Source organism: Micromesistius poutassou (genome assembly GCF_964030765.1).
Source record: "Micromesistius poutassou genome assembly, chromosome: 13".
In the NCBI taxonomy this organism is placed as follows: domain Eukaryota; kingdom Metazoa; phylum Chordata; class Actinopteri; order Gadiformes; family Gadidae; genus Micromesistius; species Micromesistius poutassou.
Window position 1 is genome coordinate 1,481,043 of NC_140283.1, and position 62,123 is coordinate 1,543,165.

General features: G+C 45.4%; 2 protein-coding genes across 3 annotated transcripts; both read left to right on the plus strand.

Moving 5' to 3' along the window:
- Window positions 1-15,319: 15,319 nt before the first annotated feature.
- On the plus strand, window positions 15,320-26,000 carry armc10 (armadillo repeat containing 10). Of its 2 annotated transcripts, XM_084476951.1 has the most exons (6): window positions 15,320-15,822; window positions 15,894-16,039; window positions 16,150-16,284; window positions 16,401-16,577; window positions 21,718-21,789; window positions 24,648-26,000. In XM_084476951.1, exons 1-6 carry the CDS (start codon window positions 15,555-15,557, stop codon window positions 24,897-24,899), a joined length of 1,050 nt encoding a protein of 349 aa, XP_084333077.1. In that variant the 5' UTR covers window positions 15,320-15,554; the 3' UTR covers window positions 24,900-26,000. The 2 variants fall into 2 exon arrangements, with proteins under 2 accessions (XP_084333077.1, XP_084333078.1); XM_084476952.1 differs by lacking the exon at window positions 21,718-21,789.
- Window positions 26,001-27,393: 1,393 nt separating this feature from the next.
- LOC311357711 (DENN domain-containing protein 5B-like) lies at window positions 27,394-60,445 on the plus strand (the record flags this gene model as incomplete). The annotated part of the gene is made up of 21 exons (XM_084477742.1): window positions 27,394-27,469; window positions 30,504-30,613; window positions 30,723-31,506; window positions 34,357-34,544; window positions 39,514-40,038; window positions 40,491-40,701; window positions 44,323-44,470; window positions 45,226-45,316; window positions 46,998-47,117; window positions 47,756-47,905; window positions 48,572-48,650; window positions 48,885-48,963; window positions 49,424-49,552; window positions 50,181-50,302; window positions 51,695-51,840; window positions 53,644-53,762; window positions 54,824-55,011; window positions 55,242-55,324; window positions 56,255-56,381; window positions 58,284-58,443; window positions 59,965-60,445. 21 exons carry the CDS (start codon window positions 27,394-27,396, stop codon window positions 60,146-60,148), a joined length of 3,819 nt encoding a protein of 1,272 aa, XP_084333868.1. The 3' UTR covers window positions 60,149-60,445.
- Between the last annotated feature and the right edge of the window lie 1,678 nt (window positions 60,446-62,123).

Here is a 62,123-nt window from a genome sequence, read left to right on the forward strand (position 1 = left end):
CTTTGTTTCTTTCATGGGTAAAAATCACAGTGTCATCAGCATACATTTGAGTGCAAACATCTGGACAAGCTTGAGGAAGATCATTAATATATATACTAAATAAAATTGGTCCTAAAATAGACCCTTGGGGGACCCCTACTGTACAGTTTGTAAAAGAGGAACGCTTATCACACACTCTTGTGCACTGTTTCCTTTGGTTTATGTAGGACTCCATCCAGGTCAAGGCATTGGCTGACAAATTAAATTTGGAAAGTTTAGAAAGTAAAATGTTGTGATTAACTGTGTCAAAGGCCTTCCTTAAATCTAAAAACACAGCCCCAACAACACCGCCTTTGTCAAGATAGTTTTTGATTTGTTCCACAAAAAAACAATTTGCTGTTTCTGTTGAGTAATGCTTTCGAAAACCAAACTGCATTGGGTGAAGGCTAAAATTGCCTTCATTTAAATGAGAAACCAACTGATCACAGACAACCTTTTCAGCAATTTTAGAAGCTACTGGAAGGATACTAATGGGTCTGTAATTTGATGGAGTATTCCTTTCACCCGATTTAAAAACTGGGGTTACTACTGCTGTCTTCCATGACGAAGGAAAGTATGAGTTCCTTATGGATAAATTGATCAAATGAGTTAAGGGTTTACATAGTATGGATTTATAATTTTTAAAAAGCCTTGCATCAAGATCAAAAACATCCATGGACCTTGAAGCTTTTAGACAGTCAAGTACTTTCATTACTGCAGATTCTGAGACATATTCAATTGTAAAAATAGGGAATTCGTTATTTGCAGGTTCAAGAGATATTGGTCTTACATCAAAATTCTTGGCCAAACACTGCACTGAGTCCACAAAGTATGAATTAAAAATTGTGGCTATTTGTTCTTTGTCTTCAATTACTCTTGATTGTTCCTTTATTGCCCAATTTTGAATTATTTTCCCCTCCTTCTTTGAGATTTTATTTATATTTTCCCAAAGCACTGTACTATTTCCCTTACACTCATTGATAAGTTTAATGAAATAATCAGCTTTGGCCTGCCTCAGTTCTTTCACTACTTTGTTTCGCAGTTCCTGAAATTTTCTCTTATCATGTGGTAATCCAGATTTAAGAGCTGCCTTTAATGCAAAGTTTCTCTGCTTCATTAACTTCCAGAGATGCTCATTTAACCAAGGTAAATTATTTTTTTCCGTGAATGTGAGACCCTTTTACAAAATTCATTTTTGGTCTCACTAATTCTGGTCACCATGATATTAGATGCCTCTTCTACATCATCAGACAGCACTACATCGTTCCAGTCCAGCTGCTTAAATTTATCCTCAAATGAGGCAACAAGGTTTTTGGGGATAATATTAAGAGATCTTTTACCCTCTTGTCTGTATATAAATCGATGTTTTTCCAATTTTCTAACAATTAAGGTCAGATTGTGATCTGACATACCAGTTATCAGATTAAAAGATTTGGTGATTCTTTCTGGTTTGTTACTAAAAATAAGATCTATCTGTGTTTGTGATGATTGTGTAACTCTGGTTGGGCCTTGGATTATTTGAGTGAGATTATACTGATCTGATATACTTTTAAGGTTTTTCCTATTTGCTCTTTCAGCCCAGTTTATATTAAAATCACCCAATACAATTAACTCAGTTTTAGTACCAATTTCCTTCAACAGAGATTTAAATTTATCATGAAATGTATTAGTAGAGTTGGGGGGGCGATACAGGCCAACAACTGTGAAAGACATTTGAGGGGATAATATAATGGAGACAGCAATACTTTCCATATCTTGTAAAAAATTACGATGTATTTCTACACATTTAAAATGGTCACGTATATACATAAGAACTCCTCCCCCTCTGCCTGATTTTCTATCTTTCCTATAAACGTGATACCCCGGTATAACAAAAGTAGACCTTGGTGAGGATGCAGTTAACCATGATTCAGAAATAAAAAGAAAGTCCAAGTTCGATTCAGTCAGGAGAGTTTCAAGCTGCTCAGTCTTTGACATAATACTTCTAATGTTCAGGTGTCCACCAAGCAATCCTTTTGGTTTTTTCCTTTTGTCCCACAAGACTTTAGACTGATTAACTGGTTGAAAAGATTCAAATTTCCTTTTAATTGTTGTTATAGTATTTAGATGTTCCTTATGTGTACCGGCGGCACTAGGATTTAATATTGCCTTTAGAGAGGTTGCATCGGAGGTCACAGACTGATTTTCACTTCTAACAGGAGTTTGGGCTACCACAGGGGGCGGGGGGGGAGTAGTCAGGAAGGGGGTATGTGATGTAAACAGCCGTCAATCACGTGCAGCGCTTGTGACAGTATGTGCCGCATGCTGTACAGCATGTTGCAGATTAAAGGCTAACATCCTACTGCCCAATAGGTTTGGATGTACTCCGTCCGGCTTGTAGTGTGAATGGCGATTCCAAAATAAATTAAAATTGGCATATATGATCTTCAGAACAAGCTGAACAAATGTGTCAAACTGCTTTTTCAAATTCAAAATCGTTTGGCTGTGACAGCCATCCAAATACGACAGCAAGGCTGCAAAAACAGGAAGCAAGCCTCTTTCTCAGCTATCCTTTAACATATAATAACCAAACATTGTACATAGATTCATGACCTCATCCTGGGGATACCAAAAAAAAATGGTGACCTTTGACCTCTGGGGGGCACTGTGTTTAAACTGCTTTCTCTTCACATGTGTGGATTTCAAACTTATTTTCAATGTCTGGCTATACTGTCAGACCTCCCCATACAGCTTCTAAACGATAACTCACATCATAAAAACATCAGAATTTGGCCGCCATTTTGAAAGTTGTCAAAATTACATCGTACATTTTCACATGCCACAAATTCTGTCCAATATTTTTTTATGTGAAACTTGTTGAAAGTACTGACGACCAAGTGTCTGACGTAGCTCTATCTTGTTGCCGTGGCTACTCTGACCTATTGCTGCTTGGCCCCTTCATTGCTACTTGCAGCTTTATTACTATTATTGTCTTTAATCATCTCAAGCACCTTTGAAGTTCAAGATCATCTGGGCCAAGTTTCGAGAAGATTAGACAAAATTTGGAAAAAAAGGTTTTTGATCAAATCAAATGAGATGAGTCGAACCAGAGCCCATCTACGGAGAGCCTTGGCACTCTCTATTGAGCCCCATTGAATCGAACCTGGTTGCAGTTCCATTAGAATTCCACTGGGGGTGATCGAATGAGTGCAGATTGAATGGGGGTCTATGGGGCTAGACGGCTAAATGTATCTCTTTCACCTGCTTGTCGCTGAAATATCGCAGATTTTATTGTAGATTCCGCAAGTTCAATATAGATTATAGTTCAAAAGTTGAATGAATGAGTACTTATGTCCTTTCGATTTCTTACAGTTTGGGCCGTTGTTGGCCGTACACGCTAGCATTCTGCTAATGAATGCTGATTGGTCAGGGACGGACTTGCGACTGATTGCGCAAGTCTGTTACTTGTTATATATTATATGTATATACTTATATAATATATAATATATTATATGTGCGGAAGTGCCAAAATGACTCAGAACGTAAAGCAGGACCTCTGGCAGTGACGTCATCTTTTTGAAGGGATTTTTAGAACAGATAAGTGAACTTAAAAAAAATCAATATTCAGCTGAGTGTATTATCTTAGCCCCGCCTTTTGAATGTGACTTTCAAATTACTTGACAAAAAATGACATCCTGAGAAAAGTGGAATTTGAGAGTGAAACCCCGTCGACATCATTCATTCATTCTGCCCTCACTGGAGAGCGCCCTCGCATGGACAGAGATGTGTTACTGCAACCAGTTCAGAAACAGGAAGTCACCACAGAGTGCCAGTTCTCTTCATATTAGACATTCTCTGGTCAAACTCGACTTGGCCCAAGGGTTCCTGTGATACATCGTTTGTGAAAAACGGATGAACGGGTCAAAAGTTATAACATTGATGCGTGTCCAACTTTTACCTGTTGGTGGCGCCAAAGCTCTTGACCTTGGCCTACACAGTATCACCCCGTGGACCCAAGTAATGGGTGGTCTGCTGTTAAATTATTACAATATTGGGGAATTATTATATTATCAGGTTCTGCGAAATGAAGGCTGACCCGATAATGTATTAACCTCCTGTTAATGTAACACTTTATTACATTATTGGTACAGAGATTATTACATTATTGGGAAATGCACTTTATTACATTATCGGGAAGTTATTTCATTATCAGTTTTTATTACATTTTCAATGGACTCAAGTGCAGATTTTTATTACATTATTGGGGTAATTAGTCCTGATGCATTGCAAGAAACATATTGTCATTCCTTCAAGCCTGCGCACAACATTGAGCAAAGAACTGAGGGCTCACCCTGGAATTGAACCCGGGGCCTCTCGCACCCTAAGCAAGACTCATACCCCTATACCAACTAGCCACATCTCATTTACTTGATATGTCAACTTCTGAAATTGGTCAAATGATAAGCAGGGGCGCAAGCGTTTACGAAAAATTGTTTCGGGGAAATAATGGTGACAGTGCACTGTCAAACAAGCTTTCCTTGAAAACATTGGGTTTTTATTCAGTTACACCATGGTCTAACTGAATTAACAACGCCTCCCCCAATGTGTCACAGATGGGTCCACCTGCAGTAACAGTCCGTAAGTGCTACTCTAGTGCCTTCAACTTTAAGAAGCATGAATGCTGTCAAATCTCAAGCTTTACTCTGCGTTCACACCAAATGCGAATTTGGTCGCCTGGTCTCCTGAGTTTGGTCACACGACCAATCACAAATCCGTCGCTGTAGTGATTTGTGCAAGTTTTATCACGTGAATTTAGTCGCGTGTGTATGAGGAAGTTGAGTTGTTGTGGAAGTAGCAGAGACGTCGGAGAACCCGACGCAGTCTATTCATAATATCATCCGGAGGCGCACATAGCTTTTGGCCATGATATTATATATTATATTATATTATATAGATATTGAGTTATTGTGTTGGTGTCTGACCTGTGCACCGTGTTAATCTCCAGTTCACACGGGATGGTTCAGGTCTCTTACGCTACTGATCCTAGACGTGTGTGATGTGGCTTCCTAAACAAGTTGGTTAATAAACTGGGTTACAACCATAACTTCTACCCTTTATTGGGAACATCAGATATGGTGTCAGAAGTTCTATTCTCTGGACTATTCGATTTTTTCGACCTGGAGATTTTTGTGAGGATAATACACCAGCTCAACGACACGGATAAGTGACCCTGGCAGATGGATTCCGGAGACCCGACCCACTCGTCTTTGACGGCAACGTCGCTGAAATATGGAGGATCTTTCAGTAAGAATATGACATTTCCGTCGCAGCGGCATTCTCAGACAAGCCAGCCCGCACAGGAGCATACATTCTCCTCATGTAGCGGGACCCGAGGCCATCAAGACCCGAGGCCGTCGAGACCCGAGGCCGTCGAGACCCGAGGCTCGAGACCCGAGGCCATCGAGGCTTGAGACCCGAGGCCATCGAGCGGGAGAGGTCTTTTGTCTGCCCGGCAGAGGTGAGAGAACCTGGCGACGGTGGACGCATCATCGCCGCCGATGAATCTAAGGAAGACCCTGAATGCCTGAAAAGGAAGTTTCGTGAGTTTCATGAGCAACCCTCAAACGAATGTAACAATGGAAAGATACAAGTTTAACACACAGAATCAGAAAGTTGGTGAGTCTGTTGAATCGTACGTCAGTGATTAGAGGATTAGAGCAAAAAGCTGCAACTTTGGAGATCTCTTTGAGGAACTAATCAGAGATAGACTGGTCTGTGGTATCAATAATGACAATATAAGGAAAGTGCTTCTGAGAGACAGTGACTTAACACTACATAAGGCTGTTAACGTATGTCCGATTTACAAGATGACAGACAAGCACAAAAAAACGCTAGCTGTACCACAGCACACTGCTACAAGTGTTGATGCAGTTCAGACCAACTTCAAGAGGAGACCAAAGTAAGATGTAAGAGTGAGGACAGAACTGGATTCCAGGATATTTACGACTGCAATAACTGCGGTGGAAGACAAGTCCACCCAACCAATGTACAGCAGGCCAAGGCCTAGAAGGGCTATTCACCAACTAGAGCCAGACCAAGATGGTTCCAGTTCTGATGACATTCTATGTTGACGGCGTAACCCTGCAGAAAAGTGTTCATGCAACTGATGCACAGATAGAAAATCAATAAGGAAGGCCCGGCAGAGTAAGTGTGCCCCCTTATGGCAGCTAGAGGGATGTTCAGTGTCAGAAGGAAGAACAAACTCCCGTGGCAAAATTGGTATCAAAATAGGTTTTATTTTACATTTGATAACATCGTGCAACTGCATGAAAACATTTTGCATCTAAACCTTTAAAAACTCAGAGACAACGTTTCCATTTAGCAAATTGTACAAACGCATACAAGTCATCCTTCTGAACAGAGGTAAATACACCCTGAACACACTACTATTTGGATGTATATATCATGTTGGATTGTCCGGTCCCCTCCCTGGAGACCCATGAAGGCTGAACTGAAGCCCCATCCAGGCTGAAGCGTCCTGCTCCTGCAGCCTGCTCCATGGGTCATGGGTCTGTGCCCCAGGATCAGCTCCTGGTCCAGTGGGAACCAGTCTGGCAGGAGGACAACTGCACCGGGGCCCTCAGAGTCCGGCTGATCTTCGGCGACCCTCAGCATCAAAGACACCTTCAGTGGGAAGTCCGTCAGCTGCCCTTTAAGAGTCTGAAACACAGAGTGTAGATAGTACTATATATATAGTACTATCTACACTCTGTGTTTCAGACTACTATACTACTACAGAGTACTATATGTATAGTACTTACCCTTTAGTGAGCTAGTCCTGAAACATTCACACCCAGCGGAGTCATAAGATGACTGTAGGTAAGAACATGAATGAAGTCACTCAGTCACTTACTCACCCATGTCACTGTGACCATATTCAGGGGACGTGCTTCATAGTGACCTAAGCAACAAAGACATATGCTCACTGCTTTAGTGTGTAAGGGATGCATGACAGAGTGAATCAGACGTGGTTTTGAGGTGTGACTCTTACAGGCAGACCGTTTCTTTCCGGTAGCCAGCAAAGACTCTTCCCAGTCCTCCGTGTTCCCAGCCGCTCCAGCTCCTCATACAGAGCTTCAAAAGTCGGCTGAAACAACACAGACCATTAGTGAGTGTATTTATCCATCCTTCCATTCATCCATTCATATCCACCCCTCTGTCTGCCCTGTGCTGTAGGTCGTCAGGCAGGTCCTGCAGGAGGAAGAGATCCCGGCGGAGCTGTGTCTTTTTATGTTTCTATTTCTTCTTCGCTACTTTAATATGTCAGCCCTATATTTAAGAAATGATATTTCACTGAAACAGAATTACCTATTAACCAGGTGGTCTGCCCACCACTAGATGGCCTCATGGTGACGGAGCCAGACTGGACTACCTCATGTTGTTATTAAACTATCATTCCTCTAAATCAGAGGAGAGTTGGTTATGATTTACGTTATGAAAGTAAACCAATTCTCCTCACAGATGCTCTCATTCATTATAACTATATTCTAATAATGATATATATAGATATACATTTGTTCCTGCACAAAATACAAAACACTCAAAAACTCTCAAAAATAAATGTTATATATTTAAACTCATTTGTGTTGCAGTCTTAATATAGAGGCAAAAAAAAACCTTTTGCTTTCCTTTTCATTAGTCCTTTATATACAATACATAAAATATATTGGCCTATATATGGAAGAGTTACCTGTCAACAGCAGCTGAACTTGGGTCAGTGCTAATACATAAAATAACAAACATACATAACAACCAAATAGATTACAATCAGGCAAGTTTCAGTATGTTTTTTAAGTAGTGTCATGATCTCCCTTCTCAGTCCTCCCATTCACCTTAGCTCCCAGTGTTTTTCAACCGGCCCCTCCTTCTCCTCACCTGCAACCCGGTATCTAGACTCTCCCCTCAGTGCTGGGTCCATGTCTGGCCAGAAGGTTCTGCAATGAGCCACACATCCAAACCCTCCTCCAGCCTACGCCCCCTGTGCCAAGCCCAACTGCTGTTGCCTCAGGGCTCCCAGACTCTCGGCGCACTGATGGTTCAGACATGAACATTATGGACGACGACCTAGCTCGGCAGCCGGGGGTCGATCGAGTTCTTCTGCCCTGTCCGGTTCCAGTCAAGGCTTTGGATGGCCGCCTTATGAAGACAGTCACCCACCAGACGGTGCCTATCCACATGCTCCTCTCTGACAACCACCATGAGCCTGTACTCCCTGGCCGCCCCTGAGAGAGAAGCAATGGACACATACTGTACATAAACCATTCTCTGACATACCTTCTCTGGCATACCCTTCCTGGGGTACATTGTAGGGAGGGGGACCATGCTGATGGACTCAGCCAAGGTCTCCGCCGTCACTGCCTGGTCCGTCCCGGACTCCCGCAAACAGCTTCAACGTTTCCTGGGGTTTGCCAACTTCTACCGTAGGTTCATCAGAGGCTACAGCACGGTGGCAGCCCCCCTCGAGGCCCTCACCTCCTCGAAAGTGCCTTTCCAGTGGACGTCGGCCGCCCATGACGCCTTCCAGGCCCTTTTTTAAAAAAAGGGTCCTTTGTTCCCCAGTCACATACAAAGCGGGGAACATAGGACCCGGGAAACATAGGACCCGGGGAATATAGCGATGACCCCGCTTCGGTGCGAGCTAAACAAAAGCTACAAGAGTTTCAAAGGAGATAAAGGACATTAAGCTTCTAGGTATGTGAGTGCATTTGAGTGACTATATTGACACTATTGATTAATATCCCGGTTGACATTTAACACTGAATGCACTCCCTACACCGGTCATCAAAATGAAAGGTCTTCCTAATTACTGACTGATCGAAGTTAAGTATATGTTCAGATAATATGTTAATTGGTAAGAGTTATTGGACAACCCGACCAGACCTTACTAAGCAGGGGCCCTCATGTTCCTTGAGATATTACCCTCGACCCATGAATGCGACGTGGGAGGCAAGTGCCTGCTTTTGGACATTTAAGTTATTTTTTTCTTTTAATGCTTTTGAGTTGCACAATGTTTTTGGGCTGTTATTGGTTGTCAAGGCTATGATGTACATACAGGGAAAATATACTATCTCACGAGAATAATATGAATAGACCTAATATTTCACTTGTGTCAATGAATGTTAATGGTCTTAACAACCCGATAAAAAGAAGCAAGGTAATTCTGAAAATGAGAAAAGTTAAGGCACAAGTAATCTTCATGCAGGAAACACATTTATCTCAGGAAGAGCATGAAAAGCTTAAAAAATGTGGCTTTAGGAACACGTTTTATAGCACACACAGTCGTAAGAGAGGAATGGCAATACTTATATATATAATACTTACAAAACAGTCAATTTTGAATGCATGAAAGAAATTAATGATAAAGAAGGACGATTTGTAATTGTTAAAGGAAAACTGGAGAACGAAATGGTCACATTAATCAATGTCTATGCCCCTCCAGTGGCTGACAAAATATTTATCAAATCACTATCCACAGTTATAGCATCAGAATCAGAAGGCATTATATTCTGTGGAGGTGATTTTAATATTATATTAGATCACAAAATAGACACAACAAGCACAAAAAGAAATAAGACCCATTTAACCAAATTTATGAACGTGTTTTTGATGGAACAGGGGATGGTAGATGTATGGAGAGAACTCCACCCAATGGAAAAGGATTATACACATTACTCCAGCACCCACAATATTCACTCTAGAATAGACTATGTGTTCATGAATAGCTGGGATCTACACAAAGTTAAAGTTGCAAAATAGGGATAGCTGATATTTCAGATCACAATGCAATTCACCTAAACATTCAATTAGATGGTAGGCCGAAAAACACGAGGTGGAGATTAAATGTGGGCATATTAAATAATAAAGCAATAACAGAGCGAATCAAACTGGAACAAACTGGAACTAAAAAGATGTATAGAAGAAAACAATACAGAAGACATTAGTCTGACTATCTTATGGGACACATTGAAAGCTGTTTTACGGGGGGAATTAATAGCTATCACCTCAAGACAAAATAAATTAAAACTGATTAATTATCTTAAATTGGTTGAAAAATTAAAGAAACTCGAAATAAGATCCCAAACTACTCAAAATAGTCAAATTCTACAATAAATAAAGAATACTAAAGGATAAATAGACACTATTTTAAAAGAAGAAATAGAGAAAAAACTCAGGATTACTATGAAATGGGTTCTAAAGCTACTAAACCGTTAGCAAGGCGAATTAGAAAACAACAGGCTACCAATACAATACATAAGATTAGAGATCATCACTCGGGCCAGCTAAAGTACAATTGCTTTAAACCAAGTTTTAGTGATCAACAGTTTAGAAATTGGACAAGAAAGGGTATAACAGCAGTGTGCATAATCATTAAAAATTTGGATTAGAAAAATGCCATTTTTTCAGATACAGTTGAGGGATTATTTTAGAAAGGAAATACAAAATGCCAAACCTTTGAATGGACTAGTTGCTGCTGTGGTGCGAACATACAATCAGACAAGATTTAAGGAAACCTCTGACATTTACAAAAGGCTAAGAGAAGGTAGAGCTCTCTCAACTACATATATCAAGAATAAATGGGAGAAGGAACTTGACACAGAAATTACTACAGAGGAATGGCTCAACATATGTGAAACACAGCAGACTTTTATAACACCTAAAATATAGAGTAGACAAAGTGGTTCATCACACTCATGTTGGCGGGTATGTGGGAGCAGAGAGGCAAACCATACTCACATTTTTTGGGAATGTTGAAAAATATTATAGTTTTGGGAAAATGTGCATTTTATTCTATGTCATATTCTGGGATATAGAATACCCAAGGAGTGCAAAATTATGTATCTTGGAAATATACATGGCTGTATTAATGAAAATGATAGGTACTTAACCAAAATACTGCTTATTACAACAAAAAAAGGCAATAACAAGGAATTGGACTGAACCTCGTCCCATAGAAGGAAGTATTATCACATTAAATCCACCCTCCCTGCCACCTTGGACCCTACCAGTTTACATGCAGAGTAACAGATCCACCGAGGATCTCTTCTGCTCTCCACCCAGTCCTCACCCACCTGGACACCAATTACTCATACATCAGAATGCTGTTCATAGACTTCTGTTCAGCGTTCAAAACCATCATCCCTCAGCAGCTGATCGGAAAACTGGACCAGCTGGGGCTCAGCACTTCCCTGTGCTACTGGCTGCTGGACTTCCTCAGCGAGATACCACAGGCAGTGCGGGCCGGCAGCAACACATCCAGAACCACCGCTCTGAGCACGGGGGTCCCCCAGGGCTGTGTGCTCAGCCCCCTGCTCTTCACGCTGCTGAGCCACGACTGCGCTCCAGAGCCTGCGCTTCAGTGGCCACCACATTGTGAAGTTTGCAGACGACTCTCCAACAATGATGAGACCCACTACAGGAAGGAGGTCAGCCAACTGGCCACGTGGTGTAGAGAAAACAACCTCTTCCTGAACGTCAAGAAGACCAAGGAGGTTGTTATCGATTTCAGGAGAGTCCTCACTACTAAACCCCCACTGACCATCGACGGTGCTGCTGTGGAGAGAGTGAGCAGCACCAAGTTCCTGGGGGTTCACATCAGAGAGGACCTCTCCTGGACAACCAGCACCACATCACTGGTCAAGAAGTCTCAGCGGCACCTCTACTTCCTCCGCAAGCTGACGAGAGCACGAGCCCCCCCATCCATCATGTGCTCCTTCTACAGAGGCACCATCGAGAGCATCCTGACCGGCTGCATCACTGTGTGGTACGGGAGCTGCTTCCAACCGCAAGACCCTGCAGAGCAGTAAAGGCTGCTCATCTGTGTCCTACTCCCCTCCCTCCTGGACGTCTACGGAACCCGCCTCAGCCGCAAAGAAACCAGCATTGTGGGTTACCCCAGCCCCCCCTCACAGCCTCTTCAGCCTCCCTTCATCCTCTGTCTGGGAGACGGTACTGCAGCCTCTGTGCCGGCTCCACCAGACTGGGAAACAGTTTTTTCCACCAGGCTGTCAGGAAGCTCAACTCTCTCCCCTCTCTCCGTTCTCTCCCATCTGCCCCCAAGAACCCTGGACCATTTCCTTTTTTTTTTCTTTATTGTACATATACCGTTTTGTTTTACCGTTTTGTTTTGCCTACCTTTGCAATATTCAGAATTATTTTGCACTATTTAGAATTTATTTATTGTAAACATAACTTATTTTATTCATTTGACCAAATTGTTTTCTTTTGTACATATTGCACCGTGGGTCAGAGCCAAACGCAATTTCTCTATTTGTCTTGTACATGTTTGGGAATTGACTTTGACTTTGTTAGTAGCTACCAGGTTTGTTTTAAACAGAAAAAATCCACAAATAATAAAGCATACTTCCAGGTTGTATGCATCAACAAAAGGCCTGCGTCGCCCGGGTCTCAATAATATGAAGCAAACAAAATGCAAGGCTGTGGCTGAACTGAGGATGGAGGTCAAAAGAATTGTAACTCTTTTGTTGTAATTCTTCACGACGCGGCGATGCATTCCGCGACTTCCGCACCTCCCACTTCACAGTCTGGCAGCAATAAGTGCTGACTTCAGGGGTGTTTTAAGACCTTAATGAGGCGTGTTTTAAGACCCCCCCCCCCCCGGCTCGCTAACTTAGGCAAGTCAACTTTATTTATATAGCACTTTTCAAACACAAGGCAGACTCAAAGTGCTTCACATATAAACACTGTCATACAATAAAAGAAAATTATATATAAATAAAAGAAAACATAGGCAAAGTTAAAAAATAGATAGAAAATAAAGGCAAAGAATTTTAGAAAGTGCAATGTATTTAAGATTTAGCAGAAAGCTAAAGCAAACATAAAAGTCTTCAGTCTTGTTTTAAAAGCTGTCAGAGTTGGGGCAAGTCTTAAATCCTCAAGGAGTTTATTCCAGCAATTTGTTGCATAGTAACTAAATACTGCTTCCCCATGTTTCATGTTGACTCTGGGGATAATTAACAGATTGGTCTCAGAAGATCTTAGTGGCCTAGAAGGCTTATGTAGTGGAAGCATATCAGTTAAATATTTTGGCCCTAAACCATGTAGGGATTTATAGGTTAGCAACATGATTTTAAAATCAATTCTCTGACATACAGGGAGCCAATGTAATGATTTAAGAATTGGTGTAATATGTTCTGGACATTTTTTGGTCTTTGTTAGAACTCAGCAAAGCAGCAGCATTCTGAACAAGCTGTAGTTGCCTTAGAGTTTTTTTTGGGAGACCTGTAAGGAGACATTGCAGTAATCAAGCTTACTAGTGATAAAGGCATGCACAAGTCTTCGGTGTACATGAGCCCTCTAAGTCTTGCTACGTTTTTAAGGCGATAATATGCAGATTTTGTAACTGATTTGATGTGACTGTTGAAGTTTAAATCTGAATCCACGATAACCCCTAGATTTCTGGCTTTGATTGAGGTTTTCAGGGACAGAGAGTGAAGGTGTTACCGTTTTAGCACCAAATACTATTATCTCGGTTTTATCCTCATTTAGTTGAAGTTTCAGCACATCCAGTCTTTGTCTTGCTCAATGCACTGCCACAACAGATCAATGGGCTGATAGTCATTTGGTGATAGAGGTACATAGATTTGCGTGTCATCAGCATAGCAGTGATGGTCAATATTGTTATTTTGCATGATTTGCCCTAGTGGGAGCATGTAGATGTTGAATAGAGAGGGTCCTAAGATCAAACCTTGTGGGACTCCACATGTCACGTTTGTTGATTCTGATGCAATGGAATGGAAACAAAGTAGTTCCTATTTTGTAGATAGGACCAAAACCAATTTAAGACTGTGCCTGAAAGCCCCACCCAGTTTTCTAATCTGTCCAAAAGTATTGTATGGTCTACAGTGTCGAATGCAGCACTGAGGTCTAGTAGCATTAATATTGAGATTTTGCCAGAGTCTGTGTTAAGACAGATGTCGTTCAAAACTTTAATAAGGGCGGTCTCGGTGCTGTGAAGGGGTTGAAATCCGGATTGGAAGGTGTCATAGCAACCAGTTGATGCCAGGAAGTGATTAAGTTGCTGCTTTCTCAATGAATGAAATTTAAAAAATGAATGAAAATGTTTTTTGACAGTATTTGATTTTGTCTGAATGATGGAGGTGAGGCTGGAGGTCAGTGTCGATGGGGGAGGGCAGAGGAGGGGGGGTGAGGCTGGAGGGCCGTCGATGGTGTAGATGGCGTCGGGCGGGCTGTTGTCTCTCTTTAAAGACCGGGTAAACCAAATTCAGTATTTTTCTTCTTATCATATTAATTAGGCCTTAAATGTGTCCCTCAAAACATGTAAAAAATATTTTTCCCATTCATCATTTCCTTGAGGAGCTAGGCCTCAGAGAATGTTCTGTGTGCAGGTTTAAAATGGGCGGGTCTACATCGAAGACCGCTTTACGTAAAGCGGTCGCCCGATGTAGACCCGCCCCCTGCTGCCCTCTAGGTATAAATACATTAACCGCGCACTAGCATTCTGTGGTTTCACCCGTCTATGGTTTTACCGCTCACGAGTCTGGTTTGAATTGTCAGTTTGCAGCTAGCTTGCCCGTTATGCCTCTTCAACCTCGTTGGTGCATCTTCCCTGGATGCCACAGTGGGAAACGTAACGTTAACGGTTCGTTTACTTTATTTAAGTTTCCGACCGAAGACGGTCTCTCTCCGGTGATGGGCGTGGTTTCCTGGCCTGCAGCGCACACGCCCCCACCGTCCTGAGCCAGGGATTACTGCTCATTTTTCATCAACTTTGAAGCATAATTTTATATACTTCGCGATTTTTTTAGTCCTTCAAATTTGGCAGGGTGGTTAATAATATATTTTCCTGTGGTATTATAAACTCAAAACCCATAATTATTTTTGGTTTACCCGGTCTTTAAGGTCTGTGGTCTGTCTGTCTGTGTGTCAGATAGCAGACAGACCACACACTAAAGCAAAGGAAAACAATGAAATGGTATAATATGACCCCTTTAATCATAGGCATGCATATTACTCAGAATGGTTGTCAGAATGGTTCTTGGGTTCATAGAAATGTAGTTTTCAAACTGAATCCAATTTAAAGTGACTGTTGTGTGGGAAGTGGATCATAAACTGTTAGACGAGGCGTCTGCGGACCAGTGGTGTTATGAATGTGTCACAGGGGAAAGGGCGCCACCGTGTGGCCGAAACCTCTGGAGAACTCCTGGGGGAGAACTCCGTGAAACCTTTGGTCGGCCGGCCACTGCCAGCAATCTCGAACAACGAATCAGAACAAGTGCTAACTGCTAACGGTGAGTTTACGTCAGAAACATGAGTGAATTGAAATGTCAAAAGTCATGAGTTTCCGTAGGTTTTTCATTCACGTAATCTGACATGATCGCCATTTCAGGTAGAAGCATTTGCACGGAGCCAATTTATATCATCATGGTGCCATAGATAGCTGAAAGCTAATAGTGGCTAGCGGGGTTCGAACATAAGACAACATGGGGGACAGCGGCGGGGTTCGAACATAAGACAACATGGGGGACAGCGGCGGGGTCTCGCGGCTCGGACACATGAAGGCGCTGCTCGGGGTCCTCGCGGGAGCCGGAGCTTCTTACGGGATTTATAAACTTGTCACTGGGGAAGTTTTCGAGAGGAAGCAGAAGGGTGCAGGAGGTGGATGTCCCCCCGGGTCCAGGGTCCAGGACCAGGTCCAGGAGACCCTGCAGCCCGGGAGCCTGTTGGCCAAACTATCAGGGCTAGATGTGGTCCGGACCAGAGGCGCAGTGGTCCAGGAGGTACCAGGTAAGAGGACTGCCCTTCACCAGCAAATAAACTGTTTTCACAACAGCTCACATTCCTGTGTTTTTTAACAGAAGAGATCGACTCGAAATCTCCTGAAACCCTGAGACCGGAACACATCAAAATGCTGCTTTGGTGCCTTCAAAGCAGCAGCGAGCAGACAGACAGGTGTCGGGTCTTGGTGACTTTAGGAAACGCTGCTGCGTTCAGCGCGCACCAGGTACCGCCGGCGAATCCCTTCCTCCACACTGTCGGCCCATTCTGTACTCCATGGATTTAACATAATCCATACGTCTATACTATTGCTGATGTCCACCACGCCCCCCACAGGACGCTGTGAGGGAGCTGGGCGGGCTCCCCCTCATAGCGGGCTGCCTCTCGGACCCTGCAGCGGACGTCAGGGTGCAGACTCTGAATGCCTTGAATAATTTGAGCATGAACGTCAAAAACCAAGATGTTTTGAAGGTAATCCATTCTGGGTACTAGGTCTATTTATCCTTGCTTTGGCCATTATACTGCACTTTTTGGGATCACTGATACAAAGTTCAAACAGTAACTCTGATTTTGTTTCTTTGATCCAGGTCTACATCCCCCAGGTCCTGGAGCTGATAGAGACCTCTCCGGTGAACTCTAACCTTCAGCTGGCCGCCCTGAGGCTGCTCACCAACCTCTCCGCTGCCGACGTCTGTCACCATCTGCTGAGGGACTCCATCCGACTGCTGCTGTCGCTGCTGGTGGTCAGCAGCCAGGCCCTTCAGGTGGGTGGCATCTTCATTTACATTACTAAACACTAACCCCTCCTCCTACATTACTAAACACTAACCCCTCCTCCTACATTACTAAACACTAACCCCTCCTACATTACTAAACACTAACCCCTCCTACATTACTAAATACCTAACCCCTCCTCCTACATTACTAAACACTAACCCCTCCTCCTACATTACTAAACACCTAACCCCTCCTACATTACTAAACACTAACCCCTCCTCCTACATTACTAAACACTAACCCCTCCTCCTACATTACTAAACACTAACCCCTCCTACATTACTAAACACTAACCCCTCCTACATTACTAAATACCTAACCCCTCCTCCTACATTACTAAACACCTAACCCCTCCTACATTACTAAACACTAACCCCTCCTCCTACATTACTAAACACTAACCCCTCCTCCTACATTACTAAACACTAACCCCTCCCCCTACATTACTAAACACTAACCCCTCCTACATTACTAAACACCTAACCCCTCCTACATTACTAAACACTAACCACTCCTACATTACTAAACACCTAACCCCTCCTACATTACTAAACACTAACCCCTCCTCCTACATTACTAAACACCTAACCCCTCCTCCTACATTACTAAACACTAACCCCTCCTCCTACATTACTAAACAACTAACCCCTCCTCCTACATTACTAAACACTAACCCCTCCTACATTACTAAACACATAACCCCTCCTACATTACTAAACACCTAACCCCTCCTACATTACTAAACACTAACCCCTCCTCCTACATTACTAAACACCTAACCCCTCCCCCTACATTACTAAACACTAACCCCTCCTCCTACATTACTAAACACTAACCCCTCCTCCTACATTACTAAACACTAACCCCTCCTCCTACATTACTAAACACCTAACCCCTCCTACATTACTAAACACTAACCCCTCCTACATTACTAAACACATAACCCCTCCTACATTACTAAACACTAACCCCTCCCCCTACATTACTAAACACTAACCCCTCCTACATTACTAAACACTAACCCCTCCTCCTACATTACTAAACACTAACCCCTCCTCCTACATTACTAAACACTAACCCCTCCTACATTACTAAACACTAACCCCTCCTCCTACATTACTAAACACTAACCCCTCCTACATTACTAAACACTAACCCCTCCTCCTACATTACTAAACACCTAACCCCTCCTCCTACATTACTAAACACCTAACCCCTCCTACAATACTAAACACTAACCCCTCCTCCTACATTACTAAACACTAACCCCTCCTCCTACATTACTAAACACTAACCCCTCCTCCTACATTACTAAACACCTAACCCCTCCTCCTACATTACTAAACACTAACCCCTCCTCCTACATTACTAAACAACTAACCCCTCCTCCTACATTACTAAACACCTAACCCCTCCTCCTACATTACTAAACACCTAACCCCTCCTACATTACTAAACACTAACCCCTCCTACATTACTAAACACTAACCCCTCCTACATTACTAAACACCTAACCCCTCCTCCTACATTACTAAACACTAACCCCTCCTACATTACTAAACACCTAACCCCTCCTCCTACATTACTAAACACTAACCCCTCCTCCTACATTACTAAACACCTAACCCCTCCTACATTACTAAACACTAACCCCTCCTACATTACTAAACACCTAACCCCTCCTCCTACATTACTAAACACCTAACCCCTCCTACATTACTAAACACTAACCCCTCCTCCTACATTACTAAACACTAACCCCTCCTCCTACATTACTAAACACTAACCCCTCCTCCTACATTACTAAACACTAACCCCTCCTCCTACATTACTAAACACTAACCCCTCCTCCTACATTACTAAACACCTAACCCCTCCTACATTACTAAACACTAACCCCTCCTCCTACATTACTAAACACTAACCCCTCCTCCTACATTACTAAACACTAACCCCTCCTCCTACATTACTAAACACCTAACCCCTCCTCCTACATTACTAAACACTAACCCCTCCTACATTACTAAACACCTAACCCCTCCTACATTACTAAACACTAACCCCTCCTACATTAGTAGTAGTAGTAGTAGTAGTAGTAGATAACTTTATTATCCCCGTGGGGCAGTTGGGTTTGCGGCACAGTCGCCGGGCACTTCATGACAGGACAACATGAAAGTAGTCCATACATCAGACACCAACAGACATAACATGGGGAACATACAACACACACTGCAACACACACTACAATACACTACATACCCTTGGATATGGCCAGGCCAGCTGGACATAAGATAGCTTATTTACTGATTATTTACTGATTTAAGGCTTTTATAGCTTGTGGTACAAAAGAGAATTTGGATCTGTTCTTAGTCATAAGAGGTGGGCAGAAACGACGCCTAGATGGGAGTAGTTTAAAATAACATGACAGGGGGTGTGTATAGTCACATACAATGTTATTGGCCTTTCTCACCAGTCTATCTTTATAAATGACCTCAATGCTCGGCAGTGTCATCCCAAGTAGCTTACTAGCAGTTGTGACTGTTTTTCTGATGGCCTTTTTTTGTGACTCAGTGGCATTTCCAAACCAGCAAATAATACAGCAAGTTAAAACACTTTCAATAAAAGCAGTGTAAAACATTTGAAGCATTTTGTTATTGACATTAAAAACAAGCAGTTTCTTTAAAAAGTACATTCTTTGCTGAGCCTTAGTGTGCAAAAGGTCAGTCCATGAGTCCCATTTGAGTTTGTTGTCTAATACAATGCCAAGGTATTTGTAGTTTGTAACAACCTGGATAGCCTCCCCATTGATGAAAGTGTCAGTGGATTGCTGTGACTTTCTTTCTTTCTTTCTTTCATTACTAAACACCTAACCCCTCCTACATTACTAAACACTAACCCCTCCTACATTACTAAACACTAACCCCTCCTACATTACTAAACACTAACCCCTCCTACATTACTAAACACCTAACCCCTCCTCCTACATTACTAAACACTACCCCCTCCTACATTACTAAACACTACCCCCTCCTACATTACTAAACACTAACCCCTCCTAAATTACTAAACACTAACCCCTCCTCCTACATTACTAAACACTAACCCCTCCTCCTACATTACTAAACACTAACCCCTCCTACATTACTAATCACTAACCCCTCCTCCTACATTACTAAACCCTAACCCCTCCTCCTACATTACTAAACCCTAACCCCTCCTCCTACATTACTAAACCCTAACCCCTCCTACATTACTAAACACTAACCCCTCCTACATTACTAAACACTAACCCCTCCTCCTACATTACTAAACACTAATCCCTCCTCCTACATTACTAAACACTAACCCCTCCTCCTACATTACTAAACACTAACCCCTCCTACATTACTAAACACCTAACCCCTCCTCCTACATTACTAAACACCTAACCCCTCCTCCTACATTACTAAACACCTAACCCCTCCTCCTACATTACTAAACACCTAACCCCTCCTCCTACATTACTAAACACTAACCCCTCCTCCTACATTACTAAACACTAACCCCTCCTACATTACTAAACACTAACCCCTCCTACATTACTAAACACTAACCCCTCCTACATTACTAAACACTAACCCCTCCTCCTACATTACTAAACACTAACCCCTCCTCCTACATTACTAAACACCTAACCCCTCCTCCTACATTACTAAACACCTAACCCCTCCTCCTACATTTCTAAACACTAACCCCTCCTCCTACATTACTAAACACTAACCCCTCCTACATTACTAAACACTAACCCCTCCTCCTACATTACTAAACACTGACCCCTCCTCCTACATTACTAAACACTAACCCCTCCTCCTACATTACTAAACACTAACCCCTCCTCCTACATTACTAAACACTAACCCCTCCTCCTACATTACTAATCACTAACCCCTCCTCCTACATTACTAAACACTAACCCCTCCTACATTACTAAACACCTAACCCCTCCTCCTACATTACTAAACACCTAACCCCTCTAGTACTACGTGTCTGTATTCACTGTCGCTTTGGATAGAAGTCTGCTCTCTCTCGCTGCTAGGTCGTCTGTCATCTGCTGGAAGAAAATATGTCTTAGAACTATGACTACAGTCGTTAATGTTCCAATCTGCCCTGGCTCCATGTCTAACCCCCAGCCCTTCAGCCACGTGGAGGAAGGCTGGGCTGATCCTATAGGGCAGGGATGGGCAACTTTCATGATAAAGAGGGCCACAATTTTTCATCACCATCAGAGGGCCACATGACCACACACTTCAACGAATCGGATTTGAGAGAAGCTACAAAATAATTGTATACAGTGGTTCGATAAAGATACTATCGAACCAACATACATTCATTTCATAGGGACAAATACAACAAGTTTGTTTTAAAAGAAACAACAACAGCCACATGAGTGATCAGTATTTTTTTTCAGTGCAAAACGCTCTCATACATCATCATTCAATGATGGCACAAAACTGAAAAACAGCGGCCCAAGTGCTTCAACAACAGCATCATATTCAGTGCATTTTTGCTCCCACTCCACTTTCAGAATTGAAACACATTTGCCCACATACATCATATACGTGCCCAATCTCACTCACAGCAGGTAGCCTAAATCAGGCTCTCTCTTAACGAGATACTTGTGGTTTCGCCTGCTGGCGCACAATAGACTGAATATCAATGTCAATCTTTGCATCCAATCCGCATCAGATGACAGAGTCTGTGAGCCTGTTTCTCTCTTGACTTGACTAAATGTGCTTCATTATTGAAAAACTTCCCTCTCGAATGTAAGCGCTCCCAAACAAGCTGGCCATTGAGAGAGCAAAGTCCCTCAGGAGTGGAGAACGTGCCTCTGGTAGCAGTCTCAAAAGAAATTCCCCTCTCATTGCCCTTTGTTTGGAAAAAATGGAAAAACTGAGCCGTCCATTGGTGAACAGTATAATTATAATGAAAATATGAAATATTCAATGAAAATATTCAGCATTTTAAGAAATGATCTACGGGCTGCACTAGGCGACGACGCGGGCCGTCAGTTGCCCATCCCTGGTATAAGGCATTCCTTTAATGTGAAAAGGGACTCAAAATTAACATCTGAAAATATCCTTTCTTCAGATTCAAACTTTGAAGGTCCTGGTGAATTTGTCATCCAATCCCGATATGATGGATGACATAGTCCAGGCCCAGGTAAGAATGAAACTCTCCTGGTTGTTGTTAAACTATGAACTCGTATAAAGATCATAACTGACCTGTTGGTGTCCAAACTGTCAGGATCAGTGTTGATGTATGTTCTAGATGCCACCTGTATTGTATAATCTCGATTGTAAATAAAATATATGTTACAAGTTATACTATTACTATCAGTGGCGGCACAGGCGAAGCGGGCAGCCGTCCGGGGCGGCATTATTTCATGACACATGGGGGGCGGCACGAGCATGCGATCAAAAAAAAAAATCATCCGCTCTGCAAAGCGGTTTTCTATAATCTATCATATCGCTGTGTGGGGAATTGGAATATTGGCGCCCCCTCCGGCTGCAGGCGCCCTGCTCCCTGAGGAGGTGCTGTCACAGAAGCTGTGTGAGAAGGGGAAAGGGGAGGGGGGCGCGGGGGACAGTTCACCTCTGGGTCTCCCAAATGGAACGGACAAGGGGGTGAACGCACTGTTAGCGTGGATTGAAATCCTTATTGAAGCCTGCAGGGTTACGTGATAAACATACGGAGGAACGCGTTCGCTGAGCTGCCCCGCCCCAACATTGCATGAGACGTTAAACTCGCTGCCCACAACCATCAAACAAAATTTGATGTCAACAGACCAAAAATAGTCAGAAAGCCTACAGAAACTATAGATAGTTAATGTGACATTATTAATATCACATTATTAAAAATAGACTTGGAGCAATGATTTCCAAACTATTTCTTTGGGAGCATGCTGTTGCAAGTAGTTCCCCGCCCCACCTGCCCACATGGACGGTACGCGCCTGGTATAGAGCAACACTCGAATGGAACTACTAATGGAATTAGTGGGCTAAAGTCAGTCACACCTTGAATTTCTTGCAATTGAGAAATATAAGTTTATCTTTCACTCATATTGTTATGATAAAACATGGCTGTTTATGCTTATGTTATATGGGGCTCGCCTGGGGCGTAATTCAATGTAGGACCGCCACTGATTACTATCATTTATTCATGACTTTCATTTTTGGAAAAGCTTCAGAATTAATCACCTTAACTTTTTAAATACTAACCATGTGGTGGAGGGTGTTGATGAGGCAGGGGTTTGTGAGGTCATTGTGGTTTGGATGTTGTGGTTATTGGAAATGTTTTTGATGGTGGTGGTGGTTCTTGGTTGTAGGTGATGGTTCTTGGTTGAAGGTGATGGTGGTTCTTGGTTGAAGGTGATGGTGGTTCTGGGTTGTAGGTGATGGTGGTTCTGGGTTGTAGGTGATGGTGGTTCTCGGTTGATGGTGACGTTGGTTTCTTGGTTGTAGGTGATGGTGGTTCTTAAGGTGATGGTGGTTCTTGGTTGTAGGTGATGGTGGTTCTTAAGGTGACGGTGGTTCTTGGTTGTAGGTGATGGTGGTTCTTGGTTGAGGTGACGTTGGTTTCTTGGTTGTAGGTGATGGTGGTTCTTAAGGTGATGGTGGTTCTTGGTTGTAGGTGATGGTGGTTCTTAATGTGACGGTGGTTCTTGGTTGTAGGTGATGGTGGTTCTTGGTTGAGGTGATGGTGGTTCTTGGTTGTAGGTGATGGTGGTTCTTAAGGTGACGGTGGTTCTTGGTTGTAGGTGATGGTGGTTCTTGGTTGTAGGTGATGGTGGTTCTTAAGGTGATGTTGGTTCTTGGTTGAGGTGATGGTGGTTCTTGGTTGTAGGTGATGGTGGTTCTTAAGGTGACGGTGGTTCTTGGTTGTAGGTGATGGTGGTTCTTGGTTGTAGGTGATGGTGGGTCTTAAGATGACGTTGGTTCTTGGTTGTAGGTGACGGTGGTTCTTGGTTGTAGGTGATGGTGGTTCTTAAGGTGATGGTGGTTCTTGGTTGTAGGTGATGGTGGTTCTTGGTTGTAGGTGATGGTGGTTCTTGAGGTGATGTTGGTTCTTGGTTGTAGGTGATGGTGGTTCTTGAGGTGACGTTGGTTCTTGGTTGTAGGTGATGGTGGTTCTTGGTTGTAGGTGATGGTGGTTCTTAAGGTGATGGTGGTTCTTAAGGTGACGGTGGTTCTTGATTGTAGGTGATGGTGGTTCTTGGTTGTAGGTGATGGTGGTTCTTGGTTGTAGGTGATGGTGGTTCTTGAGGTGACGTTGGTTCTTGGTTGTAGGTGATGGTGGTTCTTAAGGTGACGTTGGTTCTTGGTTGTAGGTGATGGTGGTTCTTGGTTGTAGGTGATGGTGGTTCTTGGTTGTAGGTGATGGTGGTTCTTGAGGTGACGTTGGTTCTTGGTTGTAGGTGATGGTGGTTCTTAAGGTGACGTTGGTTCTTGGTTGTAGGTGATGGTGGTTCTTGGTTGTAGGTGATGGTGGTTCTTGAGGTGACGTTGGTTCTTCGTTGTAGGTGACGGTGGTTCTTGGTTGTAGGTGATGGTGGTTCTTAAGGTGACGGTGGATCTTGGTTGTAGGTGATGGTGGTTCTTGGTTGTAGGTGATGGTGGTTCTTAAGGTGACGTTGGTTCTTGGTTGTAGGTGATGGTGGTTCTCGGTTGTAGGTGATGGTGGTTCTTGAGGTGACGTTGGTTCTTGGTTGTAGGTGATGGTGGTTCTTGGTTGTAGGTGATGGTGGTTCTTGGTTGTAGGTGATGGTGGTTCTTGGTTGTAGGTGATGGTGGTTCTTGAGGTGACGTTGGTTCTTGGTTGTAGGTGATGGTGGTTCTTGGTTGTAGGTGATGGTGGTTCTTGGTTTTAGGTGATGGTGGTTCTTGAGGTGACGTTGGTTCTTGGTTGTAGGTGATGGTGGTTCTTGGTTGTAGGTGATGGTGGTTCTTGGTTGTAGGTGATGGTGGTTCTTGGTTGTAGGTGATGGTGGTTCTTAAGGTGACGTTGGTTCTTGGTTGTAGGTGCCTGCGTCCGTGGTGCTGCTGTTTGACCTGCAGACGGCCCCTGCGGTGCTCCAGCGCCTCCTGGCCTTCGCGGGGAACCTGAAGGCGTGGACGCCGTCCTCCCCGGTGGCGGCCGAGCTGCGCAGCCGGCAGGACTGCCTGTACCGGGTGCTGCTGGACCCGTCCTCCACGCTGCACAGCAGGCTGGTCCAGCTGCTCTCCCACCCCGACCAGGAGGTCCGCGCACACGTAGCTCATGTGCTCCTGTGAGGCAGAAGACTCCCTGGTGTCCGTCTGCTCCACGGGGCCCCACAGCGCCGCCTGGAGGCCGCGGGGGGCCCCCTTCTGGCTGTAGTCCAGGTGTGGCTGGAACTCGTCTGCACCCGACACACAGGTTGGCAGAACCACGGAAAACGGGGAGGCCATTTTGAATGACTCATCCATTTAAAAAGTTTCCCTGTTCTGTTCAGTTTGTGACCCGGTGGAAGAGACCTCTTGATCTGCACACAAGTCCTCTTTTCTAAGTGCTTCCTGTCTGCCACATGTTGTTAAACAGCAGGTTAAACAGAGGAATATCCAAAGCTACTGCCAAATCCTTGACTCTGTGACTCTGTTGTCTGTAGTAAACATGAATAATGTAAGCGGTAAAGCTGAGGTCCTGCTGCAATATCTGCTACAGCTGGTGGAATACAATGACTTTGGCTATCTATAATATTAAAAAAACTAACAAAGCCCATTTGTAATGAAATAGTGTATTTGCTAAATAACACCCAGAGTGAAAGAGCCCGCACAGAGGGCCAGGGAGCTGTGATGTTATTGACTAACAGATGGACTTGATATCACTGTATGTCCTGGGTACCAAAATGGATGCAGCTTGGGTCTGCAATTGTCTCATGCAATGTAATCATTATTACTGCTATAATAAGTAATCGTTATTACTGCTATAATAATGAATCAATGTAATCATTATTACTGCTATAATAAGTAATCATTATTACTGCTATAATAAGCCTTTCAACCTTGTGTTTACCAACAAGTTATAGATCCGGCTTTAATTTAATACTGTTTAATACTGTCAAAGCCCAATAGGTGGCCCTGCACTCTGTGTGTCTGTGTGTGTGTGTGTGTGTGTGTGTGTGTGTATGTATATATATATATATATGTATGTATGTATGTATGTATATATATGTATGTATATATATATGTATGTATGTATGTGTGTGTGTATATATATATATATATATATATATATATATATATATATATATAGGGCTAATGCTATCAACCAGTGAGATATTTAGTGTGGCACTTTTTATGAAGGCCAACTCCAACAGAAATGCCTGTTTTGTCTGCTTTAATGTCTCAATACATTACTGATGTAAAAGGTTTGTCCCCAATTATTATCAGTCCTCATTTGACTTGCATTTAACTGACTGATTTATGGGTCGATTCACACAATTCAAGGAGAATTAATGATTTGGAATCTAGTGGTGAGTGTACAGATTCAAACCACTAAAGTAAAACAGGAGTAAAGTCCTTTGTTTTAGCTTGTCTCTGCCAACCAGTGTGTGAAGGCAGGTGGTGTAGATGTGTTGCAGCTCTCTTAACCAGCTATGGTTAAGAGAGCCAACCTTAACCAGCTATGGTTAGGGTTAGGTTTAGGGGTTAGGGGTTATGGGTTAGGGTTTAAGGTTAGGTTTAGGGGTTATGGTTAGGTTTAGGGGTTAGGGTTAGGGGTTAAGGTTAGGGTTAGGTTTAGGTGTTATGGTTAGGGTTAAGTTTAGGGGTTATGGTTAGGTTTAGGGGTTATGGTTAGGGGTGAGGGTTAGGTTTAGGGGTTATGGTTAGGTTTAGTGGTTAGGGTTAGGTTTAGGGGTTATGGTTAGGGTTAGGGTGATGGTTAGGGTTAAGTTTAGGGGTTATGGTTAAGTTTAGGGGTTATGGTTAGGTTTAGGGGTTATGGTTAGGGTTAAGTTTAGGGGTTATGGTTAGGTTTAGGGGTTATGGTTAGGGGTGATGGTTAGGTTTAGGGGTTATGGTTAGGTTTAGTTGTTAGGGTTAGGGGTTATGGTTAGGGTTAGGTTTAGGGGTTAGGGTTGGGACTCTTTTGTGACGCTCTCGAATGCTCACAGCGAGGGTACCGTAGCGTCCAGTTGAGTTGCATGCAACCCGGCAAATCACAGACAGAGTAGGGCGGGTCTTCGCGTGGCCATCGTAGGAAAAAAAATATCGCGACCCGCTCCCCACAGGAACATGAAGGGCTCATCTAACGGAACGGAAACACAAACATCTCATCTTCATGGGATAATACACTAAAAATACTTCTGAGAAGTCCGTTCGGCTAGATGACATGATTCAATTGTCCACAATGCATCTTTAAAAATACAACACGTAAACAATGTCCGTCCCACCGACAGCCAGTCTCCTCCCAGTCTGAGCAACATCCTACTAGTACTGGTACTGGGACGGCAAGTCTTCTCTCAGTCGGAGCAACACCCTACTGGTACTGATACTGGGACGGCCAGTCTCCTCCCAGTCGGAGCAACACCCTACTGGTACTGATACTGGGACGGCCAGTCTCCTCCCAGTCGGAGCAACACCCTGGTACTGATACTGGGACGGCCAGTCTCCTCCCAGTCGGAGCAACACCGTACTGGGGACTGATCCTCGCGTCATAGCCGAACCGGCGACCAGCAGCAGCAGAACAACACAGCTGGGATTCAGACGAGCGTTACTGGAGATGGAAGTAGAATAAAGGTTGAAGATGACCGGACTCGCGCAGTACTTCGTGGTGGTCGGAGTGGACCCGGACTCCGGCCTCGAGCCCCAACATCTAGCAGGTGCGTTATTAACATGAGATAGATGTTATTAACGACATGAGAGATGTTATTAACGACATTAGAGAGATGTTATTAACGACATGAGAGCTGTTATTAACGACATCAGAGAGATGTTATTTACATTAGAGAGGGGACGTTATTAACATTAGAGAGGAGACGTTATTAACATTAGAGAGGAGCTTATTCTGATGATAAACAACGTGCAGTCAGTGTTGATGGAAGCTTTGCTCTATGTCAGCGTACGACACTAAAACGATGGAAACCATTTGATGTTGACCAACATCACTCCATCCCTCATTACCGGGGAACACAGACCGTATACCTTTAACCTGATCCTTCTAGATTAAGGAAAGACCAATATCAGGGCCATGTAATTAATGGAATCTAAACGGGCTCTTTCCACTGTTTCATTACAAACCCAGCGTTAATGGTCTTTTAAAAACCGCAATTTACATAAATAAATACAACGATAATATAGTCCCTCCGTCCTGGCTCAAAGATGGACATATCGACCTTCAATACTACAGAGCTGATGTGGGCTGGCCTACACATCCAGTTAGCATAGCGCTCACCAAGGCACTGCTACCCGGCCACTGCATGAGGCTGTGCTAGAGAACTCATCACTGCATGAGGCTGTACTAGAGAAATCATCACTGATGATTGTGGGGCTGACACAAATCATCACTGCATGAGGCTGTACTAGAGAACTCATCACTGCATGTTGCTGTGTACCATGTCTGTTCTAATGCATCACTAGTGTCACATTAATGAATGAGGACAGCAATTCAATTCTGGTGGACAACAGAGCGCAGCTGAGCTGTTATGTAACAGGAGTACAGTGCAGTACAGCGCTCTTCCTTTTGGGAAGGATCTGTATATCTGATCAAACACTCTAAAATACATCCTGCATGTAACTGCATTCCTGTAACTGTCAAAAGGATTGTCATTGATACACACACATGACTTTTGCTTGCTTTAGTGTGTGTGTGTGTGTGTGTGTGTGTGTGTGTGTGTGTGTGTGTGTGTGTGTGTGTGTGTACAGACAGTAGGCTCTTGTTAGGACCTCAATAGTTTCCACAGTCTTCTGCTGCCCGACCACATCTCTCCCTCCATGGTTCATATTCAGAGTGTCTCTGAATCAGGGCGTTGATGAGGACAGAGAGGCAGAAGTCTCCTCTATTCCTTCATCATGTATAATACTAGCATCATCCAAAGCCGCACGCACGCACACACACACGTGCACGCTCTAATCTGTCCTGATTTAAGGAGCGACCATGGGGATGGTGTCAGTGAATAATATTAAACAGCATGAATCTGTTGGTCAACGTTGTCCTCTAGAGATGTTTCAGGTCAGAGGGGCCAGCAGGTCTCGACTAGAGCGCTCCACTCTGAGCCAAAAGGTTCTATGTTCGATACCCAGTGTCCACGATGCCTAACCCTGAATGGATCAGTATTCACTGGAGTCACGTTTGGTAACAAACATCTACTGAATTAATAAGTTGCAGTCTTTACATCCTGACAGAAACCAATAATCTAATTCTCTGAAAAAGAAAATGCAGATATAGTATTTGTAGCTGTGAGAGGACTGCAGTTCATTCCTCTAATCACTCCAGAAGAAGAAGAAGAATCATTGAATTCATGCTTTTCAAGTCCCCAAAGACGCTTTACAGTGAAGGGGGGACCTCACTAACCACCACCATGTGTAGCACCCACTGGGTGATGCACGGCAGCCAATCGGCGCCAGAACGCTCAGCACACACCAGCTGGAGGTGGAGAGTGAGGGAGTTAATGAGTCAGCCAATCATTCAGCGGGATGATGAGGGCGGATTGGATGAGCCTGATTGGTCAGTTTGACCCGGACACCGGGGGTCCCCTACTTTGTGATAAGTGCCCTCTGACCTTTTATGACCTCAGTGAGTCAGGACCTCGGTTTTACGTCTCCTCCGAAGGACTGACATCTGTCGCTGTTCGCCATCATTCCCAGTTCAATCCCCCAGTGGACCAGACCGCCCCCCCGCCTGGGTGACTGTGTGTGTGTGGTAACCATGGTTACCTTGTTAGATGGTGTTTGGAGATGAGAAGCTGCTGACCACATGTTCACCCTCCTCCACCCATCAGCATGTCTGTCTGTCTGTCTGTCTGTCTGTCTGTCTGTCTATATATGCCCAATTATTTTTTTTTATCTATTGTTTTATCTCTTAATTGTTGGTGAAATGTGTCTCTCCTCTCCCCACTGCGTCCTGACCCGTCACATCCTGCTACTGGAGCACACACCACGGTGACAGCGGGCTCAGCTCTAGTCACCTGGACATTGGTGGTTGGTCATCTTTGACCAGCTTGATCTTTTCCTGAAATGTATAAAATGAGTCAAGAAAAATATCAGATTCTGCCATTGAGGCGGATCTTTAGCTGAGCCATCTTCCTCTTCCTGACATTAAGACGTCTCCTCTACACTGCATCTTCATCATAATGAGTTTTTCACTTTTAGCTTCTCTATAAACTAAAAGAATGTTGACCCTTGACCCCAATGTCTCCTCCTGACCCGCAACCTCTGCGTCCAACAAATAAATGCTTTGTTTAACCAGCTCTCTCTCTCTCTCTCTCTCTCTCTGCTGCCTCTCTCTCTCTCTCTCTCTCTCTGCTGCCTCTCTCGCTCTCTCTCTCTCTCTCTCTCTCTCTCTCTCTCTCTCTTCTCTCTCTGTCTCTCTCTGCTGCCTCTCTCTCTCTCTCTCTCTCTCTCTCTCTCTCTCTCTCTCTCTCTCTCTCTCTCTCTCTGCTGCCTCTCTCTCTCTCTCTCTGTCTCTCTCTCTCTCTCTGCTGCCTCTCTCTCTCTCTCTCTCTCTGCTGCCTCTCTCTCTCTCTCTCTCTCTCTCTCTCTCTGCTGCCTCTCTCTCTCTCTCTCTCTCTCTCTCTCTCTGTCTCTCTCTCTCTCTCTGCTGCCTCTCTCTCTCTCTCTCTCTCTCTCTCTCTCTCTGTCTCTCTCTCTCTCTCTCTCTGCTGCCTCTCTCTCTCTCTCTCTCTGTCTCTCTGTCAGGAGAAGGATTTGACCAGAGCCCGATCCGGAGGTCGTTCAAGTCGAAGGTTCTCGTCCATTACCCAGAGAGCTCAGAGCGCTGTCCCTTTAACAAAGATGCTGTCAACCTGGTGAGCTTGTCGAGTCCTTCTGAAGGACGCTTTATCTCACAGATGGGAGGGTCGTTTCTACCGTTCTGGAGGTAACCCCGCCCCCTGTCCTCTGGCTCCTCCCCCTCAGCTGTGCATGCCGCGGGGGCTGGCGTTCCGGACGCAGGCGGACGGCCGCGACCCCCTCTTCCACTCCTTCACCATCACCGCCGACGACGGCACGCGCACCTACGGCTTCGTCCACACCTTCTACGAGCGGGTGACCAACCCCCGCATCACCAGCGCCATGCAGAGCCTGTTCCAGATGCACCGCGTGGAGCACTGCAGCTCCGCCCCCGCCGGCCCCTCCCCCTCCTCCTCCTCCTCCCCCTCCTCCTCCTACGTGTCGTCTCCCTCCGCCTGCAGCATGGAGTCCCTCCTCAGCAGTCTGGACGGCTCCGACGCCGACTCCCTGCCGGGCGGCGGCGGCGGGGGCGGGGGCCCGGGCGTGGGCGTGGGCGTGGGCGGGGGTGGGGGCCCTTCCTGCCCGGGCTGCGCGGCGCCCTTCGACCCGGCCAGCGACACCTTGTACGGCTCCAAGGCCCTCTGCCTCCTGATGCCCCTCCCCTTCCTGCAGGCCGCCCGCCACTTCCTGTCCCAGTTGTACCAGGCGGTGATGTCGCCGGCGGCGCCCCCGCTGCCCCTGGAGAGCTACATCCACAACGTCCTGTACGAGGTGCCGCTGCCCGCGCCCGGCCGCTCCCTCCGCTTCCACGGCGTCCAGGGGCCCATCGTGTGCCAGCGGCCCGACGGCGCCGACCTGCCCCTGGGGGACTACCCCCTGGGGGAGGCCTTCGCCCTGCTGGGCGTGGACAACATGGTGCGGCTGCTGACCTGCGTGCTGCTGGAGGTGCAGGTCCTGCTGTACTCTCGAGGTGACGCCTACCCCTAACCCTAACCCTACTTAACTTAACTTAACTTAACCCTCTCACTGGAGCCTACCCCTAACCCTAACCCTACTTAACTTAACTTAACTTAACCCTCTCACTGGAGCCTACCCCTAACCCTAACCCTACTTAACTTAACTTAACTTAACCCTCTCACTGGAGCCTACCCCTAACCCTAACCCTACTTAACTTAACTTAACTTAACCCTCTCACTCGAGCCTACCCCTAACCCTAACCCTACTTAACTTAACTTAACTTAACCCTCTCACTGGAGCCTACCCCTAACCCTAACCCTACTTAACTTAACTTAACTTAACCCTCTCACTGGAGCTTACCCCTAACCCTAACCCTACTTAACTTAACTTAACTTAACCCTCTCACTGGAGCCTACCCCTAACCCTAACCCTACTTAACTTAACTTAACTTAACCCTCTCACTGGAGCCTACCCCTACCCCTAACCCTACTTAACTTAACTTAACTTAACCCTCTCACTGGAGCCTACCCCTACCCCTAACCCTACTTAACTTAACTTAACTTAACTTAACCCTCTCACTGGAGCCTACCCCTACCCCTAACCCTACTTAACTTAACTTAACTTAACTTAACCCTCTCACTGGAGCTTACCCCTACCCCTAACCCTACTTAACTTAACTTAACTTAACCCTCTCACTGGAGCCTACCCCTAACCCTAACCCTACTTAACTTAACTTAACTTAACTTAACCCTCTCACTGGAGCCTACCCCTAACCCTAACCCTACTTAACTTAACTTAACTTAACCCTCTCACTGGAGCCTACCCCTACCCCTAACCCTACTTAACTTAACTTAACTTAACCCTCTCACTGGAGCCTACCCCTAACCCTACTTAACTTAACTTAACTTAACCCTCTCACTGGAGCCTACCCCTACCCCTAACCCTACTTAACTTAACTTAACTTAACCCTCTCACTGGAGCCTACCCCTAACCCTAACCCTACTTAACTTAACTTAACTTAACCCTCTCACTGGAGCCTACCCCTAACCCTAACCCTACTTAACTTAACTTAACTTAACCCTCTCACTGGAGCCTACCCCTAACCCTAACCCTACTTAACTTAACTTAACTTAACCCTCTCACTGGAGCCTACCCCTACCCCTAACCCTACTTAACTTAACTTAACTTAACCCTCTCACTGGAGCCTACCCCTAACCCTACTTAACTTAACTTAACTTAACCCTCTCACTGGAGCCTACCCCTACCCCTAACCCTACTTAACTTAACTTAACTTAACCCTCTCACTGGAGCTTACCCCTAACCCTACTTAACTTAACTTAACTTAACCCTCTCACTGGAGCCTACCCCTACCCCTAACCCTACTTAACTTAACTTAACTTAACCCTCTCACTGGAGCCTACCCCTACCCCTAACCCTACTTAACTTAACTTAACTTAACCCTCTCACTGGAGCCTACCCCTACCCCTAACCCTACTTAACTTAACTTAACTTAACTTAACCCTCTCACTGGAGCTTACCCCTACCCCTAACCCTACTTAACTTAACTTAACTTAACTTAACCCTCTCACTGGAGCCTACCCCTAACCCTACTTAACTTAACTTAACCCTCTCACTGGAGCCTACCCCTAACCCTACTTAACTTAACTTAACTTAACCCTCTCACTGGAGCCTACCCCTAACCCTAATCCTACTTAACTTAACTTAACTTAACCCTCTCACTGGAGCCTACCCCTAACCCTAATCCTACTTAACTTAACTTAACTTAACCCTCTCACTGGAGCCTACCCCTAACCCTAACCCTACTTAACTTAACTTAACTTAACTTAACCCTCTCACTGGAGCCTACCCCTACCCCTAACCCTACTTAACTTAACTTAACTTAACCCTCTTACTGGAGCCTACCCCTACCCCTAACCCTACTTAACTTAACTTAACTTAACCCTCTCACTGGAGCCTACCCCTAACCCTAACCCTACTTAACTTAACTTAACTTAACTTAACCCTCTCACTGGAGCCTACCCCTAACCCTAACCCTACTTAACTTAACTTAACTTAACCCTCTTACTGGAGCCTACCCCTACCCCTAACCCTACTTAACTTAACTTAACTTAACTTAACCCTCTCACTGGAGCCTACCCCTAACCCTAACCCTACTTAACTTAACTTAACTTAACCCTCTCACTGGAGCCTACCCCTAACCCTAACCCTACTTAACTTAACTTAACTTAACCCTCTCACTGGAGCCTATTGGACGCTCTTTGGGCTTTAGGCCTGGACTCTGTTCAGCCGTCAGATGAGGACAAACAGCCCAGTTAGTTGATTTGTCGTGCAGTAAATCAACTGTACGAGTTATGGGGGAGTTGGGTTGTGGGAAAACGACAGAGCTTTAGACTTTGCGATAAGGCATTTTGTAGTGTTCTTAAGTCGTTCTTCTCAAACGCACATGGCTAAATGGCGATGTGCCATTGTCTACAGTCGTTGCAGGCGTGCTTGCGCTAAATGCTAGAATCGTTACAAGGAGGTCATTTTGAAAAATGATATTGGCAAATGTTGTTTTAGTAAAGCCACGACAGACAGATGGTTTCATCACCCAGACCGGGATTGTCCCTGCAAGAAGTTTACTTTGAGTGTAATTTAGAGCTCTGTGAGATGATCTTTTCTTTTAGATATCTGCATCTGCCTGCGTCTTTGTTTGAGAGTTTAGAGTTGAGACCCCTGCTGGCTCATTGCGAATCTTCATGGCCTCTCAGGAGGGAGGGAGGGAGCCGTGACGGGGAGGGCACCATTCAGCTCTCTCTCTGTGCAGTCCTGTTAATGTGTAGCCGCTCTGCTCCCCCACCAGACCTGCAGTGTTTGATGACGGTGGCGGAGGGCATCACCTGCCTGCTGTTCCCCTTCCAGTGGCAGCACATCTACCTCCCCGTCCTGCCCGCCCCGCTGCACCACCTGCTGGACGCCCCCGTCCCCTTCCTGATGGGGCTCCAGGGCCGGGACGGGGTTCAGAGGTCCGCCCTCAACCTGCCCCACGAGGTACGATGATGGAGAAATAAAACCTCATTCTCCATTATGATCCCCCAGCCCCATAAACGTTGTGTTGTCAACCGTGTGTTTCAGAGGCTAACACTGAAAACTGTTGTTGAGTTTGTTGTTTGCTTGCTGGTTGCTTAATGTTAAAGGAGAATTTCACCGGTGGAGACATGAATCTGTATTGAAAGTGGGTCATATATTTAGTCGAATAGAAACATAAATGTCTAATTTGGTGCCTTCTTGACCGAGAAAAGGCAGACAGTGACTTTTTGGCGCTTGTGGATTGAAGACGACAACTCCCACAATGGCAATCAAAATAAACATTTGAATGTGACCAAATTAATGTAATAACTATTAAGTTAGGTGGTTGTACACAAGGCACTTTGTATATCTCACTAACTTTTTTTCAAAACCAGCCCAAACTGTATGTACCCGCCCAATGCTAACTGTTCCAGCCTAAAGTGATGAAAAGTAGCCCAATTGGGAGGGGAACAGCCCAATCTTGCAACACTGGTTAGTGTTTTTGGGGAAAACTGATCCAAAATTTGATCAGGATGATCAGCGTATTCTGGGGTTTCTAACCGTATAGATTTGCATAGCTGTTTGGATTAGCGATAGTTGTAACACATTGGGTTGGAGAGTTCAAAGTTTAAAATATCCTACCAGGTAGAGAACAAGCGAAAACATATCATTGTGGGCTAAATTGGCAATGGCTGGGGCAGAATGGTTCTCTGCTTACTAAGAGCAACCAACCTGTCCATCAGGAATCCTGAAGTAATACCTTTGGCTAATGAAATCATTGGCAGAATGTAAAGGTACTTCTTTGGAAGCTACCGTCAACCGTCCCTTGGAACCATTTCCTTGCCACACCTTAAAAATAACATAACTGACAGTTTTGGAATAGCCTCAGCTTAGATCTGGTGATAGGCTTCCATGACTGTAAGTCAAATGGCTGAGGAGTTATGAGTCTTTAAAGTTTTAAATTAATTGCTGTAGCACCCCCTATGGTCCTATATGGATGAACCATATGGATTTAGCCAGGTTAACCTTGACCTATGCTTCTTTAAGTACACCAAGTTTGTGTGATGATTGACTCAAGTTAACCCCGCCTTTAGTCACCTAACATTGAGCGTAGGATTTTCAGTTAATTGTTATAGCGCTCCCTATAGCCCGATATAGATACAATGATGATGATGATTGCTTTAAGTTAATCTTGCTTTTTGGCATTAAGTTAATTTTGGATGATTTTGAGCCTCTGGCGGCCATGTTGTTTTGTCAATCAACTTCATTTTAGTTGAGCAGTTGGAACTTTGGTCCCCAACAGCCACTAAGTCGGTCCCACTCAAATCAAACCTTCCGTCTATGAACTGTGGTCATTTTAGTCAGTGGCCACGCCCATCTCGAGATACAATTTGGAGAGTTTCATCTTGACCCATGTGACTATCCCAAGTTTGATGATGATTGGGTTAAGTTAACCCTGCCTTTTGACGTTATGTTAAATTTTGACGATTTTTTATGATTTTTAGCCTCTGGCGGCCATGTTGTTTTGTCAATCAACTTCATTTTAGTTGAGCAGTTGAGACTTTGGTCCCCAACAGCCACTAAGTCGGTCCCGCTCAAATCAAACATTGCCTCTATAAACTGTCGCGATTTTAGTGACAGGCCACGCCCATTTCGATGCCACACCATATTTGAAAATATGCTGACTTTGTCTTGTTCAGAATTTTATTCTGAACAACTTTTGTATTGGAGTCAAGATCATAGAAGTCCAATTTGATGTTGATATGAGCATTTAACTCTTTTCACGGTTTAAACCACACCCCTTTTAGAAGTCAATGGCTCATGGGTGCTTTAAAATGTATTGTACAGACTAATCTTTAAGTCAGATTGAAGATAATGGTCCATAGACGATATGGGCTAAAGGATTTTTGTCAAAGTCAAAAAACCTGGGATCCTTAGGGAATTTAATATTTTAAACTAAATTCAAGATGGCGGCAAATCTGTTCGCCGGAAGTCATAGGTTCTTGAGGCATAATTGTTCACCATGAGGATATGCATGTGTCAACAAAGTTTCATGACTGTAGGTCAAAGCGTTCACGAGATATGCTTGTTCAAAGTTTGCATTTTTGGACATAACTGACAGTCCCTCTATCTCTCACACACGCACGCACACCTCACAAGGTCTGTGTAAAGAACACACTGACAGCAGCAGAAAATGTGTCTTACACCAATGAGCGGACATTAATACATAGCACACAAAATAGGCACGTAAAAGGCCAATGCTCGAGCAAAATAAACACTTGAATGTGACCAAATTAATGTAATAACTATTAAGTTAGGTGGTTGTACACAAGGCACTTGTGTACAAGTGTATATCTCACTAACACTTTTTTTTCAAAACCAGCCCAAACTGTATGTACCCGCCCAATGCTAACTGTTCCAGCCTAAAGTGATGAAAAGTAGCCCAATTGGGAGGGGAACAGCCCAATCTTGCAACACTGGTTAGTGTTTTTGGGGAAAACTGATCCAAAATTTGATCAGGATGATCAGCGTATTCTGGGGTTTCTTACCGTATAGATTTGCATAGCTGTTTGGATTAGCGATAGTTGTAACACATTGGGTTGGAGAGTTCAAAGTTTAAAATATCCTACCAGGTAGAGAACAAGCGAAAACATATCATTGTGGGCTAAATTGGCAATGGCTGGGGCAGAATGGTTCTCTGCTTACTAAGAGCAACCAACCTGTCCATCAGGAATCCTGAAGTAATACCTTTGGCTAATGAAATCATTGGCAGAATGTAAAGGTACTTCTTTGGAAGCTACCGTCAACCGTCCCTTGGAACCATTTCCTTGCCACACCTTAAAAATAACATAACTGACAGCTTTGGAATAGCCTCAGCTTAGATCTGGTGATAGGCTTCCATGACTGTAAGTCAAATGGCTGAGGAGTTATGAGTCTTTAAAGTTTTAAATTAATTGCTGTAGCACCCCCTATGGTCCTATATGGATGAACCATATGGATTTAGCCAGGTTAACCTTGACCTATGCTTCTTTAAGTATACCAAGTTTGTGTGATGATTGACTCAAGTTAACCCCGCCTTTAGTCACCTAACATTGAGCGTAGGATTTTCAGTTAATTGTTATAGCGCTCCCTATAGCCCGATATAGATACAATGATGATGATGATTGCTTTAAGTTAACCTTGCTTTTTGGCATTAAGTTAATTTTGGATGATTTTGAGCCTCTGGCGGCCATGTTGTTTTGTCAATCAACTCCATTTTAGTTGAGCAGTTGGAACTTTGGTCCCCAACAGCCACTAAGTCGGTACCACTCAAATCAAACATTCCGTCTATGAACTGTGGTCCTTTTAGTCAGTGGCCACGCCCATCTCGAGATACAATTTGGAGAGTTTCATCTTGACCCATGTGCCTTTGACTATCCCAAGTTTGATGATGATTGGGTTAAGTTAACCCTGCCTTTTGACGTTAAGTTAAATTTTGACAATTTTTGACGATTTCTAGCCTCTGGCGGCCATGTTGTTTTGTCAATTGACTTCATTTTACTTGAGCAGTTGGAACTTTGGTCCCCAACGGCCACTAAGTCGGTCGCGCTCAAATCAAACATTGCGTCTATGAACTGTCGCGATTTTAGTGACAGGCCACGCCCATTTCGATGCCACACCCTATTTGAAAATATGCTGACTTTGTCTTGTTCAGAATTTTATTCTGAACAACTTTTGTATTGGAGTCAAGATCATAGGAGTCAACTTGTAGTTTTATATTCACTTAATGTAAAAATCCTTTTAAGACCAGCACTCTCAAGTTATCGTTTTTACAGTGAATCCTTATGTTTACTGCTGGAGATTTAAAGGCAGTCTTACTCAATCAGTTAAGAATTCAATTCAGTCCAATCCCCATTATCCCTCCCACCCTCAGTAACACCGTCCACCGTCCTCGCAGTCTGCCGTCAGTTCCCACACAGCGCCGTCAGAGTCAGACATCACATCCCACTCCTAGGTGCAGAGTCGTGTTGAGCCATCCTGGTGAGAGCTGTGGAACCGCCCTACACCCTAGTGATTCAGTACGTTTACATGCACAGCTTAATTCGATTAAAGCCATAGCTCGATTATGCTCCTCAATTGGACAACTGCAATTGTCCGCGTATACATGGCGGTGAGTAAATCGATTCATTGGCCGAAGCGTGTCATGCCCCGGTACGATAGGTGGCGCTGTACCCATTTCAACTAGTGGTAATAGAGCCACCGGTTGACCTCTTTATGTCACCAGCAACAACAAACTCATTCGAGAAAGCGATGTTTCAGCAGACAGCTGTCAGTTCATTTCGGGTATATATCATTTCTCCGACGCTCCATTGTTCCGACCTCTCGGTCGTATGCCGACTCCTCCGGCTGCTCTGCCGGCGGAGCAGTCCGCTTAGTGGTTTGATCATCTTATTCTTAATTATTGTCCTAAACTAATGGCACAATGCATGAAAAACATGTTTTACGCAGACTTCTTATTAGAATGTTGATGGGCCGAAATCTTTTTGGGATTCACTCTTACTCGCCACATATCACATAACACAAAGTACTGGCTTTGCCTAATTGTTGTTCATAATTAATATAATGCTGTCCTGATATAGAATGAGATGAGTGTGTGTTCTGACTGTAGGTAGTGGGTTCAGTGTTAAAGGTTAAAGCTGAAGACTGACACACTGTCTGTTTCATCCAGCGGCTCAGCAGCAGAGACGTCCACAGAGAGGCCTCTCCTTCAGACAGCACACAGCTAATCATACTCACTAGTTGGAAAGTTCCTTCTTTCTATGACGTGTCTGTCTGCGTGTCTGTCTGCGTGCCTGTCTGTGTGTCTCTCTGTCTCTCTGTCTGCGTGTCTGTCTCTCTGTCTGCGTGCCTGTCTGTGTGTCTCTCTGTCTCTCTGTCGGCGTGCCTGTCTGTCTGTCTGTCTGTCCTCCAGGCCACGCTGTGTTTCGTGGACGTTGATAACCGGGGCCTGGAGGTCCCAGAGGGCCTCCCCTCCTTCCCGGACCAGGAGCAGCTGGCCCAGGAGCTGAGGGAGGTGCTCCTGCGCTTCGGAGTGACCCCCCAGCCCGCCTCCTCCCCCCGCCCCCCCGCCTCCTCCCCCCGCCCCCCCACCTCCTCCCCCCGCCCCCCCGCCTCCTCCCTGGTGCTGGAGGACCTGATAGAGGACAGGCAGAACGGGAACCTGGGCGGCGAGGAGCTGGCGGTGTTGGAGCGGCTGCAGGCCCTCGCCCGGCGGTGCCAGGCGGGGGGGCGGCCGGGCGGGGGGGGGCCGACGGGGCCGCTGGAGGACGGGGAGCAGAAGGAGCTGCAGGCGGCCCAGATGAACGTCCAGCTGAGGGAGGCGGTGGCCGGGCGGCTGGCCGCCGTGTTCGGCCGCTACGAGGAGTTTGTGACGCACAGCGCCACCAGCCTGGACGCCTGGCTCAGCAACCCAGAGGGGACCTGCAACTTCGACAAAGTACGCCTTCACCTTATCTTAATGTAAAAAGACTTATTGTACAGTCGCACTTCACCTGCATAGGCAATCCCCTCAATATTAAGGTCGGATTATCTTAAAATATTATCCAATGACTATTAGGGAATTAATATTGTAGGACATGATTGTGCGCCGATGTTGTGATACAAGATGGTTAACCTGATGGGGTTAGGATGGGCTGCTGGTCCAGAGGGTTAACCTGATGGGTTAGGAGGGTTAACCTGATGGGTTAGGAGGGTTAACCTGATGGGTTAACCTGATGGGTTTGGGTTAGGAGGGTTAACCTGATGGGTTAACCTGATGGGTTTGGGTTAGGAGGGTTAACCTGATGGGTTAACCTGATGGGTTTGGGTTAGGAGGGTTAACCTGATGGGTTAACCTGATGGGTTTGGGTTAGGAGGGTTAACCGTTAACCGCTCTTGTTTTCCTCCCAGGCTTCCTTCCTTTCCATCCAGCCCGTGAGTCACCTGCACTTCCTGTCCCGCTTCCTGGAGACGTCCATGTTCTCAGCGTTCGTGGACAGGAAGTTGATCTCGCGCTGGGTGGACGGCGAGCCGCTCCAGCGTCTGTTTGACCAGCGCCTGGAGCGCAGCCGGCGGGCGCCCCCGGGGCGGAGCGGCCACCAGGAGGCGCTCTCCGAGGAGGGTGAGTTCTCCCTCACAGAGGGTCTCCTCCCCCATCACAGAGGGTCTCCCCCCCATCACAGAGGGTCTCCTCCCCATCACAGAGGGTCTCCTCCCCCATCACAGAGGGTCTCCCCCCCATCACAGAGGGTCTCCCCCCCATCACAGAGGGTCTCCCCCCCATCACAGAGGGTCTCCTCCCCATCACAGAGGGTCTCCCCCCCATCACAGAGGGTCTCCTCCCCCATCACAGAGGGTCTCCCCCCCATCACAGAGGGTCTCCTCCCCCATCACAGAGGGTCTCCTCCCCCCCATCAGAGAGGGTCTCCTCCCCCATCAGAGAGGGTCTCCTCCCCCAGGATGAGGCCTGAGTACCCCAGAGAACAGGGTGGAGAACAGAGAACAGAGAACAGAGAACAGGGTGGAGAACAGAGAACAGAGAACAGAGAACAGTGTGGAGAACAGAGAACAGAGAAGAGGGTGGAGAACAGAGAACAGAGAACAGAGAACAGAGAACGGGTGGAGAACAGAGAACAGAGAAGAGGGTGGAGAACAGAGAACAGAGAACAGAGAACAGAGAACAGGGTGGAGAACAGAGAACAGAGAAGAGGGTGGAGAACAGAGAACAGAGAACAGAGAACAGAGAACAGGGTGGAGAACAGAGAACAGAGAAGAGGGTGGAGAACAGAGAACAGAGAAGAGGGTGGAGAACAGAGAACAGAGAACAGGGTGGAGAACAGAGAACAGAGAACAGGGTGGAGAACAGAGAACAGAGAACAGAGAAGAGGGTGGAGAACAGAGAACAGAGAACAGGGTGGAGAACAGAGAACAGAGAACAGGGTGGAGAACAGAGAACAGAGAACAGGGTGGAGAACAGAGAACAGGGTGGAGAACGGGGCGCAGGGTGAAGGCCCAAAGCGCGGTCTAATGTCCAGGCCTTCAGACAGGTCAAAGGTCACCAGGATGTTCTGAAGGCTTCTGTATGGTTAACTCCGTCTGGATGACGACGGATGACGGCAACAGGACTTTGTCTCTAACGTTCTTCCATGTACGACTCTTCTCTTCATCATGTCAAGTCTTTATTATTGCCAAACGACGTAAATCGTCTGGAATTGATTTTGGGGATATTGGCTCACACAGGACAGTACAAGACCACACAGAACAAAGGAGACAACAAGTCTGACTGGAAATACACAAAAGACATCACATTCAAACTAGACACATGCATTGTTACCAGTGAGAACATACGAGACAAAGTGCTAGTGCATTTAAATCCCCTGAGGAGAAGGACAGCTCTGTAAGCAGAGCAGATAAGGAGTGTCGTGGGCATTAAGGGCCCTCAGCCTGAGGATAGGTTTGAGAATGGGGTGCTCTGGACCTGATGCAGAACCTTCTGCCTGATGGCAGAGGGCTGAAAAGGGAACTAGCAGGGTGAGATGAATCCAAGACTATTTTCCGTCCAGTTTTGACGAGACGGGTGTTGTAGATGTCACTGATATTGGGGAGGTCTAGCCCAATGATCCTGGATGCTGACCTAACTACCCTGTTCAGAGCAGACTCATCATCCGCTGAACAGTTACCCCCCACACAGTGATAGAGACAGTGAGGATACTCTCTATCACAGTTACCCCCCCACAGTGATAGAGACAGTGAGGATACTCTCTATCACAGTTACCCCCCCACAGTGATAGAGACAGTGAGGATACTCTCTATCACAGTTACCCCCCCACAGTGATAGAGACAGTGAGGATACTCTCTATCACAGTTCCCCCCCCCCCCCCCCCCACAGTGATAGAGACAGTGAGGATACTCTCTATCACAGTTCCCCCCCCCCCCCCCCACAGTGATAGAGACAGTGAGGATACTCTAGTATATATATAGTATACTATATAGGATACTCTCTATCACAGCCCTATACAACTGAAGCATCGCAGCCTTGGACACTTTACATATTTTAAGTTGTTTTAAAAAGAACGGTCTCTGGTGGCCTTTTTTCACAATGTGGCTGACATTAGTGTTCCATTTAAGATTGGAGGAGATGGTGGTCCCAAGGAACCTGAAGCTGTCCACCCAATCTACCGCTTGGTCCTTGAGGGCCAGGGGATGAAGCAGTTTAAAATTTTGACTCCTGAAATCAACAACCATCTCCTTGGTCTTGGAGATGTTGAGGGTCAAGTTGTTAATGGAACACCACTCTGCCAGCAACGACACTTCTGCTTTGTAAGATGATTCACCGTCGTTGGTGATGAGGCCTACAACAGTGGGATCATCTGAAATCTAAATCTAAATCTAAATCTAAATCTAAATCTAAATCTAAATCTAATCCTCACTGAGTCATGGTGAGAAATGCAGTCATTTGTACAAAATGAGAACAGGAGAGGCGACAAAACGCACCCCTGGGGGGCACCAATGCTAGTAGACATTGATTTAGATAAAAGATTATTAACCCTAACCACCTGAGATCTGTCAGTGAAGAAGTCAAGGATCCATCTGCACATGGACTCCTTAACACCCAGCCCCAGGAGTTTGTCACACAATCTCTTTGGGATGATGTTATTAAAAGCAGAACTAAAATCAATAAACCATACCCATGCATATGTAGCTGTCCCTTCCAGGTGTAAGATGTTGTGAGTGCAGAGAGAAACAGCATCTTCAACAGACCTGTTGTGTCTGTATGAGAACTGGGAAGGGTCAAGTGACACTCAAACACCTTCACGATGACTGAGGTTAGAGCCACTGCTCTGTAGTCATTAGGACAACTCACATACCACTTTCTGGGCACAGGAATGATAATAGCCACAGCCGGCCAATTATACACCAGGGTTCCCCGGTCAGACCCCCCTGGTTCAGATGTGTTACTACAGACGTCAGGGGCTCCATGGTGCAGGTGGTGCAACCGCACCAACACTTAAAAAAACAAAACAAAAACAACAACAATTAATAATTATATTTGTCCACGTCATGGCGTTGCAGTGGTGGTTGCAGCATGAACTAGGTCAGCGTTGTAACTTTAAATTACGTCTGCTCTTGCCTCTTGGTCACAAAGTCACGTCCAACAGCCAATCGGATGCTTCGACCCCAGAAAACATAGAGGCTACACGAGCGTTCTGAGCCAGCACCACACTTCAGATCGTTGTGCTGCTGTACCTTCGTCTGAATTTGTTCTTAAAACTTGTATGATTTATGTTTTGGATTTTGTGTTTGGGTGGAGCGTCGAGGATATTACAAAGCTGAATGTTGTGCACAAAGAAATCTGCTGATCTGTTTTGGTCTCAAAACTCTGAGAGAATTGCGCATTTAGACGCATTTAGACGCATTTAGACGCACCCGCACTTTGAAATTCATTCCAGCGCCGCTGACTGACTGAGGAACATAAGAAGAGGACGTCCTCCTCTAGCAAGATACCATGTCCTCACCTGGTCACCTGATGGTTCTGTGTGGACCTCACCTGGTCACCTGATGGTTCTGTGTGGACCTCACCTGGTCACCTGATGGTTCTGTGTGGACCTCACCTGGTCACCTGATGGTTCTGTGTGGACCTCACCTGGTCACCTGATGGTTCTGTGTGGACCTCACCTGGTCACCTGATGGTTCTGTGTGGACCTCACCTGGTCACCTGATGGTTCTGCTTCTGTGTCTCCAGCCCAGGCGGTGGAGCAGCGGCTCCTGAAGACGAGCCACACGGCCGTCCACCCTCACCTGCTGGACATGAGGATCGGACAGGGCCGGCACCAGCCGGGCCTCTTCCCCGCCCTGCAGCCCCACGTGCTCAGCAGCCACACCCCCAACAGGTAAGCAGCCACACCCCCAAGGGCGTGGCTGCTTAGGGCCCTTTAAGAAATGGGTCAAGGGCCCCCCCCCAACACACACACACACACACACACACACACACACACACACTGCCTGTCTGCGGCCTATGCCAGTGAGGAGAGTGGAGTGAACACTGTAGGCCGTCATTACACTTGGGACCGGCACCTAGTTGAGCTGGCTTAAGTGGCTGGGTTAGGCTAAACTATAAACATATATTACAAAGATCCCAACTAAATAAAGCCACATACACACTACTGAACCACTTCTGAAATACAGGCCTATAGGCTAGTACAACAAAAATATTGAACTAATTAGTTTTAAGAGATCAGAAGTTCTAAGAACGAATGGATAGGGACAAATTATAAACAAACAATTAGAAGGCCTGGCTACAATAAGCCTAATTTTATGGATTCAAATAAGCCTTATTTTATGGATTTTATGTATATATTTTTCCTTTTATAATCTATACTCTAGCCTATATATTTTGTGTTCAAAATGTTGGTAGTTTGAGTTTGAGGAAAAGTGAAAATGGCACTTTGCAACCTAACACGTAAACAGGCCTCAACTATTCATCCATTCATTCCACTTTATTGAAAAGGAGTGAGCATGGGAGGGGCCCCCTGTGACACGGCGGAGGGCCCGGGGCCCATAGCTCCGCCCCTGTATGTATGTATGTGTGTGTGTGTTTAAATGTATATGTGTATACATTAGTAATTATGTTAATTTAAATCAACAGGAGGGCGGGTCGGGCTACCGGGTCACGATGGACAGAACCCAAGAGAAGCACAAACAGGGAACCCACCGGAACCGACAACGACCAGAACCACGTAATATCACACACACACACACACACACACACACTGCATGTGTAGACGCTTCATGGGGCTTTAGTCTCTATGAAGGAATGTGACGCCTGCTGTTCAAAGGATTTAAAGGTCATCCCAGTGGTGAGTCTATGACTCCATGAGTCTATGACTCCATGAGTCTTATGTATGACTCCATGATGTTCAGAGTGAGTTATGACTCCATGATGTTCAGAGTGAGTCTATGACTCCATGATGTTCAGAGTGAGTTATGACTCCATGATGTTCAGAGTGAGTCTATGACTCCATGATGTTCAGAGTGAGTTATGACTCCATGATGTTGTCTTATGTATGACTTCCTGTTACTGATCAGGGGCCGTATTCACAACGCTTTTTATCTCACCGCTAGGAGTGCTCCTAACTCGCGCTAAAAGTTTTTATGTAGGAGTTTTTTCTTAAATTCACAAAGCCGCTGAGACCGACTCATACTAAGGATAAATCACTAAGAGTGAATTGAGAGTAACGCCCCCTAACGCCCCCTTACGTCGATTCTCGTGCGCAAGTTTAGAAGCGGTCAGTACGGTGATTGGTTGTTGAGTGCCGGCGGTCTCGTTGAAACTCACCTGCAATCAACGAAAAATAAGGAAATAGCCGAGGCTACAAATGAAGTCCTATCAAATAGTTATGGTCAGTGCAGTTAGCAGAATACACGCATGATGACACGTTTGTCAGACCACGATAATGACGTTGTATGCACGTTAAAGAGAAAGAGAAAGCCAACAATAGAAATACGTCAATTGCATTATATCAAGGAAGTAATTAAAAGCACCCTGCAAACTATAATCCAATGAGCATATTTCCAGCACTTAAACACTTTAAATATCAGCCCATACCACCGTTCAAGTCCTCCTATCACGATGAAGGAAAGCAGAGACAAAAAGACGTGAAACACAAGCGAAAGCCCAACTGGTTCCAGGACCAACTGCTACTGCTGGCCCAGTTTGTGCTGGAGAGGAGGGGGATTATATTTGGGGATTTATATTTTACATTTAGATTTGTGTGCTCTTATCGTAATCAATCATAATGCTTGTAATCATTTACATGTTATACTTTAACTGTGCTCCCGGTTGTGGATTGAGATAGGGTGTCAAGAGCCACGTCTTGCAGGGATAGCCACTGTCACCCAGCAGGTGATCCAGCTGGTTCATGGTGCCTCTCAAAAAGCTGCCTCAGACCGCTTCCTCATCTGTTGATGGCGCAATGATTTTGATGTGCGTCCCGCCAATAGCACCGACCACAACGGGCATACCTGCGATTGCCATGAGGTTGGCTTTGACCCTGTGTAGTTGTTGATTGTCCAAAAGGAAACCGGATCAACTGTTGATGATATGTGGTCTAGAGAGCATGTTGATGGTTTGGTTTAGGGCACGGCTGACTGATGGTTGCGACATTCTTAAATTGTCTGCATTGCAAAGTTCCATCTTCCCTGTTGCTAAATATAAGTGTTGCCAAACATTTTATATCGGAACTAATCGGGTTAATTCCTGTTTGTTTGTTATTGCATCCCACACTAATTCAACCACACGTTTGATACCTCACGATTTAGCCTATATTTTTTTAGGAGTTTCTCCTAAATTCGCCACTTAGGACCTACTTTTAGCCCTAAGATTCTTTGTGAATACGGCCCCTGGTCTCTGCTTTACAGAAGTGCTCGTTCGGGAGGAGGAACCTGTGTTATTCCAGACTGTTGGACCCCTCCCCTTCAGCTGTCACTCAAACCCACAGGGAGTTTGTCTACGGGCTCCTGAACGAGTGTCGCCTGAAGGTCAGTGCATGTATCAGGGTCACCTGAAGGTCAGAGCATGTATCAGGGTCACCTGAAGGTCAGTTCATGTATCAGGGTCACCTGAAGGTCAGTGCATGTATCAAGTTCACATGAAGGTCAGTGCATGTATCAACTTCACCTGAAGGTCAGAGCATGTATCAGGGTCACCTGAATGTCAGAGCATGTATCAGCGTCCCTGAAGGTCAGTACATGTATCAGGGTCCCTGAAGGTCAGTTCATGTATCAGGGTCACCTGAAGGTCAGAGCATGTATCAGGGTCCCTCGCTACACCATCTAGGGACTCCATCGCTCCACCTAGGCTGCTTTTACTTGGATCCCCAAAAAACAGTACAGAGGGTGAAGATAATTAAAACGTTTTAAGGATAATGATTCACAGAGCCAGTGGGAGCTCTGTGTGGTGACCGCTGATTCAAGCTTTGTGCATCGATGGAGTCCAATCGGTCTGACTGCTTAAAGCGGCCTCACACACACTCCATAATCATCGTGTTTATTCTTATTATTGGGTACTTGGCTCTTCGTTTGTTTTGGTTGACTAGCAACCATGGTCATCTACCTTAGCACTTACCTACTGCTTTGAACGTGTGTGTGTGTGTGTGTGTGTGTGTGTGTGTGTGAAGACCAAGCGCATGCTGGTGGAGCGGATAGGGAAGGAGAGCCTGGAGGGGGGGGGCCCGGGGGACCTCTCCGGCCTGCAGGAGAGGACGCTGATCCAGGGTCTGTGTGACCTGCTGGAGAGGACCTGGGGCCACGGCCTGCAGCTCAAACAGGTCTCACTCTCACTGTCTCTCTCTCTCTCTCTCTCTCTCTGTCTCTCTCTCTGTCTGTCTCTCTCTCTCTCTCACTCGGTCTCACTCTCTCTCTCTCTCGCTCACTCTCACTGTCTCTCTCACTCTCACTGTCTCTCTCATTCTGTATGTCTCTCTCTCTCTCACTCTCACTGTCTCTCTCATTCTGTATGTCTCTCTCTCTCTCTCTCACTCTCACTGTCTCTCTCACTCTGTCTCTCTCACACTCACTCTCTCTCACTCACTCACTCCTCTCCTCTAGTTCAGAAGGTGCACTAGTAAGTCATCTGGGCCTTAGCGTTTCTGTATATTAATCGGGTTATGTTTATTTCTGTTTACCCAGGTTCAGAGGAGTTGTTTAGTTTACGCTGTGCGTAAAGCAGTGGTCGTCACTGGGTTAGCGTCTGCTTTCTGTTAGCCGCTACCGATGACTTGGCGAGTTCCAATAGCCTAGCGCCGGTTAGTGTGAGGGAAACACACTTTAAATTACTTTTTGTTGAGTTCTGAATTGTCCCTTATTCAAAAGGAGTGCCATCACAACACAACAAACACTGACACTTGTGCGCTGTAATCTCTGGCTACCTGTGAAGAACTGAATGTGAATGTGAAGAGGCCTTTACAGCCCGAGGGCCTGTGCTCGTCTCCCAGGGGCCCTCCACGCTGTGGTCCCACCTGCTCCACTACCAGGCGGTCAGGGGGAAGAGCGACGCGCTGGCCCCGCCCTCAGGTCTGTGGGAGGCCGGCAGTCATCACCGTACTAGTGTGGGGAATATTGTGGGTGTGTGCATGTGTGTGGGTGTTTGTGTGTGAGATAGAGCCACATAAGATGTCAGCAGGGATATTAGTACTGTCACTCTTGACACTTTGACACAATATATTTCATAACTCAAGTGTTTAATAGAGCACCTAGAAAGGATTAGGTTGTGTTGTTGTGTAAGATCTGGTTCTGGTTCTGGTCTAGGGGTCTCTGGGCAGGAACCCAGAAGGTCTGAGGAGGACTCGCTGGCCCCTGTGAAGGACACGCTGCTGCAGGACATGAGGTATGGTTCCTCAGGTTCCTCAGGCCCTGCTCTGCAATTCAAGGTTGTGTTATTTGGATCTTGAGGTGTTCCCACAGTATCTGTGGACTCCAGAGTTGAATCCCAGCACGTGGAACTGACAAGTCCCCCAACCAATCACAGAAGAGAGTGTGATTGGTCAGAACTGAGCCAGCAGAAGTCTAAAATCAAAATAGTCTCAAAGTGAGACAATGTACTCCAAATAACACCTAACGGTTCCTTCAGCACCAATGGGCCAGTGTGTTTTTGACACACTTTATTCACTCTTAGCTCCTAACGGTTCCTTCAGCACCAATGGGCCAGTGTGTTTTTGACACACTTTATTCACTCTTAGCTCCTAATGGTTCCTTCAGCACCAATGGGCCTGTGTGAGTATAACCGTGTTTGAGGGCTATGTTAATACAGTGTACGTCACACGTTGTGCTGCTGACCTGCTCCTCAGGTTCGTCCAGAGGATGAGTGAAGGTCTGTCTGAGGTGGCTCTGGTCCGGGCCTGGATCCACCTGGCGCTGGAGAAGAAGCTCCTCTCCAAACATCTCAAGGAGCTGCTCTCCGACCAGGAGCTGCTCAGGCAAGAGCCCTCGACCTCTGACCCCTGAACCCCCATCTCAAACACCATACATCACCATGACAACGACATGACAACACACAGGAACACGTCCAGTAGAATGATCTATGACCCCCGCCCATAGAGCTGTAAGAGTGGAACCAAGACAAATGTTGCATAAGAGACATGTGTACATATATATATAAATGTATATAACTGTTTGATGAACAGGAAAGTGGGTTAAAGGAGATGCCCTGGACAGGGTGCCCTGACTCATTACTTTTGACCCCCTGGCTCCTGCTCTGCATTGACCCCAGTCGTACTTATGGGGTCAATACCATATTCAGCCGCTTCATGAGCAACTATATCTGAAGACCTTCTTACTTGAAAAATCCAGTCTAAATCTAAGTCTAAACAAGGGTGTTATTCCACTGGTGTCACAGCGCCCCTGTGTGGCTGCTTCTCCCGAGTGGTCTTCAGGGGCCCGCGGTGGGATGTGGGTTGCTGGTAGACTGAGGGACCTGGTACGTGAGGCTGGTCCATGCTGCCATGAAGGAGACGTCCTTCGGTGTGGGAGGTGATGGCTGGTCACCACCCTCCACCAGTACTACTGTTGATGTCATCTCCTCCTGGTTGTGTTTGTCTGCTGCAGGCAGCTGTACCGGCCCCACGCCTTCCTGCTGTGTGAGGAGGAGCGAGAGCAGTTCCTGTTCCACCTCCTGTCTCTGAACACGGTGGACTACCTCTGCTTCACCCGCCTCTTCACCGCCATCAGTCAGTAGGCTCTGTGTCCTCCATCAGTCAGTAGGCTCTGTGTCCTCCATCAGTCAGTAGGCTCTGTGTCCTCCATCAGTCAGTAGGCTCTGTGTCCTCCATCAGTCAGTAGGCTCTGTGTCCTCCATCAGTCAGTAGGCTCTGTGTCCTCCATCAGTCAGTAGGCTCTGTGTCCTCCATCAGTCAGTAGGCTCTGTGTCCTCCATCAGTCAGTAGGCTCTGTGTCCTCCATCAGTCAGTAGGCTCTGTGTCCTCCATCAGTCAGTAGGCTCTGTGTCCTCCATCAGTCAGTAGCCCTAAAATAAATGAACTTAGAACAGCTTATATTATTAATGTTGTTCAGGGTTTGGTTAATATATATTGTTGCTGTGGGCCGGAAATTAAAAAAGAAAACCTGTGTTTTCTAAATGAACCAAGTCATCAAAGTTGGTATTGTCTTTATATATGGTCAGATAAATATATATATTTTTAAAAACACAATAAAGCCCAAAGGCTTGTTTCCATTGTGGTCCTTAAGATGTAAGGGCAGAAACAATACATAAAACATTGAGGAAAGACAAGCAGACACACAAACATACAATATTCCTACTCCAATATTCCTACTTCAAGGATCTTTGATTTTGTTTATGAGTTTGCTAAGCATTTTTATTGAAGATTTAAAATGAAAGTAGGAGGAGCTCAACAATTGAAGTTGGAAGGGAAGCCATTCCACAAGACAAAGTATAGGAAAGAGTACTTTCCCATACAGCAGGTTACAGAGTTTATTTTAGCTATGTGTGTGATCTCCTGTCATTATTTATATCTTAGGGCTGTTAAAATATGCACGATTATAACGCGTTAACACAATCTTATTTTAATTTGATAAAAACATAGACGCATTAACACCCATTCTTTTTTTACTGATTTTGAAAGGTTTTGCCAACAGAATGTCAACATTCATATCAGAATTAATTTTTGTTTTTAGTTCAACTTACTTTACATTAAGTTACACGTAAGTCACTGCCTTATTACAATTGCAGTAAGTGTTTACAATTCCCCAATCTGTGGTGTTCTGTAAGTTTATATTCAACCCACACTGAGTGAGTCAATAAAACTCCTCAAGACCACTTGGTCTAGTTTTTGCTTATTAAGTACATTTGGTATGAATGATAATGTGTCATTCCATTTTATAATCTCCAACTACAACTCCATCCAACTCCATCTACAATTGGAGTGGACTTAAAATATAATTTTTTTAATGTGATTAATCGTGAGTTAACTCACCAATACTATGCGATTAAAGTAATCGTTTGACAGCCCTAATATATTTATTTATATATACAGTATATATAAGTATATAAACATGTAGACCTGAACAGATGTTATCAGAAGTGACGTGCTCCTCTCTTCAAGGTATTCCGTATCGCGTTGTCATCATCCCCATGAAGAAGCTCAGCATCGCCATGACAACGGTCAACCCCTGGGTTTGTGTGTCCGGAGAGCTCGGGGACTCGGGGCTCCGACAGATCCCCAAGAACACCCAGGAGGTCTTCTTCCAGGTCAGTCCCTCAGCGGTCCTCCAACACCCAGGAGGTCTTCTTCCAGGTCAGTCCCTCAGCGGTCCTCCAACACCCAGGAGGTCTTCTTCCAGGTCAGTCCCTCAGTGGTCCTCAAACACCCAGGAGGTCTTCTTCCAGGTCAGTCCCTCAGCGGTCCTCAAACACCCAGGAGGTCTTCTTCCAGGTCAGTCCCTCAGTGGTCCTCAAACACCCAGGAGGTCTTCTTCCAGGTCAGTCCCTCAGCGGTCCTCAAACACCCAGGAGGTCTTCTTCCAGGTCAGTCCCTCAGCGGTCCTCAAACACCCAGGAGGTCTTCTTCCAGGTCAGTCCTCAGCGGTTCCTCACCTCGTCCTGCTGCTCACGGCCTTATGGGTCAACATGCAAATGGTCTCACTGGACGCAGATAATTCATTCAGACAACGACTTTCACTTCCCAAAAATTGCAGTTGTTATGCCTTGAATAGTCATTCATTATTATGATCTGGTTGTTTTATGATTTATTTATGATATTTAGTGTAATATTAATCCATATAAATGTGTTGACGCTATATGGATGAAGTGGATCCATCATGGTCTTGCTATGGAGCTCCAGGCTCCAGGGTGATGATAGCAGTAGTAATGCAGCTCTCTCTCAGTGTCAGTAGTAATGCAGCTCTCTCTCAGTGTCAGTAGTAATGCAGCTCTCCTCTCAGTGTCAGTAGTAATGCAGCTCTCTCTCAGTGTCAGTAGTAATGCAGCTCTCTCTCAGTGTCAGTAGTAATGCAGCTCTCTCTCAGTGTCAGTAGTAATGCAGCTCTCTCTCAGTGTCAGTAGTAATGCAGCTCTCCTCTCAGTGTCAGTAGTAATGCAGCTCTCTCTCAGTGTCAGTAGTAATGCAGCTCTCTCTCAGTGTCAGTAGTAATGCAGCTCTCTCTCAGTGTCAGTAGTAATGCAGCTCTCTCTCAGTGTCAGTAGTAATGCAGCTCTCTCTCAGTGTCAGTAGTAATGCAGCTCTCTCTCAGTGTCAGTAGTAATGCAGCTCTCTGTGTCAGTAGTAATGCAGCTCTCTCTCAGTGTCAGTAGTAATGCAGCTCTCTGTGTCAGTAGTAATGCAGCTCTCTCTCAGTGTCAGTAGTAATGCAGCTCTCTCTCAGTGTCAGTAGTAATGCAGCTCTCTGTGTCAGTAGTAATGCAGCTCTCTCTCAGTGTCAGTAGTAATGCAGCTCTCTCTCAGTGTCAGTAGTAATGCAGCTCTCTGTGTCAGTAGTAATGCAGCTCTCTCCTCAGTGTCAGTAGTAATGCAGCTCTCTCAGTGTCAGTAGTAATGCAGCTCTCTCTCAGTGTCAGTAGTAATGCAGCTCTCTCTCAGTGTCAGTAGTAATGCAGCTCTCTGTGTCAGTAGTAATGCAGCTCTCTGTGTCAGTAGTAATGCAGCTCTCTCTCAGTGTCAGTAGTAATGCAGCTCTCTCTCAGTGTCAGTAGTAATGCAGCTCTCTGTGTCAGTAGTAATGCAGCTCTCTCTCAGTGTCAGTAGTAATGCAGCTCTCTCTCAGTGTCAGTAGTAATGCAGCTCTCTGTGTCAGTAGTAATGCAGCTCTCTCTCAGTGTCAGTAGTAATGCAGCTCTCTCTCAGTGTCAGTAGTAATGCAGCTCTCTGTGTCAGTAGTAATGCAGCTCTCTCTCAGTGTCAGTAGTAATGCAGCTCTCTCTCAGTGTCAGTAGTAATGCAGCTCTCCTCAGTGTCAGTAGTAATGCAGCTCTCTCTCAGTGTCAGTAGTAATGCAGCTCTCTCTCAGTGTCAGTAGTAATGCAGCTCTCTCTCAGTGTCAGAGCCTGGGCCGTCTCAGCACGCTGACGCTGGGCCAGGACGACGCCGGCCTGCTGGCCAAGTGCTTCATCGAGTGTGTGGTCGTCTACAACGAGATCACCGGACACACGTACAAGTAAGCAGTGCTCTGCTGATGTCGTTCCCTGTTCAGCTGCTCAGGCACCCTGTCCAGGCTGGATGTCCAGGCTGGATGTCCAGGCTGACCACAGGGTGGATGTGGACCACAGGGTGGATGTGACCACAGGGTGGATGTGGACCACAGGGTGGATGTGACCACAGGGTGGATGTGGACCACAGGGTGGATGTGGACCACAGGGTGGATGTGACCACAGGGTGGATGGGACCACAGGGTGGATGTGACCACAGGGTGGATGTGACCACAGGGTGGACAGCCCTTGCGGCTCGTCGCCTCAACGCAAGGTTACAATTTTTGGGAGGCGCACGTCAGGCCCTCGTGGTGGACGCAAGGAGGGTCCGCAAGGACGTAACGGGTCCGTAACGCCCTTGCATTGCGTCAATGTGGGACCATAATCAGCCCTTTAGCCTGCTTTCCAATCGGCTGGAACACCCTCTCATACACTCACCCTCTGCTACATTCACCCTCTCATACACTCACCCTCTGCTACACTCACCCTCTGCTACACTCACCCTCTCAATTCATAGAACTGTTACGCTCAGAATTCTGAATTATTACACTGCCTTACACGCGGACACTATTTTCACTAGAATTCAGCCTAATGAGTACATGTGAAGCCTGTGGATGTGTTCATGTGGGCTCTATTGGTGAGAGGCACCGCTATGGGAGTTAATCTCTGGAATACAGTGGATGGCAACTGATAGCCAACTTGCAATTTGCAAACACGCCTCGACCACAGAGGGGGTGAGTTAAACAAAATGATGGCTGTTTTACAACTCGACGTTGACAATGTCAGAAATGTAGCGTGGGTCTTAATGAACTAAAGGCTCAACGCTTAGTGGTAGGGTTAGGGTAACCCTAACCCTAACCCTACCACTAAGGGTTAGGGTTAGGGTTACCCTAACCCTAACCCTTAGTGGTAGACCATAAATTAACTAAAGGCTCAACGCTTAGTGGTAGGGTTAGGGTTAGGGTTAGGGTAACCCTAACCCTAACCCTTAGTGGTAGACCATAAATGAACGTATCTCTTTTCACTACAGGTTCCCCTGTGGCCGATGGCTGGGCAAGGGCGTGGGGGACGGAAGCTTGGAGAGGGTTCTGATTGGTCAGCTGGTGTCCCCGGGAGCAGAGGAGGATTCTGGGAAATGGTCCGGGACACCTCCTGCCGAAGTGGGTTCTCCGCCTCATGCTGTGCAGGCGGTGTTGGGATCCCTCCGAGGACGCAGCAGTACGTACCCTGAGAGGAGAGCACAACAGCTCTGTAGCAGCAGCTTTAACAATAAGCAGGTCTGCTTCTGGCTCCAGGATGCCTACAGGTCCTCTGCAGAAAGTGGGGCATCTTACCCAGTTCCCATCCAACCTTTTGTTAACTTACTGTCATGAAATGTGACGCTACTTCTACCGTCTACCTCCCCTCTGTGTCTCCTTTGTTCCATCCGTCTTCCCATTGGTGAACAGAGATCCTGTCCGCTGAGGTCCAGGAGGAGATGAGGGAGGCGGCCAACAACCTGGTGAAGCACTTCCACAAGCCGGAGCAGGAGGTATCAAACAGGACCATTCAGAGTCTGCTTAAGACAACAGCATGGAAAGGCCAGTGTATGACATTGTTACACTGGCCAGTGTGAGACAGTGTTACACTGGCCAGTGTGAGACAGTGTTACACTGGCCACTGTGTGACAGTGTTACACTGGCCAGTGTGAGACAGTGTTACACTGGCCACTGTGTGACAGTGTTACACTGGCCACTGTGTGACAGTGTTACACTGGCCACTGTGTGACAGTGTTACACTGGCCAGTGGGTGACAGTGTTACACTGGCCACTGTGTGACAGTGTTACACTGGCCACTGTGTGACAGTGTTACACTGGCCACTGTGTGACAGTGTTACACTGGCCAGTGGGTGACAGTGTTACACTGGCCACTGTGTGACAGTGTTACACTGGCCACTGTGTGACAGTGTTACACTGGCCACTGTGTGACAGTGTTACACTGGCCAGTGGGTGACAGTGTTACACTGGCCACTGTGTGACAGTGTTACACTGGCCACTGTGTGACAGTGTTACACTGGCCACTGTGTGACAGTGTTACACTGGCCACTGTGTGACAGTGTTACACTGGCCAGTGGGTGACAGTGTTACACTGGCCACTGTGTGACAGTGTTACACTGGCCAGTGGGTGACAGTGTTACACTGGCCACTGTGTGACAGTGTTACACTGGCCACTGTGTGTCAGTTGCTACACGCCACCTAGTTGCTTTCACGGGGCTCCAGGGTGGTGAGGTTGGACACTGGCCCCAGTGTGTGTCGTGATGGCTAGTTTAACCTGTGCATATGGATATATATATAATATGTTCTCAATGCACCACAGGTGTGCAGCCATCAAAACAAACCATCAACCAAACACACTTTTAATGAATCGACATGTGTTGCGACACCATGTGCATGTGGAGCTAGAGCGCTGTGTTGTCCTTCAGAGGGAGAACCTGACGGTGCTGCTGTGTGGGGAGGGGGGGCTGGTGCAGGCGCTGCACAAGTTCTTCCTCCACGGCCTTCGCTCCACCCGCCTCTTCCAGAGGAACGTGTTCGTCTGGGACTTTGTGGGTAAGTGTGTGAATGTGTCCGTCTGGGACTTTGTGGGTAAGTGTGTGAATGTGTTTGATTATTTATTCTTGCATGGGTGTACAGTGATCATTATTAATCATTAAAAACAAGTGCATAATTGTAATAATTGTATAACACTAGCGCAGGTTACCCAATTAGCATTCAGAGAGGTCCAGTTCAAGGTCTGAACCATAGAAATGTCTGTCGCTATGATTCAGGGGTATATGTAGTTATGTATGTATGTAAGTAATATGTAATATTACATAATATGTAGTTATGTATGTAGTAAAAAAAATAATAATAAATAAGCTGCCTAATCATGAAAAACAGTACTGTATTTCATCTTTTTACTCAAAAAATAACTTTAAAAGTGTTTGTTTGTTTTTGTTTTTCAAACAAAGTGCTTTTATTTTTTAATCAAATACGAAACTTCAGTGGCTATGTGTGCTCAGAACCAGATCACCTCTGAACATGAGACGGTTTACTGGTCCATTCATCCTGAAGCTTGATGCTCGGAGTCTTTATTTATTAAGTCTATTATTCTATTATTATTATGTCTATTATTATTAATCTCAGAGCGGAGTACGCCCTGCAGTGAGCTCCGCCGAGGGCCTCGTCCACCGAGGGCCAACAGGAGAGGGGCCCTGGAGGGGCCCTGTTCCTTCTATGTCCCTATCTAGTGGAGAAATGGTTCCTTGGTTGTGTTTGTATCTTAGTTTGATCCATTCAAAGATGCGTATCAGATCTCAGTATTTAATAGTTTTATTCCTAACATGAACACACAAATTGTAGAGTTGATTTCCATTACTTCATTAATAAAAGTGGCAGTGTGTAGAATTAATAAATATTCATGCATATGTTTAAATCGGTGTATAAGAGTTTTGTTTAAGTCCCCCTAGAGCGACATAGAGCAGCATCATGTGACCTTTGACCTGTGAGCCTCAGCGTCCGGAGCAGCAGGAGACAAACGCTTCACCAATCTCTAAATAATTCAGATTTTTACTAGATCAATGGATACGTTTTTACATATTATTATAGTTTTTGTGATCATGCCAATGTTAATAGCACTCGCCACTTATCAATGTAACGATTCAACTATTTTACTATTTTATTCTACTTTTTTTATTAACAAATTTGCCGCCCAATGCTAGCCTGGCTCCGCCCGCCTCCATACTTCCGCTCAATTTTCATTTTCCTTCAGTACTACGTCTGGGTTTGCGGTATATTTGCAGGTTTTCTGCAGCCAATTTTTTGGCCGTCCAATCAGCGAACAGAGGGAGTGGCTGAGAACATTGACGTCGAGGTTGTGCGCTAGTTTGAGTTGTAGTCAAACGTCAGCGATTGGTTATGGCAGATCCAGAGTGGCACTGGGCAGATCCAATAGTTTTAAACTCCAACAGACACCCGCCTTCAAGTGAGTCAATGTTCGTCAATGGAGAGTGGCCAGACTCTCTGTGCAAATGAAATGAAGTAGGAGGTAGTGGTAGGACCAAGCTAGCCCAAAGCATGGTGACTCATGCCTCTTGTGGGCTGCGGACCTCAGGTCTGTTCCAGCATGGTGCTCCGTCCTCAGTTGGGTCAATCTTCGCAGCTTGACACAATGCAGCTCTTCTTTGACGCGGTGTAGCGGAGTTAGCATCGGCCCGTTGTGTCTACTGAGGGAGCGGGTCCATGTTGTGCTGCCATCTTTCTACAGTAGCCCAGAATGGACAAACTGCTGAACAAAACTAAACCTTACCACAACACAGAACAATTTCAAATCATAAACGCTATCTTAATTGCAATGCAAAGACCTATCATTTTACAGCCCTAATAAGTAAATACAATTTATAAATGTATCATGGGACCTCATCAGTGTCCTAGTACAGAAGAACCTGTTGATGCCCACGCTGTCCCCTACAGAGAAGGCAGTGGTTTCCATGGATACGGCGGCTCAAGCTGTGGACCTGCCGGGGTCTGAGCCTGCTGACTCACTGTGCCGCTACGTGCACGCCATCAACGACTCCCCCAGAAACATGGGCAAGGAAGGGAAGTTCCAGCTGCTCCTGTGCCTGGGAGTCAGGTACAGGGCCACACAACTCTAACTAGTGTAATAATCTGCTCTTCACATGTTGTTACGTAAAGTCAAGTTGTCTTAACTCAACAAAGCTGTATGGAATCCCCTTATCAATAACAGTTGGTAATTAGTTTACTTATATTTTGACTTTTCCATGTTATGCCTGCCTGCTATCAAACAAGACAGTCCAGGAAAACATCTTTAAATAATGATGTTCTGGTCAAGTTTAGGTATAGTTATTAGGTTAGAGATGGTTAGTTTAGGTGTTAGGTTAGAGATGGTTAGTTAAGGTATAGTTTAGGTATTAGGTTAGAGATGGTTAGTTTAGGTGTTAGGTTAGAGATGGTTAGTTTAGGTGTAGGTTAGAGATGGTTAGTTTAGGTGTTAGGTTAGTGATGGTTAGTTTAGGTGTAGGTTAGCGATGGTTAGTTAAGGTTTTATGTTAGAGATGGTTAGTTAAGGTTTTAGGTTAGAGATGGTTAGATTAGAGATGGTTAGTTTAGGTGTTAGGTTAGAGATGGTTAGTTTAGGTGTTAGTTTAGAGATGGTTAGTTTAGGTGTTAGGTTAGAGATGGTTAGTTTAGGTGTTAGGTTAGAGATGGTTAGTTTAGGTGTAGGTTAGAGATAGTTAGTTTAGGTGTAGGTTAGAGATAGTTAGTTTAGGTGTTAGGTTAGCGATGGTTAGTTTAGGTGTAGGTTAGTGATGGTTAGTTAAGGTTTTAGGTTGAGATGGTTAGTTTAGGTGTTGGGTTAGAGATGGTTAGTTTAGGTGTAGGTTAGAGATGGTTAGTTTAGGTGTTAGGTTAGAGATGGTTAGTTAAGGTATTAGGTTAGAGATGGTTAGTTTAGGTGTTAGGTTAGAGATGGTTAGTTAAGGTTTTAGGTTAGAGATGGTTAGTTTAGGTGTTGGGTTAGAGATGGTTAGTTTAGGTGTAGGTTAGAGATAGTTAGTTTAGGTGTAGGTTAGAGATAGTTAGTTTAGGTGTTAGGTTAGCGATGGTTAGTTTAGGTGTAGGTTAGTGATGGTTAGTTAAGGTTTTAGGTTAGAGATGGTTAGTTTAGGTGTTGGGTTAGAGATGGTTAGTTTAGGTGTAGGTTAGAGATGGTTAGTTTAGGTATTAGGTTAGAGATGGTTAGTTTAGGTGTTAGGTTTGAGATGGTTAGTTTAGGTGTTAGGTTTGAGATGGTTAGTTAAGGTGTAGGTTAGAGATAGTTAGTTTAGGTGTTAGATTAGCGATGGTTAGTTTAGGTGTTAGGTTAGAGATGGTTAGTTAAGGTGTAGGTTAGAGATGGTTAGTTTAGGTATTAGGTTAGAGATGGTTAGTTTAGGTGTTAGGTTAGAGATGGTTAGTTTAGGTGTAGGTTAGAGATGGTTAGTTTAGGTGTTAGGTTAGCGATGGTTAGTTTAGGTGTAGGTTAGAGATGGTTAGTTTAGGTGTAGGTTAGCGATGGTTAGTGTAGGTTTGGGTAATGGTGAAGGGTTGTGTGTGGAGGTCACCCTCTACACCCCAGCTGGTTGTTCCACAGGGACCGGCTGATCTCTCGGTGGCTCCCCCTGCTGGCAGAGTGTCCACTGACGCCGCGCACGTTCGAGGAGAGCGCCCTGCTGAGGGACCGTGGCGCTGTGGACTCCCTCTCACGCATCGTGCACACGCTACACGAGTTCACCGTCACGCTGGAGGCGTCCCTGGTCAGTGGGGTCGACCTCTGACCCCTCCCCGTTCCAGAGTTCAAAGTACTCCACGACCAACGGAACCAGACTGCAGATGAACTGCTTTAAATGTATCACTAAACATCATTCCACAAGTAGAAAGAAGATGAAAAGGGAGATGGTGATCTGGCCTTGGAGCGCCTAGTGCAGCATGTGACCCTCTGGTGTGGAGGAGATGATGAGCAGCAGCCTGGGCCAAAACAAAACCGCTGCTTTTGTCCTCTGCTGTACATCGTAGATATTTCCAGATGCTTGCATACTGGGATCCAACTCTTGGACTGGCTCTCCTCCACCTCACGGTTCTCCTCCACCTCTTGGCTCTCCTCCTCAGACTGGCTCTCCTCCACCTCTTGGCTCTCCTCCTCAGACTGGCTCTCCTCCACCTCTTGGCTCTCCTCCTCAGACTGGCTCTCCTCCACCTCTTGGCTCTCCTCCTCAGACTGGCTCTCCTCCACCTCTTGGCTCTCCTCCTCAGACTGGCTCTCCTCCTCAGACTGGCTCTCCTCCACCTCTTGGCTCTCCTCCACCTCTTGGCTCTCCTCCTCAGACTGGCTCTCCTCCTCAGACGAGCTCTCCTCCTCAGATTATTGTAATGCTTGCACAACTTTTGTACTTTGCACCTGCATGGCTAAATTGGTGTTTCTGGGGCGTTTTTTACTTTGACATGTTCGCTAACAATAGCCAGTTTTGTTTTTGTTTTCTATTCTCTTTGGCTTGAAGCAATGCGCTGGACATATTCAGGGTGGCACCAGGTTCAGGTGTTTATATACTGGGTTACTGAACAGCTCAAATGTATTCCCTGACTAAGTTAGGGAAACTAAGCTGGTACGTACGAAAAGAACCTCACTGTGAACCATCTTCTCTGCTTCACCTCTGAAGGAGTTGTGGCTTTATGTATCGTATGGTTTATGTTATAGTGAGGTGTAATAGCTGTTAGCACAATGTGTTACATGAATAGTACCAATAGTAGTGTTTGTGTTTAATTGTTTATTTCTGTAAGAGATACAGACTTTGCATACAGGTTCCAACAAGAACTAGAAATATTATGTTGCAGTTGCATTTAACTTGTTTGAAAACTATTTAATGTTTTAAGTATTGAGGGAAATTGTCATTGCATTGTCCTGTAACCATTAACTCTCAATGATCACCTATTATTGTTCAATTATAGATGAGTGTAAGCAATAAGTTATTTCTATATTAATGAAAGGCATTGTTGAGATGCAAGAATAAATTGATGTGACATACTGGTTACTGGTAATACTGGTTTTCTTCGCTGTTTACTCCATGACTGGCTTCAGTTTTTGGTTGACAAGTCCTGTCACATGGCTAAAGGGCAGGCAAATAACTAAATATATTTTAGTTTTTTAGTTCTAGAGACTAAAATATAATCTTTTCCAGCTGTCCTCTCTTGCAGATCTGTAAAGTTAATCTAGAGAGGCACAGATCCTAAAATAAGAGACATACTTTATTAATCCCAGATGCCCAGAGTTTCACGTTCTAATGGGCAGATTTTCCTGTTTAACAAACAGTTAAACATCTCTTTACATTTTTGGGGAATTTGATCTCCTAACATGTCACATCTCTAATGGAACCACACTTCAAGTATCCCACATGAGAAACTGAACGATTATACATGACGCTGGATTGTGAAAGTTGAGCTCTACAAACATAGACTAGATAGACCTAGACAGACATAAACTCTCCAACTAGTGAAATGGAAACTATAACCTGACTGCATTATCCAAATATAGGCCTACTCATATAATTTGGCACAAACTGGTAAACAATATACTATTATTATGTGTGGGCCATTAAGTATCACAGGACAAAATGACTGGATGTAAAATGCTTTCTCTTTCTTACAATTGCATATATATATATATATATATATATATATATATATATATATATATACACACACACACACACACACACACACACTACCATTCAAAAGTTTGGGTTCAATTAGAAATGT

Bases quoted from the DNA above. Each gene is read 5' to 3' on its own strand.
- armc10 (XM_084476951.1), top strand. From the start codon at position 15,555: ATGGGGGACAGCGGCGGGGTCTCGCGGCTCGGACACATGAAGGCGCTG. The intron at 15,823-15,893 runs GTAAGAGGACTG...GTTTTTTAACAG, and splicing joins AGTGGTCCAGGAGGTACCAG to AAGAGATCGACTCGAAATCT. The intron at 21,790-24,647 runs GTAAGAATGAAA...TCTTGGTTGTAG, and splicing joins ATGACATAGTCCAGGCCCAG to GTGCCTGCGTCCGTGGTGCT.